At 46.1% G+C, this 58658-nt stretch overlaps 1 protein-coding gene across 1 annotated transcript; it reads left to right on the top strand.

Annotated features, from left to right (window-relative positions):
* Nucleotides 1–328: 328 nt before the first annotated feature.
* On the top strand, nucleotides 329–43137 carry YWHAG (tyrosine 3-monooxygenase/tryptophan 5-monooxygenase activation protein gamma). Its single transcript, XM_084651276.1, has 2 exons — nucleotides 329–541; nucleotides 39696–43137. The coding sequence occupies exons 1-2, from the start codon at nucleotides 455–457 to the stop codon at nucleotides 40350–40352; spliced, it is 744 nt and encodes a 247-aa protein (XP_084507402.1). The 5' UTR covers nucleotides 329–454; the 3' UTR covers nucleotides 40353–43137.
* The last annotated feature ends 15521 nt before the right edge of the window (nucleotides 43138–58658 follow it).

Below are 58658 nucleotides of genomic sequence, written 5' to 3' on the forward strand. Positions count from 1 at the left end.
GGGGGGAGCGGCTGCAGCCGGTGAGTCAGCGCTCGGGACCCGCCGCCGAGCCCCACAGCCTGGGGGTGCCACAGTGAGGAGAAAGAGAGCGAGAAGCTGTGAGCGTTTGGGGGGGAGGGAGGGGCCCTCCCACTCCTCCAATGCGCCCCTGAGCGGGGTGCGCTGGGAAATGGCGTCTTGCGCTGCAGGCTCAGGCTGAGGCCCGCGAAGGCGGGGGCGGGGAGAGAACTACAACCCCCACAATGCCCAGCGCGGGAGAGACCGGGGCGGCGCCGGAGCGAGGCGCGCGCGTGCAGGGGGCGTGGCCGCAGCGGGGTTGTCCTGGTCGCGGGCGGCGCGCGCACAGCAGCCGGGTGTGCAGCCGCCGCCGCCGCCGGAGCCGGAGCCGCCTCAGCCGGAGCTGCCCCGCCGCCGCCTCTCCCGCCCGCGAGCCCAGCCCCGCCCGGCCGGGAAGATGGTGGACCGCGAGCAGCTGGTGCAGAAAGCCCGGCTGGCCGAGCAAGCCGAGCGCTACGATGACATGGCGGCCGCCATGAAGAACGTGAGTCCTGCCTCCCCGCCCCCCCGGGTGCGGGGCCACCCCTGGGTGCGGGGCCGCCCCCGCCTTCCCCCTGGGGCTGCGGTCCCCCCCCCCTCCCCGGGCGGGGCGCCCCCGAGCCTGGCGCCGAGGGGGCCGGGGGCTGCCCCGAGGGCTGAGCGTGGGTCGTGCTTTGCGGGGGGGGTCCCCCGCTAACGGGGTTCTCCCCCCCACAAGTGGCCTGCCAGGCTTGTGCCCCCCTTTGCTCTTCCCTTCTCCCCCCCCCCTTTCTGGGCGGGGCTGCCCCGCGAGGGTCCTTTTACCCCTTCCCGGGCCGGGGGGGGGTCGCTTGCCCGCCCGCCCTGTTTTCGGGGTTTGGTCTGGGGGTGCCGTGGGGCAGCGGGGGGCATGGCTCGGAGAGGGAACCCTCCACGCCTTGCTCCTGGGGGGTGGGGGGGTGGCTGACGGCGAAGCTATTCCGTCCCGTGGGGGGGCGGAGGGCGGGTCGGAGGGCTGTGGCTTCCCCAGCGGGGTCCGAGGAGCTCGGGAGCGGTGCCGGCGCGGGTCGCTTTTTCCCCTTTCTCGCCCTGCCTTGTGGCTGGGCGGTGCCGCTCCCTGCCAGCTTTTCCCATTAACTCAGCTCGTCTGCGGCCCCCCCCCACCCACTACACACATCCACCTCCATCCTCTGCCACCTCCCTTACCCTGCTTCTCCTGGCAGGTCTCAGGGAGCCTTCTTCTGGATCCTGAGATCTTTGGATCCTACCTATAAAAACCTCATCTTAGAGATTGACGTGTACGTTGTCTCTAGCACCCGATCTCACGGCTCCATTTAAATTGCTTTCTTAGAGGTCGCGGTGCTGCTCAGGGGAATTCACGATTGTGTGTGTAATTTATAAATAATCACACTGAGGGACTTTTATGCATGGCTTTCCCTGTAGCTGTTAAACATCTCTCAGTTTCTCTAATGCATCCCTTTTTCATGTCTTCTGTCCTGTATTGTCCTGTATTTGGGAAGAGCGTATACCTGTCTCTTCAATGATCTAAGTTTAAGTTTATTTTTATTACATTTGTTTCAAGATTTATGGATTTAGCCTTATTTTCGTTTTACACTCTTAAAATAAAGAGACTGCATTTATCAGACTGATCTGATTTGTGATACTTAATGTCCCTTATTAATAAATGCAGACATCATTTGGAAATCAATAAGTAAGAAATCACTCTGATCTGATCTTGCAAACAAAGCAATCGTGGGAGGTAGTATCAAGTCATTCCAGAAGATTCTGCATTTGTCATATTGCAGAGAGGCTAGACTGGGTGGAGGGAGGGAGGGGTTGCTTTAAAGGGGAAAACTGTTCTTTATATTTGCCTTGTTAGTCAGGTCTGAGCCTTTAAGAGAAGCTGGGGTGTCCTCCCTTGCTGAAGAAAAGTGAATGCTGATCTTGGAATGTCGCAGTCTGTCTAGGATGCAGCTCTCTGTGCCTATATTGCACCATTTTGTCAATAGTCTTCAATTTTTCAAATAGACAGAGTTGTCAAAACCTGACTGAGAATGGGAAAGGAGGAGATATATCAAATGAAATATGGAAAAATCCGAATAAGATAATAGCTTGACAGTACTCAGGGATTCTAATATCTGATGTTCCTCTCTACTGCGATATGAATTGTATACAGTTCTGTCTCTGTACTGATGGCTTCAGTTATCAGTTCAGGGCAGCTGCTTGCTATGAGTGCAAGTATTAAACCTTATTTTATATGGGTAATGTATCTATTACTATTTCAAAGCGGAGTGTAATATGGCTGAGGACATAACAAGGAGTAGCCTTATTGCAATATTTCCATTCCTGCAAAAACTTGGCTAGCACACGTACACCAGTTCTAGATTTAAAAGAAAAATTCTCATTTAATCAAGGAGAGGGTGAATCTTTTATTGACCATCACTGAAACAGCAATCTGGGATAATGCTGCATCTCCAGTTGATGCAGTTCAGCCATTAGAAACTGATTCATACTCGGGACTGTTTGTGCTAAAGCCTCTTACTTCCTCAAACAAAAAGAGGAGCTTTGTTCTTACAATACTTGTAAAGTACTGCATAAATTTGAGCTCAATTCCATCAGTGGATGTCACATTTAGTTATGCCTGGTATTTGTCCCATCCCATCCCCTAACTCCAGTTGTGCAGGAGGCTTGTGACCTCGCGCTCATTTCCGTAGCAACACATATTGATGTTTTTCAGTGAAAGAAGCTGCAATGCACCCAGGTGGTAGCAAAGAGGATGCAAATTGCATATATTCAAGGTAATGCTGAAATGTAATAGTACAGTGATCCAACTGGATTGATATTCCCTGCAGAAAACTACTATTAGGTCTTTTTCAGTTGTCCTTCCACAGTTGGTGCCTATCACTTCCTGACAGGCAAATAACGAGCTTTATTACATCAAAATTTCATATTTGCTTCCTGTTGTACAAAGCAGTTTTATGATAAGACGTTAAATATTTGCAGTGGCTCTTCTGTTAGCGGAAACTCTTTAAGTAGAGAGCAATAGCTAAGAGTGAACAACAGATACTTGAAGTATAATTGCCCTTTTAAAATGACAATTCAATTTTTGAATGGTCATCAGTAACTTAATGACTGATTGTATGTGATGCAGCTTCCAGTTACCTAATTAAATGAGCCCAACACATCCTTTTGGGAGTTCTTAAATGCAGTCATTCTATTAAGGGGTTCAGAATCAGTTTGATACAGTAGAGTTCTTCTGTACTCTTGAAGCCTTCTGAAAAGACTTAAAATAGAAAAAATGTACTGAATGAAAATGCAGTCATCTTATTATTCAGCGTTTCAACACTTGACTTTCTAGTAGGAACCATCTTTATTAAAAGCAGGATTTTTAACTTGCTAAAACCATTTAACCCATTGATGCACTTAGGGCATATGCAAACAGAACTTATTAGTGATTCTGTTTAAGCAGGTTAGTAATACTATTTAGTCTTTGAGCTCATTAGGCTTATTGAGATGTCCCAGTAAAATGGAGTATACTGTGTTGCATTTGCCATGGAGGATCAGGATAAAACTATATTCTTATAAGGCTCTTGATCGGTCTCTCTTTGGAGTAGTCTCTGTATTCTTCTAACTATTCAGTCTGTCATAATGTCAATTTATAGCTTGATTTCTAAAAAGCCAGCTAGAGAAGGTTGGTTGTTCTCCCTGAGTAGGCTACTAAGACTTGGAACAGATCATCAGTATGGGCACTTAGGAACCCTGTCAGTGCCTTAAGTGGAATGAGCTTTTTTGTCTGAATTGGGCCTCTAGGAGGCTAACCTAACTTACCTTAAAGCTTACTGTTGTGTAGCTGCTTATGCCATGATGGATCGATCAATACCCATTAGGTGTAATGGAGTGGTGACGCCTTTGCAGGCTTTTCTGAGGTGGAGTCCTTCCAACCATCCAAGTCATGTGATGCTTGGGGAATTGTCTGCTTTTCGGTGGGTACATCTATACTACAGTTTTCAGCCTGATCATTCCACCTGTCCTGCCAGACGGGAGTGTCTTTCAGTGAACACTGACTACCTGTAAGAAACTCACTTTTGAAGGACAGTGTTTGGAAGCATTTTAAGGCTTCAGGACTGTGGTCTTTGTATTCTTCAGGGTTCTGTGAGCAAAATTTTTATAGGGACTGCATTTATGCAGCATGTAATAAGAGCAGTCCAAACTATCTCCCTGGTTCTGTCTAGCTTCAGTCACTTCTTGTCTCCGATAACATTTTTAATCTCCCAGGAAATTCAGTTATGCCATTTTAATACTGAATCACCTTCATATTTGTTACATTAAGAGAAATTTATTTGTCTTCACTTACTAAATTAATGAATCCAGCAATAGACTTTTCAGGGGATGGAAAGTTTGGGGAAACTAATAAACCCTATATGAATGTTTCTCTTAAAGCAGGTGTCCAAAATATTATTGTTACAGGAAATCATTAAGCTGTGTCTAAAACCACACACACACAAAGTTGATAAAAAGAATGGATTTAGGGATGGCTTTAAAAGTTTTCAGCAAATGTCTCTTGTTCGCTGATGACTCCCTGGTTACTTGATTCTAGGTATCTAAATGTCTGTATTACATAATAGTATTAGGCTATAGTGTGATAGTCTAGTAGTAATCTATAGTACTATAACTGTACGTGCAGCATTATACAAATAGATAAATACTAGAGATTACTGCTGCTTGGAGCATACAATTGCTGCTGGATCAAGAACATAACGCTAGTAGATCACAGTGTGTGGGTAGGACATCAGTAAACATGAAGTACAAATTGTTCTTGGGGAGAGGTTTGTACCTATGTACCTGCTGTACTCAGCTTGAGTGAATAATTTCCAAGTTTCTCATTGGTCCTGAAGAGCTCAAATTTTAATTGTGCAACAAGTGTTTGGCTTATTGGAAGGCCTCACGGAAGAACAAAAATACTAGAAAGGGATATGGAAGAGTGGTTGACTAATATCATAGAGGCTGTTCCAGTCTTAAGGGTCAACATGGAAAAAACATACTAAGTGTGGAATGACTAGGCAGGAGTAAATTGGTAGGCATGGGGAAGGAGAAATCTAGAGCCAATCTGTGCTCTGGAATGGAGCTGTGCAGAACCTGGACTGTGAAGGTGACTAATTTTTAAATCTTTTTGGCTTCATCAAACTCAAGGGAAGTGAAAGAATGCAGGAGGTGATTTTAGCCACACCTTGGAGGGGAGCACAATGAGAAGTAGGGAATTCAGAGGGGAAGTGGCTTTAGAGGATAAAACACGAGGTGAAATAGGAACTGTTCGTGGTATCTGAGTAGCATCTACTGATGTATACTGAAGCAGTAAGATTATAATGCATAGGCACCAGGGGCAGAATCAAGGTTACAGTATAGCAGACAGCAAGTAGTCTTAATATGACTTCTAGAGAAATCTAAACCATTATGGTTGTGTAGCTAAAGTCTTAAATGTGAAAGAGCCAAAGCTGTTTGCATAGGCACAAGGGGCATAGTTAAAGTTCTGTGTATTACAACTCTTCCCTGTAACCTTAGCGTCCGTTAACGTGTACTAGTTTGTTAGGATTTTGTGAATACCATTGATCTTCTTTTATACACACGGTATCCACAGCATTCATTGTGGATAGCTCACCGGTGAGTGAACTAATGTTACTATAGACCATAGTTGAAGTTCTCTGAATTCTGCAGATGCAAAAATCCTCTTGTGGCTCTTTTTGCTGAGATGATACAGGTGTTTGGCCATCTTGGTTCCTGTCTGCCACAAGAAGGGGTCTTTCAGCAGGCATGCGTCATAACTGAGTGAGGTTGCTATGAGCCCTAAGAAGGAGCTTCCAAATAGTTAGGCTTCTGACAAGGCACTGAGCTTCTGAGCCTGATATGCCAGCAACCCACTCTCTGCGAATTGTAAGTTTCTCTGAAGGCTTCACTTCTATGCAGCTGTCTTTTTTTTCCTCTGAACCCCTTTGAATTTCTGGTCCCATCTTTTCCTGCTGTTGCCTTGCATGATTTCAGTGCAGCCACAAAGGGGGTCATGGTACACTGACCCTAAATGCTATGGCAGAGCTGCCTAAGTCTTTATGGAACTCCAGTATTGGATGCTATGGCAAATTGGGCAGCAGCCTGAACTGCATGGAGCATAATTTTACTGAACTAGCTAAAAATGAAGAAAAATCACTTTCTGAATGTTTGGCGACCTATTTTATGCAGCTGCAGGAATTGAGAGACATGTTGGTGGAATCTGCGTGTGGAAAGCTATGCCGTAATTATAGCCTCTTTCACTTCCTGTTTTTTGTGCACTTACATTCGTAATACTGATGGTAGACTGACATGAAAAAAAAATTCTGTATCTAGACAGGATCTGCTAATTTGTTATCATGTAATTCCCTCAAGTTGTGGGCAATAACACTCATGTAGGTGGCACTTGGTATTGCTCAGACAGGTGGAATATTTTGTAATATGGAAAAAACAGGTGGGGCAACACTCAAACTCTACAACCCAACTAATGAAGTATTTGTTTGCTTTAACGTAGCAAAGACCTACAAAAAGAAGCAAGGTAGCCCAATAGAGCCACAGACCATCCTACTGTCATTGAATCATAGAATATCCGGGTTGGAAGGGACCTCAGGTCGTCATCTAGTCCAACCCCCTGCTCAAAGCAGGACCAATTCCCAACTAAATCATCCCAGCCAGGGCTTTGTCAAGCCTGAGCTTAAAAACCTCAAAGGAAGGAGATTCTACCACCTCCCTAGGTAACGCATTCCAGTGTTTCACCACCCTCCTAGTGAAAAAAGTTTTTCCTAATATCCAACCTAAACCTTCCCCACTGCAACTTGAGACCATCACTCCTTGTTCTGTCATCAGCTACCACTGGGAACAGTCTAGATCCATCCTCTTTGGAACCCCCTTTCAGGTAGTTGAAAGCAGCTATCAAATCCCCCCTCATTCTTCTCTTCCACAGACTAAACAATCCCAGTTCCCTCAGCCTCTCCTCATAAGTCATGTGTTCCAGTCCCCTAATCATTTTTGTTGCCCTCCGCTGGAAGTTTTCCAATTTGCCACATCCTTCTTGTAATGTGGGGCCCAAAACTGGACACAGTACTCCAGATGAGGCCTCACCAATGTTGAACAGAGGGGGACGATCACGTCCCTCGATCTGCTGGCAATGCCCCTATGTATACATCCCAAAATGCCATTGGCCTTCTTGGCAACAAGGGCACGCTGTTGACTCCTATCCAGCTTCTTGTCCACTGTAACCCCTAGGTCCTTTTCTGCAGAACTGCTGCCGAGCCATTCGGTCCCTAGTCTGTAGCAGTGCATGGGATTCTTGAGGGTTAGTCTATATTTTTATAACATTAAAATAGGTAAATACAACCCATGGGTTAGTAGTGATCTTCTCTGTGCCCAGTCCACAGATGATGTGGTTGTGTTACAAGTCTGCTTGAAAGCCTGGCTCATAGCTCAGGTAGAGACAGACTTTTAGCTTTGGAGTCCTAGGGTCTACCAAGATGTTTGCCTCAGCAAACCTAGCTATTCTGTTGCTTGTCTGCCTTAAGTGCTTTGTTCAAAGCCGCGTACTGTGTGGCTAGTTGACACTTTGATTTTTGCCCATGTTCAAATCCTTTTCCAGGTGTACTAACAGCTCATTTCACAGAATAGGTAACCACACACCGCTGCATAAATAAAATGGGGGCAGGAAATCTCTCTACATAAAAATACAAGATCTTAAACTGGCCATCATCTTCAGCAGCCAAAGCCTGGAGTCTTCTACACTTGCTTACCTCCCAGCAGAACTCCCCTGACTTTAGTTATTTAACATGTACATCTTGGGGGAAAACCTACAGATTTATTTGCAAGACGGAAGAAACACACTGGGTTTGCCTTGGAAGACTGTACCTGGCTGCCATACTCAGCAGCACTTCAGTACGAGTAGCTCAGCTAACAGTAATATTATAAACCAGTAAGTGGTTATGATAGAGTTCATAGATTTTGAACCTGAATAACATTGCAGCATAGCAAGGCAGGGCTAGATGTAGACAATGTTGCCTTAGATAAAGGAGACTCCGCAGGTAGTCGGGCGCTGTTGGTGGTGACTGGGTGCAAGAGTGAGGAGGCTCTGTCAAGGTGAGCGTAGCATTGCTCTTGGGACTTGCTGCATCAAATCACCCTGCCAGTTAAGGATGGCTGGTTTACAAGAACTGGAGACTCTTGCAGATCACTGCAACAAGCTTCACCATGACATGCATATAAAATCACTTCTTGGTGTATGGACCCTGTAAAGATGTGGAGGTCACCCCAATGTACCCCCTGCACTCAGGTGCAGGCCGCAGGTGAACCCTGCCTCTGTTTTCTTTCATCTGGGTATAAACAAGTCCAAGCAGGCTTTCCAGTATTAAAGTGCTCTCTTTAGAAGGTCATCTTACTTAATGGAAAATGACAACACAACAACCAAAAGCTTTACTCAGTTACTCCAATGACAGTGCACCAACCTTGATCACTCTTAGGGTGGATTCCCTGCCTGGAGCTTGGGTTTCTGCTAGGCATTCAGCCACATGCCAGTCTTCCCCTACCAGTGTGTGTTGCTGAGCAACTCCCTAGTAGCTCCTCGGGGTTCTACACCCACTTCATTCTCCTGGACTGCTTTGGTCCCTTGTCTTGGGAGCACCTTCTTTCTGGACCTGTTGCTCTGTTCTCCAGGGAGACACCGTGGCGAGTAGTTTCCTGACTAGCTCCCCTGAGGAGGAACCTCTCTGCTCTGGGGCTAGACTGAGTTCTCATAAGGGGATAGCTCAGTGGTTTGAGCATTGGCCTACTAAACCCAGGTTTGTGAGTTCAGTCCTTGAGGGGGCCATTTAGGGATGTGGGGCAAAAATTGGGGATCGGTCCTGCTTTGAGCAGGGGGTTGGACTAGATGACCTCCTGAGGTCCCTTCCAACTGTGATGATCTATGATTCGCTGCCCAGCTGTTTAGGCAATTAACTATCCATAGGTGGATCTGAGTTGGCTCATTCTCCTTAGAGCCTGTCACAGGTCAGCTGGATGCTGCTCTCCCTTCCCTACCCATCAGACCCTTTTTGTCCTTGCCGTAGTCTTGACTGGCATACTGGTGGCACATTGGTGCATATTCCAGAACAGTGAAGTTATAACAGAGGTTGCTAAATGCAAATCAAGGAAAAATGTACTATCAAACACTCAGTCCTACAAACAGCTATAGAAACAGCAATCTAAATTGATCACAGAATTCCTTATGCAACCTTAACACCGTACTTCCACATAGACCGTTAAACTGAAAACTCCCTGCCAATGGACCACTAAAGCACATCCTATTGAGTCTTCATGCTATCTTGAAACATGCATTATTTGACACCTTTGCTGCTGTTGGTTTGTCTTATCTGGCTTAAACTGAGGACTCCATTTTGCCCCTTGGCTTTTGGCCAACCTGGTTTCACTAGCCACAAAACAGGCACTGTGGATGATGCCTACAAGAGAAGTTAACGTCCAGTACCCTGCTGAGGGACCTACTGTACACCGCTCTAAGTGCAGGAAAGCTGCTCCTCGTGTTGCTAGCATGTTTGTAGACCCTGCTTGTGGTAGGGCCTAGGTGGTGTCAGGCAGGATAAGGGAAAGCATCCAGTTTATCTTGGGCTCAGCTGCTGGGACTAGGAATCCTTCTCTTAGGCTTCTGTCTTCCCAGTTGTTGCCTCTTTGGCGAAGACACGTCTCTTGCAGCTGGCTGAGGGTTTTTCATGCTGCACAGTTGCCTTCCTGCACTGCGAGTACCCGAGCAAGTCAGACCATGTAAGCAGACCGGCTTTGCTTTCACCTCAGAGGCTATAAACAGCATAATTACCCATAGCTATAAGGTACCACACAGCTCTTTCTAAGCAAGCATGTTTATTCTTAAGGTGAAAGCATTACAGAGAAAACATAGTAAAACGATAAAGAACCTACATGCATGCTAATCTTACCAGAGATTGTCCCACAAGGACTCTGGTAAGAGTCAATCCTTCAACCCCACATAGAGGATTTTCCTCTTGTTACAAGTTCATAACACCTTTTGCTCAGAACAGAAACCCATCGTGAATCAGAGTCCTTCCTTTATACAGTTTGGGCCTTCAATCTTGGATCCCTGGAAACATGTAATCCGTACACAATGGATTTCTCCTCAAGCATAGCTTCAAAAGGTTGGGTCTGAAGGTGGGAATTTGCATTTACCTCCTCCCAAGTATGTCCTGGGAAACCCACTCAAATGTTCATTCTTGTCTGGCACATTGGGTCCCAGAATTTAACATTTAATCACGTCTCCCCACTAGAGGTTGCATACAATGACAATAATAAACAAACATTTGCATTTTTCGTACTAGGTCACACTAGGGGGAATCTTACAGCCTTCTTTGTCTTTCTGCTTTGCTTCTCTTCAGAATACTCCTTTACCTGGACTTTCATGTCTCTTCCTCCGTACCCATGCATTTTTGGATGTCTTCAGATCCCTTCTCTCTACTGCCACTCAAAGCTTTCCTAGATGTGGAAGAGTGAAAATGGTTCAATCCTGGTCAGTTTCACCACTGCTGTTAATGCAGTCTAACAGCATTTTTGAACAAAAAATAGCAATATTGAGGGAGTCTTTTGTTTAGTCATTTGTAATTCTAACAATGTATTTCCTCAGCATCAGTAAAAAATCCATTCTTCTGCTATTTGGTGCACTGGATAGAGAAGTGGAGAGACTCCTCTTGCTGAGATCTTTTTCTTGAAGTGACAAGGAGCAGTAGAGTGAAATGAATTAGGTGGCTCAACTTTAGGGCTGTTTTGTTGGGAAGCAGTGAAACTGACCAAGATCATGTTTGTTTCAAGCTGCTGCTGCTCTCCAACTCCTGAGCTGGAGGTCTGTTACTTGCTATGGACAAAAGGTTTTCAAGACCTGATATTTATCCAAGGACTTGATGTGCTTCATAAAGCACAAACGAATTCTCTCAAGGCAATAAAATGACTTTAGAGAGTGAACAGGCGCAGGAGGGAGGTGGCGGCAATGAATGTAAACCAGTATCTGAGAAAATGCAGTGCAAAATTTCAAACGAACTAGAACTTTCTGCAGTTTGATCATAAACTCAGTGGATATTGGTAGCCAAAAGCTAAGTATTCTGATTTTCTTTTGTGGTTCTTAAATCAAGGTCTGATATAGTGAGACACCTCATCACTGCCATGGATCTTTTGTTCTGCCTTCAAGGAATATACTTCCATAAAGACTATGGGGAAATGACTAAAACTGTCAATTAGTTTTTAAACTTGGTATCTTAATGATTCTCTGTTTACATAAATCAGGCAGCATTCCTTGTTGAGTTTACTTGGGGTTTGGATAGAACAGGTAATATTCTCAAGTGTAAAGTACTCAGATTTTCCAAAAGAAAAGAATAAGAGGAAGTATCTGTTAGTCACTGTTAGCTTCCTGTCATGTGGGGGTGCTCTTGATTTCTAGTCTTTAGCTTTAGTAAGTGTCAGGGATTAACAGTTAAAGGCACATGTACAACTGTTGGGCTTCAGCAGGTGGAATGAGGTTCCCTGGGCTGTCATGTCATCCTAAGTAAGGCTATTGGTCGTGGTCATGAGTTCATAACAAAGAAAGCTACCCTCTTCTATATGCAGATCCCTTCAGAAGAAGGCCAGCTGAGCAAGCCTCTGTGAATATTGACAAATTAGGCTCTCTGTAGCCGGTGCAGTGGAGTATAAGGGTTCTTAATTTATACTACTTTAAGCATGTTCAGTTCTTTTTACAAGCAGCTTCATACTAATTAAAATGTGCCATGATTCTTCCTCTGTCACTAAAAACTGATTAGTATGGTAATACTAGTCAGACTTTTCCCCATGTGCCATAATAACCAGCCTTAGATATAGTTCACCTCTGAATGGGTCATAAGAACGGCCATACTTGGGTCAGACTAAAGGTCCATCCAGTCCAGTATCCTGTCTACCGACAGCGGCCAATGCCAGGTGCCCCAGAGGGAGTGAACCTAACAGGTAATGATCTAGTGATCTCTCTCCTGCCATCCATCTCCACCCTCTGACAAACAGAGGTTGGGACACCATTCCTTACCCATCCTGCCTAATAGTCATTAATGGACTTAACCTCCATGAATGTATCCAGTTCTCTTTTAAACCCTGTTCTAGTCCTAGCCTTCACAACCTCCTCAGGCAAGGAGTTCCACAGGTTGACTGTGCGCTGAATGAAGAACAACTTCCTTTTATTTGTTTTAAACCTGCTGCCCATTAATTTCATTTGGTGGCCCCTAGTTCTTATATTATGGGAACAAGTAAATAACTTTTCCTTATTCACTTTCTCCACATCACTCATGATTTTAGACCTCTATCCTATCCCCCCTTAGTCTCCTCTTTTCCAAACTGAAAAGTCCTAACCTTTTTAATCTCTCCTCATATGGGACCCATTCCAAACCCCTAGTCATTTTAGTTGCCCTTTTCTGAACCTTTTCTAATGCCAGTATATCTTTTTTGAGATGAGGGGACCACATCTGTACGCAGTATTCAAGATGTGGGCGTGCCATGGATTTATATAAAGGCAATAAGATATTCTCGGTCTTATTCTCTATCCCTTTTTTTAATGATTCCTAACATCCCATTTGCTTTTTTGACTGCCGCTGCACACTGCGTGGATGTCTTCAGAGAACTATCCACGATGACTCCAAGATCTTTCTCCTGATTAGTTGTAGCTAAATTAGCCCCCATCATGTTGTATGTGTAGTTGGGGTTATTTTTTCCAATGTGCATTACTTTACATTTATCCACATTAAATTTCATTTGCCATTTTGTTGCCCAATCACTTAGCTTTGTGAGATCTTTTTGAAGTTCTTCACAGTCTGCTTTGGTCTTAACTATCTTGAGCAGTTTAGTATCATCTGCAAACTTTGCCACCTCACTGTTTACCCCTTTCTCCAGATCATTTATGAATAAGTTGAATAGGATTTGGTCCTAGGACTGACCCTTGGGGAACACCACTCTCCATTCTGAAAATTTACCATTTATTCCTGCCCTTTGTTCCCTGTCTTTTAACCAGTTCTCAATCCATGAAAGGATCTTCCCTCTTATCCCATGACAACTTAATTTACGTTAGAGCCTTTGGTGAGGGACCTTGTCAAAGGCTTTCTGGAAATCTAAGTACACTGTGTCCACTGGATCCACCTTGTCCACATGTTTGTTTGACCCCTCTCAAAGAACTCTAATAGATTAGTAAGACACGATCTCCCTTTTCAGAAACCATGTTGACTTTTGTGCAACAATTTGTTCTTCTATGTGTCTGACAATTTTATTCTTTACTATTATCTCAACTAATTTGCCCTAATGCTCACTAATTTATCTAATGACGTTAGACATACCGGTCTGTAATTGCCAGGATCACCTCTAGAGCCCTTCTTAAATATTGGCATTACATTAGTTATCTTCCAGTCATTGGGTACAGTAGCTGATTTAAAGGACAGGTTACAAACCATAGTTAATAGTTCTGCAATTTCACATTTGAGTTCTTTCAGAACTTCTGGATGAATGCCATCTGGTCCCGGTAACTTGTCATGGAAGAGCAGCTGACATACTAAATTTCCATGGTTATGAAGCGAACACTATTTAAAAAAAAAAAAAAAAGTATTGTTGTGTTAGCATGAGCGTGCTTGAGTTTGAGTTGACATTTTGAGTAGTTAGTGTACCCATGATGCTTTCAGAAAGTAACAAGGGTTCAGTAATTATACCATACTTTGCTGGCTCACATGAACTTGAGGTCGCCTGTTCTTTGGAACTTAATGTTGTTCCAAGTATTTCATTCCAGTCCATATGAAATGGTATTTCCTTTGCCACTTAAATTCTCTCTCTCTCTCTCTGACTCCCTCTTCTCCCCCCCCAAGAAGGCGAGAAGCTTGTGAAAGCTTTCATACCAGACAGTGGATTGGAAACCTAACATAAAATATTTTGTTAGAGATTCCAAACAAAACCCCTTTAAACCCATGTGAGGTTGTTGACTAAGTGATTAATCTCTTGCTTGATTCTGGCTAGCCAAGGTTTCTTGCATCTCTGGCAGCCAGGGTCTCTGTAACTGAGGGTACATTGCTTTCAGCTGGTGGCCATCTTTCCAAAAAGGGAAGGAACCCATTGTAAGACTTGTTAATATTAGAGGGGACAAACTCCTGTGTGTAATGCATAACTTGACGTGATGCTTAAAGACAATTGAAATTAAGAATGGCATTTCTGCTTTACCTCTGCTCTTGTTATGGTTTCAGGGTGTTTCAAACCTGATTGTGGCTGTCACATCTTTCCAGAGTCAATCTTAACATGGTGATTGGTGTGGACCTTTAGGTCATCTGTTCTGTGGTCACCAGGCTTTGGCCATTCTCTTTTGCCAGAATCTTAGCATTCAGTTTTAATGTTTAAATGGACACCCTTTTCTCTCTTTTGTCTTGAAAGAGTTGGAAGCTGGTCACCTTTGTCTCCAAGAACTGTCCTCGGTGGCTACTCAGTATCCAAAAGGAATACTATCCATTTACTTTTTTAAAAACATTGGCTTGTTTGGATGAGCCAGGGTTCTGAGAGGACCCCTTAAATGGGATTTTTTAAGTCTTGCTTAAATAAAATTTTCGGTCCTTGTTTAAGGGAGAGTTGGGTGGCCTGAAGAACACTACTACAGAATCTCTGGTCCACTCCACCTCCTTCCTGTCTGCGCGCACATGCCGCTTCCACTTTGCTGCTGTTAATATTGAATGCTGTGTTATAAAGCCTGGGGAAGAGCATATGCATGACCCCCTCTCCATGCTCGGAACAGTGAATGAATGCCCAGAGCATGGGATGGATGAATTTCATAAATTTGCATTTGGGACACAAACCAGCTGAAAAGTGAATATGCAAGGAACTGTTTATCAAGGAGTGCCTTCCCCACAACACACTGGCTTATTCTTTCTGAAGAAATTCAGTCTCTTAACTTCTTTCCAGTCCAAAACTAATTAGCATTCACCTCCCTCGTTGTTTCTGTATTCCCTTCCTGGATGGTAAGTGTACCCAATGGTATGCAAAATTAATTGTATCAAATGACTTCTTACACATTTATACTGAGTTATTGTTTAGAAGCAACAAGAGTGGTCTTAGTGTGGCAGTCTCTAAACTGCTGGTTGACGTTAGTAAAAAGCCTTAAAGGTAAAAAGGTTTCTTTTGGGGGAAACTGGATAACTATACACAAGTAGGGATTTCACTGAGTGTCTTCAGGGTTATTGCCCCACAGCTGCATAACGAGTCATTGCATGTACTTGTACTGATCTGATGTCATCACTGAAGTGCTTGAATGGGAAGTCTGCATTGGGGTGGAGTTGAGGCAGAAAGTAAGTTGGTTTTTCAACGTTCTGTGGCTCCTTCAGGCTTTTAAAAATGTGGACTGTGCAGTTCTTTTCTTGATGTTTCACTTGTCTTTGCAACCTCCCATAACGCTTAAGTACCACTGCCTTTTACTGAATGGTATGGTGGAGTTGCCCTAGTGTAGGTGGAAGCGTTGCCTTTTAGTAGCTGTAGTGTTAGGGCCTATGCCCTGATGACTACAAATATGGAAGCTTAATGGGGTACTTCTAAGATTCCCTGAGCTCTTTTTCTGAGTGAGGATCAATAGATATTTTTGATACAGTTGCCAGTACATACTAGGATGTTTCGTGCAAACAGCAAAGCATCCAATCCTGAGACTAATCTGAAGGATTCAGAAAAAAATGAATAAAATGACTGTCATTTAAAAAAAAAATCCCTGCTAACTTTCAGCTATTCAGCTGTTAATCCTTCTGAGGCTTAGTTCACTGTATATTAAAACTATCTCATATGAATTGAAACTCACAAGGTCTCATTAACGAGAGAGCCCAACTCTTGACTTCTGAACACTGAGAACGCACAGCTTGTACGTGCAATTAATTCTCTCAACTCTCTATTGGGTAAAGCTACAACCTGCTGTCACAAGTGATGCAAGACTGCTTCAAGGCTGGGAATAGGACAGTGACCTCATGCAGCTGAAGGCATGGTGTTGGCAGCGTGGCTAAAGAGAAACTCCTCTGTGGAACAGCTGATGGCAGAGGCAGCTGCAGAGATACAGAAGAAAATTGCCAGAGTGAGGAGGCAGAGACAGCGCAGCAGGGATGGGGTTAAATTTCCAGGTGTTATGCCACACTTAATCTGGATCCGTAAATGTGCTCAGCTAGTTGTTTACCAAAAGCAAGTTTGTTTCCATGTCCTCTCACTACATAGAGATATTTCAAGTATTAAACCAAAGTATTTATCAATAGTGTAGTGGTTGTACGATTTTTCATTCTGGGTCACTTAAGAATGGCAGCTACAGTGCCTGGCTACAAGAAAAAGTCGTGTTAAGGAGACATGAAGTACGTATAATTGCTTTAATGTGGGAGCCTCGTGGGTTATGTTTAGGACTTCTGATTTTAGTTTTAACCAATAGAACGCCATGATATAAAAAATGAAATTGGTATTTATTGAATAAACACCAGAAATGTTTAAGGGGCTTGTCTACATGGCACAGTAATGTGGACTGGGATGTGATGTCTAAAGCACGCTAACACGTGTATGTATTGGTCTGCGTAGACCGACTCCTGCACACTAATGGTTCCCTAGTATGCTTTAATGCAGTGCTGTTTGAACTCAGTCTCGAAAACCCTCATTTTTTGAACATCTACATAAAACTTGAAATTGCTAAAAATAAACCAGTTAAGAAACCCCAAAAAACATAAACCTGTGTTATGTTCTCTCCTCCCTCAAATGTTTTCAGCTATTTATTTTGAATGCAGAACTTTAATAGTACAAAAAGTCTCTACTTGCCTGTAGCCCCACATTAATTTATCTTGCCTTCATGGTATTCCTGTTTGCATCCTCTCCAGTTGTGTATCGTGGCTGAATTTCACCAAAGCACCTGCCACCCAGCCATTTCGCATGGAGGTATTTCTTTGATTTGGCTTTTAGTAGGCGATAGCAAGCCTCTAGACTACTAGGTTAGGGATCGGTCCCACTGGCAGATGCTTCACCATTTGGACAGTAGTGGTTCTGGAGTATCTGGAAGTGCTTTCTTGAACTGTCTGTAGTTGATGGGTAATTTTGGGACAGCTACAATAGTGCTGCATGTTTGACATGGGCATGGAAACTACTTTAAGTAGACTGTACCACTAGAATGGGCTAACGCTTAAATGTCAGCCGCGGCTGAAAATTCAGGGCCAGATTCTAAGTTGAAGTAAAGTAATACAAGCTGCTGAAGTCGTTGCTTTGTCTGTGTCAGCTGGAATCTGATCCATAGGGTGAAACCCTGGCTCCACTAAAACTAATGGCAAATGGCAAAACTCCTATTGACTTTGGTGGAGCCAGGATTTCACCCTGTGGAAGACTATGAGTTTTGCAATTGACTTTAGTAGAGCCATGTTTTCATCTAGTTTTTCAAGGGCTCTGTCGTGTTGGTGACTAGCAGAGAGCATCAAATCTTTGAGGAAAGACCTTATTGGAGTTAAAAAAAAAAAAAAAAAAAAAAAAAAATTTGAGGATGCAGTCAAGTGGCTACATCAGTGAAGGTTTAGCTAACTTGGCTTTTTGTTTAAGCCAGAAGGATCAACTCCAGAACTAATAGTTAAAACTAAAAATGCAGGCCAAGTAAATTCTGGCAACATCTGTTCACAGCATTTATGCCACTGTAATATTAGAGTTTGACAGTATCTACACATCTGCAGCACAAGTCTACAAGATAAAACTCAATTCTTATTTGCCTATTACAATAAAATGTCAATCTAAAGTACTGTAACACTCTTTTTGCTTATCTCTAAATGAAGTTCCTTTTTATGACCAATTTAAACAGACAAACTTAGTGTAACCACCAGAAAATGTTGGATGCTATGCAGGTTAAATTAACTACCTCACTAAACTAAGTGCACAGGGTGAACTTTCTCCAAGTTTCAAACTACATCTTTCGCTGCAAAAAAATAAAATGCACACAAGCAACCCATGATACCGAAGGTGACAAAATGTGGCATGCATGGTCCTGGTGTTGTGGATCTGGATTCTTAAGTGCATGCTAGCTCAGTGTTTAACCAAAGTCTGTTGCCTTAGATGTACTGTATTACAGAGACACAAGGTGGGTGAGGTAATACCTTGTCTTTCACCAACAGAAGTTGGTCCAATACAAGCTTTTGAGCTGCACAGAGCTCTTCATGTATGTAACTTAAGGAGGACTGTGGCATTATATACTGAGAACTTAATGTCATTGGTGCTGAATTGATGAACTTGGTCACAGGTAACTTGATTTGAACAAGGGACCAAAGGAGATCCTCAGTTGTCTAGGCCCACTCTTTTAAGCAGTACAGAAACATGAGAGAGATCCCACTCAGAAGCAAGGGTTCATCTATTCCTCTCTTCATGTAAAATAAGGCTAACCTGCAGGAAAAAATGCAGAGCTAAATGAACACAGGCATGATATCCGGAAGAATGGTTATGCAAGACTCTCCATACGTTGGTGCTGATAAAATGGCCATTGGAAGAGTGTAAACCTTGGGATCTCTACAATCCTGTGCCAAGTAGTGGGCGTAGATCAGATATCAGAGGATTGACTTCAAGAGTAAATGAATTCCACTTAAGCATTTCTAAGGCCTGGTCTACAGTACAGTTATTTTGGAATTAGCCGAGTTAATTTAAAATAAAACTGATTCCGTCCACATGACCAAACCGATTTTTCGATTTAAAGGGCTCTTTAATCTGATTTCTGTACTCCACCTCAGCAAGTGGAGTAGTGCTAAAATAGAGATCGCAGTTCCGGGTTACAGGTACTGTGGACACAATTTGATGTTGTTGGCCTCCGGATCTATCCCAGAGTGCTCCCTTGTGACCGCTCTGGACAACACTCTCAACTCTGATGCACTAGCCAGGTAGGCAGTAAAAGCCCCAGGAACTTCTCAATTTCATTTCCTGTTTGGTCACCATCAGCATAGTCCACCATCACAGGTGACCATGCAGAGTCCACCATAACAAGAGACCCCACAGTCCTGGATTCCCAGACTAGCTCCAGCATGGTCCAAATGGGAAGTACTGGATCTCATTTAATGTTGGGGGAGATGAATCTGTTATGGCAGAACTACGTTCCAAAAAAAGAAATGCAAATATGTATGCTAAAGTTTCCAGAGCCATGATGGAAAGAGGCTACTCCAGGGACACAGAGCAGTGTTGTACAAAAATCAAGGAGCTCAGGCAAATGCTCCAAAAAGCCAAACGGGCACTCTGGGTCACAGGCCCGTATATGCCGCTTCTACTGTGAGCTGCATGCAATTATGGGGGGTGACGCCACCACTGTCCATGGACACCTGCAAGGGGGGAGTTGCACGGAGCGAGGAGGATGAGTTATTGGAGGATGAAGAGGACAGTGCACAGGTGGCAAGTGGGGAATCCGTTTCCCCCCCAGCCAGGAACTAATTCTTAATGCTGGACTCAATAGCTTCCCCCCCACTCCCAAAGCGGGCTCCCGGACCATGACCGTGCTGAAGGCACTTCTGGTGAGTGAGACCCTGATTGGAGGCGTGCGGGGAACCCCAGCCGTGCTGGGCTGTTCACGTTTAGTTTAAAGGGCTCATCCCAGCTCAGAGCCACATGGGGGGGAGGTGTGTGGGGGATGGTGGTGTTGTGTGAAGTGATCATCCCAGAGAACCTGCAGGCCCTCCTTTTATATGGCAAACCCACCAGGCATTGCTTGCTATGGGAAAGGGGGCCTGGCAGTTTGAAAGCATTGAAATAAATGCGGAAGAAGCAGAACCCCGTGGGCCCCTAGGGCTTGCCATGGCTGCCTGCAAGCTGAATTCTGTTGCCTGGCTGCGTGTGATGGCTTACTCACACCAAAGTGGCAGGCACTTCAGTATAAGAAGCAAAATGCAACCTTGTACAGAAGAAACATGTGCTGTGTACTATGAATTGCATGTTTCACTGAGAAAGTGTCCCCTTTGTTCTCCCAAATGTATCTTTTAAAATACTACCCACTTTTTCTCCTCCCGCAGGTGCAAGTGTTTCAACATGGCCCCTATCTACTCTGTCCCACAGGCTGGTCCATTTTAGAAGGTGAAAAAAATGAACTCGGGACGACATGTTCGCCTAGTTCATGCAGTCCTCCCTCACTGATAGGGCCCAGCTGAATGCATGGAGGCAAACAATTGTGGAGTCCCGTGAAGCGTTAAATGAACACAAAGAAAGGAGGGACGCACATGATGAGAGCAGGCAGGATGCTATGGTCAAGCTCATGGGGGAGCAAACTGACATACTCCGCTGTATGGTGGATCTAATGCGGGAAAGGCAGCAAGACCACAGACTGCTGCTGCAGCCCCTGTATAACTGCCCTCCCTCCTCCCCAAGTTCCATAGCCTCCTTACCCAGACGCCCAAGAACATGGGGTTGGGGGGGAGACTATGAGGACCCACACACTCAACCCCCAGAGGATTGCACAAGCAGCAGAAAGCTGGCATATCCGAAATTTTGGTTTGGTTTCTGGACTTGTCCTTCCCTTCCCCAGCACCCCCCCCCCCTTCCCCAGTCTACCTTCTGATTTCTCTCAATGTGTTGTGAAACGAATAATAAAGAATGTTTTTTAACAAATGTGACTTTATTTCCTTTTATATTTATATATCTATCTATCTATCTATATCTATATAAATATATATATATATATATATATAGGGGGTGGGTAACTTCAAGAGAAACAAACACAACTGTCACACCATACCCTGGCCAGTCATCAAACTGGCTTTCAGAGCTTCTCTGATGCACAGCGCACCCTGCTGCACTCTTCTAATCGCCCTGTTGTCTGGCTGTGTGAAACTGGCTGCCAGGCGAGTTGCCTCAACCTCCCACCCCACCATAAATGTCTCCCCCTTACTTTCACAGATATTGTGGAGCACAAAAGAGGCAGCAATTACAGTTAGAATATTTGTTGTGCTGAGATCTAACCAAGTCAGTAAACTGCGCCAGCGTGCTTTCAAACGTTCAAAAGCACATTCTACCGCCATTCTGCACTTGCTCAGCTTATAGTTGAACTGCTCCTTACTACTGTCCAGGGTGCCTGTGTACGGCTTCATGAACCACGGCATTAAGGAGTAGGCTGGGTCCCCAAGGTTAACTATAGGCATTTCAACATCCCCAACAGTAATTTTCTGGTCTGGGAAGGAAGTCCTTTCCTGCAGCTGTTCAAACAGACCAGAGTTCCTGAAGATGAGAGCGTCATGCACCTTTCCTGGCCATCCCACGTTTGTCGGTGAAACGTCCCTTGTGATCCACCAGTGCTTGCAGAACCATGGAAAAGTACCCCTTGCAGTTTACGTACTGGCTGCCCTGGTGTTCTGGGGCCAAGATAGGGATATGCGTTCTGTCTATTGCCCCGCTGCAGTTAGGGAACCCCAGCACATTAAAGCCATCCCCAGTGGTCTGCACATTTCCCAGAGTCGCTACCCTGGATAGCAGCAGCTCAGTGATTGCATTGGCTACTTGCAGCACAGCAGCCCCCACAGTAGATTTGCCCACTCCAAACTGATTCCAGACTGACCAGTAGCTGTCGGGCGTTACAAGCTTCCACGGGGCTATGGCCACTCACTTCTCAACTGTGAGGGCTGCTCTCATTTTGGTGTCTTTTTGCGCTTCAGGGCAGGGGACAGCAAGTCTCAAAGTTCCATGAAAGTAGCCCTACACATACGAAAGTTTCGCAGCCACTGGGAATCATCCCATATCTGCAATGCTATGTGGTCTCACCAGTCTGTGCTTGTTTCCTGGGCCCAGAATCAACATTCCACGGCATGAACCTGGCCCAACGCCACCATGATCTCCCAATCGCCACATGCAGTGCTTCAAGGAACGTCTGTGTCCCTGTCCTCATCACTATTGTAATCGCGCTGTCGTCCCTTCCTCGCCTGGTTGTGCAGGTACTGCACATACTGCTGGATAACGCGCGAGGTATTTACAATGGTCAAAACCGCAATGGAGATTTGAGCGGGCTCCATGCTTGCCACGCTATGGCACCTGCACGGGTAATCCTGGAAAAAGGGCACGAAAGGTAGGAAAGCAGAGTGGCAGCGGAAGAGGTGCTGTTCAGTTCACAGTAGCCGAAAAAAGGTGGAAAATGGTTGTCTTCTGTAGCTTTCACAGAGGCGGGAGCCCAGAACAGACAACATGGAGAAGCTCGGTAGTGGGGCAAGAGCGGGAGAGCAGAGTTGGTGGCAGAAGCTGTGCTGATCAGTTTGTGATGGCCGAACAGAGTTCGCAACGGAAGCAGTCGATGAGGAAAAGAGAGAGAGTAGATAAGACTACAGGAAATGCAAGGTGGATTCATAGTACAAGAAGAGAAGCGGTGCACTGTACTGCACCGTCTGCTGAAAGCAGTGGGACGTCCGCACGCCAAAAAGGTGCGAAACGATTGTTTGCCATAGCTTTCACGGCGGGAGGAGCGACTGACGACACACATCCAGAAACACTCGCGAGAATGTTTTAGCCCCATCATGCACTGGGCGCTTAACCCAGAATTCCAGTGGGCGGTGGGAACTGTGGGATAGCTACCCACAGTGCACTGCTCTGACATTTGATGCTAGCCTCGGTACTGTGGAAGCACTCTACCGAATTCACGTGCTTTAGTGGGGACACGACTGAATGAATAAAAGTGCTTCTGAAAATTCGAATAGAATAATTTCAAAATTTCATACTGTAGACGTACCCTAAAACAGCGAGCATAATGTGTAATCTGTTTGCACCTGTGCTAAGCAGGTTTGAACCGTTCTGATTTGATAGTTGTGACCAGGGTACTAGGGGAGCTAGCTGATGTCACTCAATTAGGGTGAACTGCAAAGAATGGGGCAGACAATCCCCAAAGCCTGTGGATATTCCAATACTTAGATTTACCAAGCCACCACAAAAGAGCTTCTTTATTGCTTCACTGGTTGCCCAGAAGCCAACACAGTTCCCTTAAGGTAACCCAGCCTCAGGCCTTCACCCAGATACCCAAGTCAAGAATGATGAAGATTACTGAAAATCCTTTTCATTTTATAAAAGAAAAGGTTCTACCAATCCCAAAGGATCAGACACATCACCTCCCAGGTTAATGAATATTCCAGATCTTACTCAAATACACGCTTACAGCCAATTCTTATTAACTAAACTAAAATTTATTAAAAGAAAAGAGTATGGCTAAAAGATCACTATACAGACAGACATGGGTTCAATTCTTGATGTTCAGGTTCATAGCCTAGATGGGGAGCTTTGTAGTTGCAAAGAGTTTTTAGAATTTAGTCCATAGGTCATAGTCCAGTGTCCAATATCTTATTCAGGATGTTCCAGTTTAACTGGGATCTCTATCTTGCAACTTAGACTTCCCCTGATGAAGCTTAAGCAGATCTGAGATAAAAAGGATTGGGACCCAAACATCTTTTATACAATTCAGGCCGCCTTTGACAGGTTGGAGTCCCTCAGTGAACAATAGGCCCTCATTTCCTAAGCATCACCTGGTGATTATTCACACAGATTAACACAATTGCCTGTTTTTCCACCATTTGTGGATGATTTGCTATACACTTCAGAGAGATGAATACAGTGGTTTCCTGTGTTTACAGTTCACTTGATCTCTGAATTAACAGGATACAGGGACTGTGATTATATTATTGACCTTTAACAATATATATGTAAATACACAAAAACACAAACATTATCTTCCCGTGTTTTTAAGGGTTGAATTTGAGTCCTTCATCCTGAAGGATGCTTAACCCTTTCTGGTCATGCGTCACAATAGCATTTTACAACCACTCTGCACAGATGTAAATGAGTATCGTAGGTGTAAGGCAGTGAAGAGTCAGGAGTGGGGGTTCTGAGGATGAGTGCAGCAGGGTTTGAGTAAAATCCATATTCAATCCTACGTGATTGCAAGCTGCTGTAGGCACAGCCACAAAAACACTACTGTGCAGGAGCACGATATGAAGTAGGTGGCAGGCGAGGCATACGTTGTTTCTTTCTAAGGTGCTCAAAGTGCAAATTATGAAAGGGCTCATAGTTACAATTTGTGCCTACTTGAGTGTGGAGCGGGTTTCTGCAGCTACTTTATGCCAGACTAGTCAGGGTGTGCGTGTAAGAGCAAGAATTACGATAATGAAACAGTGAGATCAGTAAAGGCTGGATTTAAAAGGGATCCTGTCCTAATCTGAGCCAAAAACTTACCCGCCTCTAAAACTGTTAATCTGAATGCCTTAAACCATGAATCCCCTTTCTTGAAAGGTGGGAGGAACCAGACTAGCACTCCCTTTCAGGTAATACCAGATACAGTTGATGCCCTAGAAGTGTTGCTGGTCTCTGCTGTCTGGCATCTTTGCAAGTCATGATGACGGTGCATGGACTTGTCATGTTTAATAGAGCAGAGGACAAGAATCTAGTTGCTAATGAGTAGGAATTGTCAAATGTGTTAAGTGCAGTATGTATATTCTGCTGTGTTTTAAAGTGCTGAACAAATACTTATGTTCTCCTGTGAGGTAGAGCACCTCATAGGTGTTCAGCTAAGATTAAAAAACTAAGTGACTTGCCCACGGCAGGCAGTAAATCAGTGGCAGAGCTGTTGTGGGAGCAAGAATTGCTCTTGTACAGTGGTTTTCAAACTGGGGTACCCGAGCTCTTGGCAGGGAGTATGGAAGAAAAATCCTGTAATGGCGGACAACGCATTTTATTTAGTAAGACTTGGCAATCTAATCATAGGTATATTTTGACCCTATCTCAGATGGGGGTATGCGGTAGAAAAAATTTAAAAATCACTGCTCTAGTGCCATATTCAGTCTACTAAAATTTGTCAGTTATAGATATTTTTACATATTGATAAAGCACAACTGCACTTAAGCAGAGTTATTTCACCTTGATTTCCTCTGTACTACTGTCTTTAGTGTTAAGAATTAGATTTAATGCTTGGTTTAAAGCATTAAAACAATGGCAACACAAGACTCATCTCTTCTGGATCTTCAGGATCTAGTCTAAACTTAAATATAGGTATGATTGGAAGTTTATTAAGTCAGACGATTGCTAACGTGTTTCAAACTTGAAATTATAGTCTGTTTTGTCTTGATAATGTCCTGTGGTTGCAAAACAGAAATCCAAGAGCTGCAGTACATCTTCCTTTTCAGCATGTAGTTTGCACATTTCCATGTAGTAGTCATAGTAGAATAAAGTACATCTAGTACTCAGAACCTGAGACAAACTCCTATCCCATAGGAGATGGGAATGTGCTCTTCCCCCTAAGAAACTAGCTTTTTAAAGAACCTATTAGTTAACCTAGTAAAATATTTTCAAACTTTTGTTGTTCATGCTTGTAAAGCTACTCATAGTTCATATGTTGAACAAACATCTGACTCAGTTTTTATTGAAACAGTTATATAGCTTAACTTACATTTTAAGCTAATCTTCAAAGCCCTGCCTTGATTTGCCAGTGGAGAAGCTGCTTGACAAGGCCTGGACGTAAGAATGAAACATGGTTAAGAGATTAATGTGTAGCTGCAGGGAGCTGCTATGTGCATGGGGGAGATTTCTCCCATTTCATTCTGCAGCAGTCACTTGTCAATTGCAGGAATAGCAGTGATTTTTCCAAGCAGGAACAACTGAGGCAAACTTACAGGAGTTGCCCTTGTTCCATCCTGCTGTGGCAAAGCTGGGGATGTTATAGATAGCACAGTAACAAAGCAGAAAGTGTCAAATGCCAGGAATGGAGAAAGGAGATGAGCAGAGTGGGCTGGAGGGAAATGAAGATGGAAATAGTCCCAGTAAACCAAAGCAGCTTCAAATTTACCTGGCACCTACGAGCCAGAAGTAAAGTTCTGAAATGGGAAGAGGAAGGTGGATGATCAGGATTCCTGCGTTGAGCTTATCACCAGGTTGCTGTCCTTGCACTCTACTGCGGTAAACTGTCATACTTGCCTCCAGCTTAGGCTTGGTCTACACTGAAAACTTAGGTCAGCATAGCTGTGGTGTAAAAAATCCACATCCCTGAGCACCTTAGCTATGCCGACCTAACCCCCAGTGCAAACATAGCTAGGTCAATGAGAGAATGCAGAAGAACAGCCATGTGGGCCATATCAATGGTCCATCTAGATCAGTATCCTGTCTTCAGACAGTGGCTGGTGCCAGATGCTTCAGAGGGAGTGAATAGGACGGGGCAGTTGATCGAGTGATTCATCACCTGTTGGCCAATCCCAGCTTCTAGCAGTCACAGGTTTAGGGACACCTCCATGCTTCCACTGACCTAGCTATTGCCTGGGGAGCCAGTGTTTCTACAGCAACAGAAAACCCCTTTTGTCGCTGTAGGCTTTGTCCACACTACAGGATTATGCCAGTGTAGCTGTGCTGTAGCTATGCTGCTATAGTCCATGTAGTGTAGACATGGCCTTAGATGTCTAAACTTTTCAAGCTCCAGAGGAGAGTGCTACTGTTCATTAACCTTTTAAGGACCATTTCCCAAATGTTAGAATTGGGCATGAGGGTAGACAGGGAAAGTGCTAATATCTTAATGCTAGACAGGGTGGATTAAAAACTTAATATTTTTTTAAAAAGATGTACAGTAGTAACTTTAGGCTTTAGCATAGGTTATCACAATATATTAAAAGCATGTAACTTAAATTCAGAAAAATCAAGCAGTAGATGTTTGCCAAACTTTATTTAAAAAAAAAAAATCAGACCACTGAACTGGTGGAAGTCACTGGCTAAGCACCTGGAACCGGAGTTTGTTGAAGTGCTAACCAGCTTTTGACAGCAGTAGCTTCTGAAGATTCAGAGAATATTTTCTTCATTTCAGTTTATTTAACTAATTCAAGTCAATAATTTAATTCAAAGATAAGAAATCAATTGGTGGTTGAAAATGCAGGAAAGCTTGTTTTCATCTTCCAATTTATGAATAATAAAAAAGACCAAATATGAGAATAAAGAGATACTTGTTCTAAAATCTTGAAAGACATGGTGACTACAAACATCAGTTAAATTAACTACAGACAGTACTTCCTTTGTTTAATAAATCAGTTAGTGTTAAACGCCAGACGTGTTGATAATCTTCTGTATATATCCAGCACATTTGTGTTGAACTAAAAATGCACAAAAACAATTGACAGTTTCTATTAATACTCTTCAAATTTCATCCAGATCACAAGTAAATCTACTAATTAGGAAATGCATTAACCATTTTCTAACATAATAAAATAGTCAAACTATATAATTGCTTAAATATGTTACAGTGTATACAGGTTAGCAAAAAGCACTGAATTTAGGATAGAAGCTATATTTAGTGCAACTTGTGGTTTTAGTGTCCATCAACCAATGAGAATCCACTTCTTTTAGGAAAATAACAAGTGCAAATGCAAAACTTGGTTAAAATTGATGATTTAAATCAAGTTTTCCTGCTTGCTGATTTAAATCATGATTAAAATCAGTTATTTAAATCATTCTGCCCTGGAGCAAGAAAACTCTTACAATTAACTTCAAAATTGGCTAACTTCCATGTTCTTAAATCTGTTGTGTCCTGCTTGTATCTGGCTTGACCACTTAAAAATGACGGAGAATTAGGACAAGAGGCCAGATTTCTTTTTGGTATTACATTTAAAAGCACATTTTTCAGCAATTACTCCAAAAAATACAGTGATCATGATCTTGCTTCATATCTTACTTTGCTATGTTTCAGGACGTTAGTCAGTGGTGGTCCCACCCACTTTTATGATGAGGAAGAAATTGTTCTAATCAAACCCCAGTGTTTCTTCTTGCAACTCAATAGATCCCTATGCTGTGAGGTACCACAAACCTGAGGACATTAAAGTCTGTCTCTGGACTTGGACTCGAGTTCAATTAAAGGGAATCCTTTATAACTAGGACAAAAAAGGAAGAGAACCTCTCTAAAACCCACTTCTCAGAATTGAGAAGAATACTGGTTTCCTTTTAAATGAGAACACTTTTTTAAGCTCTGCTTCTTGGTGAAAGTGCAGTGAAATCATAATGTGGTGGTCTCTTTCCCATCAGCATTAGACTTCACTACACGTTCATAGAAACTAATGATAAAAAAAGCTTTAGATCATCTGGTCTATTTCCTGCTACTACAGGATAGTTCCCTACTGTACCTAGGTTCAGGTGTAAGGATGAGTTAGCTTCAGTGCCTAATTTGGCATGAAAGAGGTGCTTTCAAGCAACTTTTTTACATTCATAACTGATGCAGCAAGCCTTGAGGTGCTGCGGCTCAGCTCTGGCACAAACTAAGTGCTGGTTAGCTTGTAATGAGACTAAGGGCTTGTCTATTTCTTGCTCAGGGATATGAAACCCCCCCCCCCCCCCCAGCACTGCAAGTTTCAGCTCTGTAAATTGTCAGTATAGACATTGCGCCAGTGCTGGGAGCCGTGTTCCCAGCCCTGGTAGCTACTCGCCTCGTGAAGGTGTTTTTTTTTTAAGAGGGTTTGGAGAGCTCTCTCCCAGCGCTGCACCGCGACTACACAAGCCACATTAAAGCGTTGCCGCAGCAGTGCTCTAACATTGCCAGTGAAGACATGCCCTAAATGCTCTAGAGCTGCTGTTGCATAAAGGGTAGAAATGCGACGCAGGCATGTGCTTCATGGTAGCAATATCTGAGAATGAATAACTGAGCCCTTCTCTTCCTTTCCAGCTAGCAGACACGTGTGCAGATAATCCACCTTCTGTAGACAGCTAGTGGAGACTTGAGTGATACTGGGAATGATATGATTAGATTTAGTTCTGTCTCCATCAGATGGCAGGAAGGAACTAAACCCAGTTGTACTAAGGTAGAAGAACTTCTGGGGAAAACTAATGGACAGGGAGGTAGGGAAAACTTCCTCATAACTTTTAAGACTACAAAACAAGGTACAAATAGATCCACTTAGCTTTTTTTTAGGATGAAAGCTCTTTAGGACAACTTTACTCGTGTTAGCCATCAGCAATATTTACTGTTAGGTGGATAATCATTTGAAGATGGTAGAAGCACTTGGAGGAGACGAAGGTGATCAGGAACAGCCAACATGGATTCACCCAAGGGTAAGTCATGCCTGACCAACCTGATTGCCTTCTATGATGAGATAACTGTTCTGTAGGATATGGGGAAAGCGGTAGACATGATATACCTTGACTTTAGCAAAGCTTTTGTTATGGTCTCCCACTGTATTCTTGCTAGCAAGTTAAAGTGTGGATTGGATGAATGGACTATAAGGTGAATAGAAAGCTGGCTAGATTGTCCGGCTTAGCAGGTAGTGATCAACAGCTTGATGGCTAGTTGACAGCCGGTATCAAGCAGCGTGCCCCAGGCGTTGGTCCTGGAGCCGGTTTTGTTCAGCATCTTCATTAATGATTTGGATGATGGGATGGATTGCACCTTCAGCAAGTTCACAGATGACACGAAGCTGGGAGGAGAGGTAGATACGCTGGAGGGTAGAGATAGGGTCCAGAGTGACCTAGACAAATTGGAGGATTGGGCCAAAAGAAATCTGAGGTTCAGCAAGGACAAGGACAGAGTCCTGCACTTAGGACGGTAGAATCCCATGCACTGCTACAGGCTGGGGACCGACCGGCTAAGTGGCAGTTCTGCAGAAAAGGACCTGGGGATCACAGTGCACGAGAAGCTGGATAGGAGTCAGCAGTGTGCCCTTGTTGCCAAGAAGGCTAATGGCATATTGGGCTGCATTAGTAGGAGCATTGCCAGCAGATTGAGGGAAGTGATTATTCCCCTCTCTTCAGCACTGGTGAGGCCACATCTGGAGTACTGTGCCCAGTTTTGGGCCCCACACTTCAGAAAGGATGTGGACAAATTGGAGAGAGTCCAGCGGAGGGCAAGGAAAATGATTAGGGGGCTGGGGCACATGACTTATGAGGAGAGGCTGAGGGAACTTGGGGTTATTTAATCTGCAGAAGAGAAGAGTGAGGGGGATTTAATAGCAGCCTTCAACTACCTGAAGGGGGATTCCAAAGAGGATGGAGCTCAGCTGTTCAAAGTGATGGCAGCTGACAGAACAAGGAGCAGTGGTCTCAAGTTGCAGTGGGGGAGGTCTAGGTTGGATATTAGGAAACACTGTTTCACTAGGAGGGTGGTGAAGCACTGGAATGGGTTACCTAGGGAGGCGGTGGAATCTCCATCCTTAGAGGTTTTTAAGGCCCAGCTTGACAAAGCCCTGGCTGGGATGATTTAGTTGGCGTTGGCCCTGATTTGAGCAGGGTGTTGGACTAAATGACCTCCTGAGGTCCCTTCCAACCCTGATATTCTATGAACCAAAAATCTAGATCATGTGAAAAATTGAGCAGGTTTAAATACCTTGGCAGGTTCTTATTGGAGGAAGTTTTTTTAGACTCTATGGTACAAGATTGTGAAAGGGATGGAGGGTAAAATACAAATCTGTTCAGTATATGGATTTAAAATATATATGTGCAAAGACTACCTATTCTTCCAGTTTGTTCGTATTGTGATGTCCAACTTGTCATGTTTCAAGTCAAATAGCTTTCCACATCTGATTACATGAACTAACAAAAGTTTTTTGGCAACAAGATAGTTACCTGTAGCGAGAAGGCTAAAAAAATGCATAAAGTATAAACATCCCGAGACTAGATTCTGTTCTTTCAGCGTTTTTAGTTTATTTTGGGGCATTTGCTAGTGCTCTATGTGGTCAGTTTCCCTTGTTTTTGTAGAGGTCCCATACAGCAACAGGGAAGAAACATTTTTAAAGAGAACTTGGCATGGGGCTTGAGCAGGTGGCAATCTCAAGTCCTAAGACTACAAACACTCCAGAAGATTTATATCAGCAGCCCTCTGACCAGGGGAAGGATATTCAGTGAATGTTAAGGGAGATCAGAGCCAACAAAGTCTAATAAAATTACGTATGACTTCATGTTTGTGACTAGCCCCGTGTCAAACTGGGACAAGGTTTAGAAGTAGTTTACTTGATACTTTATATGATGGCTTCTGGGAGGACTTAATCTTTTGGAGAACCAGAAAGCTGACCTCATAGGACTGCAAGGTGAAGTTGTCTCTGCCTCTCTGTTAGGAGCTTCACCTCACATCTGAGCTGGTAACTGTAATGTAAAAAGAAAAGGAGTACTTGTGGCACCTTAGAGACTAACAAATTTATTGGAGCATAAGCTTTTGTGAGGCTACAGCTCACTTCATCGGATGCATGCAGTGGAAAATACAATGGGGAGATTTTATATACACAGAGAACATGAAACAGTGGATGTTGCCATACACACTAAAGAGAGTGATCAGGTAAGGTGAGCTATTACCAGCAGGAGAGAAAAAAACTCTTTTGTAGTGATAATCAAGGCGGGCCATTTCCAGCAGTTGACAATGTGTGAGGAATTGTAGGGGGGGAAAAATAAACATGGGGAAATAGTTTTACTTTGTGTAATGACACATCCACTCCCAGTCTTTATTCTAGCCTAAGTTAATGGTGTCCAGTTTGCAAATTAATTCCAATTCAGCAGTCTCTCGTTGGAGTCTGTTTTTGAAGTTTTTTTGTTGAAGAATTGCCACTTTTAGGTCTGTAATTGAGTGACCAGAGAGATTGAAGTGTTCTCCGACTGGTTTCTGAATGTTATAATTCTTGACGTCTGATTTGTGACCATTCATTCTTTTATGTACAGACTGTCTGGTTTGGCCGATATATATGGTAGAAGGGCATTGCTGGCACATGATGGCATATATCACATTGGTAGATGTGCAGGTGAACAAGCCTCTGATAGTGTGGCTGATGTGATGAGGCCCTATGATGGTGTCCCCTGAATAGATATGTGGACACAGTTGGCAACGGGCTTTGTTGCAAGGTTAGGTTCCTGGGTTAGTGTTTTTGTTGTGTGGTGTGTGGTTGCTGGTGAGTATTTGCTTCAGGTTGGGGGGCTGTCTGTAAGCAAGGACTGGCCTGTCTCCCAAGATCTGTGAGAGTGATGGGTCGTCCTTCAGGATAGGTTGTAGATCCTTGATGATGCGTTGGAGAGGTGACGGCTAGTGGCGTTCTGTTATTTTCTTTGTTGGGCCTGTCCTGTAGTAGGTAACTTCTGGGTAATGTGACACTTGAGGCCCCTGAAGTCTGCCAGAGGCCTCCCAGCACTCGAGCTTGTGTAGTCGCGGGAGAGAGCTCTCCCAGCACTCTAAAAAACCCATCTCCAGGAGGGGAGTAGCTGGTAGCTCTGGGAGCCGCTGTCTACACTGGCAGGTTACAGCGCTGAAACGTGCAGCGCTCAGGGGGGTGCTTTTTCACACCCCTGAGCGAGACCGTTGCAGCGCTGTAAAGTGCCTGTGTCGACAAGCCCTTAGTGTTTTAGACTTGTGCTTGTCAAGAGTTGTATGTCCAGTAAAAGATATTACCTCCCCCACACCTTGTGTCTCTAGTGTCCTGTGACCAAGCACAGGTGCAACAACACTGCATACAAGAGTTGTGTGCACACTTAACAGTTCAAATTCTTCTATCAAACAAATTTTAGCCCTCCGACTCTAAAACTACCCTGGTCTAGAATGCTTCCATCTTGTACAAACAAATTTTGTTATGGTAAGAAATGCGTTTAGAAGTTGGCTCTTTGCATCTTGGGAGCAGAAATTTGTTTCAGTGCTACTAGCAAGTGTCACTTATAAATTACTGTGCCTGATGCTGGTATCAAGAAATTCTTAAAGGTGGCCTGCGATGGACTCTAAAAATAGGGCTTGTCTTCTCGTGCTCCTTCATGGAATATAAAGAGAGCCCAAAACACAAATATAATTTATTTGGTCTTGGCTTTTCATGAGCTCGTCTTGGAGCATTTGTTAAAGATTTTAACCTCTTTATCCCACAATAGACCGCATTTATCTGCAATATTGGTGACTTGACTTCAATAGGCATTAACAAAACGAAACATTTTCAGCAGCCTGACTACAAATTGCCTCTGGATTTCTCAGCTCTTGCTCATGTGACTCCTATGTCATTTCACTACCTCCCAGTCACAGGGCTGGCCTATACAGAGTTGAAATTGATGTAGTTATTTTGGTGCTATTTGCACCTTTTGTTTTGGTGTAGATCTGTGTGGACATTCTAATTGTAGTTTAAGAACACCTTATTTTGATGTAGCTGAAGTTGGTAAAGACTCAGGTTTAACTGATATAGGACATCCTTAAACTAAAATTGGTGTCTACACCTACATTTAAACAACCCTTTTGTTATGGAATTACAATCCAACAAGTTATTGTGGTGAAAATTTGTGTAGACAAGCCTGTAGAAATGTAGTACTTGGTTTTCAGGGTAAAATGACTTCATAAAAAATCAGAAACTTAAAGCCGTATCTACGCTACCACTTATGGATTTTTCTCCTTACTCTTTTTATATATAGAATGACTGATCTCAATAACTCCCCTTGGGCAAAAGAGTAGATTTTTCCCTTCCAGATCAGAAGTTGGCATCTCTGCTGTCTGATCTGCCATGTGTAGGGTTTGATATTTGCTGTTTACTGTAGGTTTATACCTGTGGTAACACATCAAGTAAATACAGAGCTAGAAATTTAAATGAAGCAAAATATTGCACCTTCCATCGAGGGGGTGTTGTGAATAAGCTTAGGTACCAGTGGCATTTGTTACCTGACCCTAAAGCCCTGATCCCTGGTCTCATTCCTTACTCACTCTGAAAATGCCATATACAGGAACAGCAAAGGGGGCCGGGCTTGTTGCGTAACAGTAAAAATGCAGAAGAGAAAGAGAAATGAGTCCTGTGCTTGAAAGCTTTCTAAAACTGTCAGTGAAGCTAAAGTTGTTACAAGGTTTTTGAACTTCAGTGGAAGCTCAGTTAAGCTTCTAGTGATTAACTTCTGTTGGAGACCAAAAGAATTTTTAACTGTGCAAAATTTAGACACACATTTGTTAGATCTGCACATACCATGAAAGCATTGGTTTGCCTGGAACCTTGACACTGAGATGTGAATACTATCCAAATGCCTATAAGCCAGTGCTAATATAGTCCTGGTTAATTAACACTGTATTTTTAAAATGGGCCAACTCAAATTCACGTCCTTTGGATCATAAGGCTATGGCACAAACTTTCAGCTGTCGGCCCTTTCATTAGAAAATGGGGGAGCTATTGTTTTCACATCTATGATGTATAGATATTATCCTGCTATTCTAAACTTCCCCAGATAGTCATTGCCTCCTATTCTCAGACCTGGTCTACACCTAAAACATAGGCTGACCAAGCTACGTTGCTCAAGACTGTGAATTTTGTACCCTGAGCACCCTAGCTTGGTCAACCTAACCTCTGGTGTACACGTGGCCAGGTCAACAGAAGGATTCTTCTACCAACTTAGTCACTGCCTCTTGGAAAAGTGGATTACCTACATGGATGGAAAATCCCCTTCCATCGGTGTAGGAAACATCTACACTACAGCGGCGTATCCACAGCTATGCCACACGGTCATGTAGATGTACACTCAGGATTTCATGGTTTCAGTTGTTTGTGAGGGAGTTAAGACTGTCTGAACTCTGATTCATGAAACAAAAGAAAAATCTCTTGGAAAAGAATTTGGAACATGATCTGTGCGATTTGTTACTAGCCAGCTCTCACCCTGGTCTAGTGAGATTTTAAATTTCAAGGAGTGAAACACCAGACATGTCTTTTCTGTCTAGCCCTAAGTTAAGTGTCTTGAATCTTATTCGTAGTTTCCAAGGCCAGAAGAGACCATGGTGATCAGCTAGTCTGACCTCTAGAACACAGGCCAAGAGCTTCCCCAAAATAATTCCTAGAGCAGATCTTTAAGAAAAAAAATACTCAATCCTTGATTTAAAAATTGTCAGTGATGAAGAATGCAGTCCACTCCAACCCTGGGTAAATTGTTCCACTGGTTAATTACTCTCACTGTTTAGAAATTGCACTTATTTCCCTGTCTGAATTTATCTAGCTTCAATTTCCAGCTATTGGATCATTTTTTACCTTTCTCTGCTAGATTGAAGAGCTCTCTATTAAATATTTGTTTGCCATTATGATACTTGAATCAATCCTTGACCATGTGTTTATTTTTGTTTTTTTGTGAAACTCAATATGTTGAATGCTTTGAGCCTGTCCCTATAGGGCATATATTCTAATCCTTTAATCGTTCTCTGAACCTTTCTTGAACATCCTTCTTGAATCGTGGGCACCAGAACTGGACCCAGAATTTCAGCAGCAGTCACACTAGTGCCAAATACAGAAGTAAAATAACCCCTCTACTCCTACTTGGGATTTTGGTGTTCATGCTTCCCAAGATCACATTAGCTCTTTTGGCCACAGTGTCATTTTGGGAGCTCATGTTCAGCTGATTATCCACTAGGACCACCATATATTTTTCAGTCGTTGCTTCCCAGGATAGCATCCCCCATTCTGTAAGTGTGATCTACATTCTTTTGTTTCTAGATGTTTACATTTAGTCATATTAAAACACACTGTTTGCTGGCATCCAGTTTACTAAATGATCCGGTTTGCTCTGAATCAGTGACCTGTCCTCTTAATTATTTACTATTCCCCCAGTTTTTGTGTGCTTTGCAAACTTTATTGTTCAGACCTTGAGTTCTATTGAAATTCATCTTGACTAGTATCCTATTAGCACAGGCTTAAGGAAAGCCAGTATAATAATAAATTTGCTACATCTGCCTACAAAATAAATAAATGTCTGCTACAAACCATAAAAGATGGAAATTTCCTGGTAGCTTGAGAATTGCCAGTTTCACTTCTCATATTTAAAAAAAAAAAAACCCAGTTATCAGTAGTACAAGTTTATTTTGTGATAAAGCGTGACAAGTGAATGCGACAGAGTTCAGGAATTATAGATTTAGTTATAGTAAATACATGCTGACAACCTATACTGACAACTTCAGTTAATTCCACTTGGCAAGTTACAAACCTTCCTTTCAAATGCCTGTCACAACTTGCGTATGGAGTTCATTTGGGAATTTCTCTGAGCACTCTGCTGACAGTGCAATGGTGCAGTTCTAGTATTCATGTTTTAAACATTCTGTGACTGATTAAATGTCCTGTAAGATCACATCACACGGAATTCTGTAATAAAGATAAATACAGTATTTCACAATTGTAAGTGAACATTAATGCTGCAGGCAGGTAAGTACTTCCTACTAGAAATCTTTTTTTTTTATGTCCTGGGAGTACTTTCTGTTCTAACAAGTTATTGTAACACACTAGCAGTGTGACCCTTAAAACAATAGGCAGTGGTAAGGCTGAGAGTACGTCTGTCATTTAAAGTGTATAAACCACGTAACAGCACGTTAGTTATAAAATACAAACTAGAAAATCAGAAAAGTTACAAACTAACGGAGAAACAAGTGCCTGCGAGTAGGGAAATGCATCCAAAAAATCTTAACTCTGCTCTACAAAGATGCCATTCTTGTTCCTTTCTAACCTACTCTACGGTATTTTATTTGGATCAAGGACTGGGCTTTAGAACTCCAAATGCAAGACTTCTGCAGAGGCTGAGTTAGTATATGTGAACAGTATGAATGGGGTATCGGAGATACATTACAGAACAGTATGAACTTGCCTTCATGCATGTGTCAGGTACAAGCAAAAGGCAAAAGTTAGTGTGGGGATATTAAGTGCTATAACTACACTACCTGATTGTAAAAGGCTTGAAGATAGGGACATATACAAATGCAGAGCTCTGAGCTTATAGTAAAAGTGAATCTTAATGCCGAATAGAAATGATTGCCCTTAGTGTACTAATTTTGGCTAATTGGGAATCACTTAGATTGAAAGAGGTTTGGGGCAGGGATTGTCTTGTTAGTACGGTGTCTAGCACAAGGGGGTCCTAGTCTGGGGTTGGGCTAGTGCTACAGTGATCCTCATTTTCAAGTTATTTTTGTGGCTTACGTGGCTAGAAAGGCCAGAGTTAGTACAATCGCTGTGTACCTTAAGGTGTTTATCGTCTCTATGAAACGAAACTTTGGGTGTGAAGGTGGCCTCAGTCTGACTTTCTGAAGTGTTGTTGAAAGCAGACATTATTTGGATGCTTTGAATTTCTATATGAAATGCTTAGTTTGGGGGGCAGCAGGAGGAAGGTGGTTTGGGTTTACTAACAGGATTTTTTATGATTACAGCATTTTACACAGCTTTCCCCTGCATATTGATTCAGTAAGAATGAATGCTATTTTGTTTGCTGAAACAGATCATATCTCCCGTGACCAAATGGGGTTGTCTGGGCACACGTAATCTTGAATTAGTGGTGTAAATCATGTTCATTCTCCACGTCTGCCAGCAACTGCTTCAAGTAGCTACATAGATTGAAAGGTGGATGCTTATTGGCGTGCCGTGCTGAGAGCTGCTACAGGGATCAGCCTAACTGCCACGACTACCCAACGCAGTTACATTTGCTAGCTTAGTAAATGTTAGTACTTGTGAAAGGTGCTATGCCTGCAGCCATGGAGACTGTTCGTGTTGCAGTTGCCTGTGCTGACTGTTCTGCTGAACATCCTTGTGTTAGCCTGGACGTGTTGCCTGTAAGTAAGAGGGAGTTTCTGTAACATTCAAGCACTTCCCTCGCTGCTGAAACCCTCGAGGGTGGTAACTAGTGACAGTGTGGTAGCTTTGATAATGTAGGCACTGTTCCGTTGGGAACTGGAATGAGGTGTCAGGCTCAGATATGACACTTAACAGCCATAAGATTGATTTGGTAATGATTGAAGATTATAATCTTGGCTGGATGTAAACGGGCAGTCTGATAGCAGAGTAGTTCCACGTTTCCTTACTATTCCCCTAAGCCATCCCATTGCTGTGGCAATTAATCTTTTAGTGGTGTATGTATCATGATGTCGGGAGGTTTGTACACCTAAACTCTCCTTACAACCAGTGAAGACTATCTCCTGTGTAGGAAAAAGATAGCATACTGCTACCATGTGAGCTTTTGACTCGTCACAGAGATCACAGATGTAATGGATGTTTTGAAGAAATCTGTCTAAACTCAGGTTTCAGAGTAACAGCCGTGTTAGTCTGTATTCGCGAAAAGAAAAGGAGTACTTGTGGCACCTTAGAGACTAACCAATTTATTAGAGCATAAGCTTTCGTGAGCTACAGCTCACTTCATCAGATGCATATCGTGGAAACTGCAGCAGACTTTATATATACACAGAGAATATGAACCAATACCTCCTCCCACCCCACTGTCCTGCTGGTAATAGCTTATCTAAAGTGATCATCAGGTGGGCCATTTCCAGCACAAATCCAGGTTTTCTCACCCTCCACCCCCCCCACACAAATTCACTCTCCTGCTGGTGATAGCCCATCCAAAGTGACAACTCTTTACACAATGTGCATGACAATCAAGTTGGGCTATTTCCTGCACAAATCCAGGTTTTCTCACATCCCCCCCACCCCCATACACACACAAACAATCACAGACATGAAGGTCGCTATCTTAAAACAAAAAAACTTCAAATCCAGACTCCAGCGAGAAACTGCTGAATTGGAATTCATTTGCAAATTGGATACTATTAATTTAGGCTTAAATAGAGACTTGGAGTGGCTAAGTCATTATGCAAGGTAGCCTGTTTCCTCTTGTTTTTTCCTACCACCCCCCCCCCCCCAGATGTTCTGGTTTAACTTGGATTTTAACTTGAAGAGTGGTCAGTTTGGATGAGCTATTACCAGCAGGAGAGTGAGTTTGTGTGTGTATGGGGGTGGGGGGATGTGAGAGAACCTGGATTTGTGCAGGAAATAGCCCCATGCACATTGTGTAAAGAGTTGTCACTTTGGATGGGCTATCACCAGCAGGAGAGTGAATTTGTGTGGGGGGGTGGAGGGTGAGAAAACCTGGATTTGTGCTGGAAATGGCCCACCTGATGATCACTTTAGATAAGCTATTACCAGCAGGACAGTGGGGTGGGAGGAGGTATTGGTTCATATTCTCTGTGTATATATAAAGTCTGCTGCAGTTTCCACGATATGCATCTGATGAAGTGAGCTGTAGCTCACGAAAGCTTATGCTCTAATAAATTGGTTAGTCTCTAAGGTGCCACAAGTACTCCTTTTCTTTTTGTCTAAACTCAGTTTGCCGAAGTCTCTGGACATCTCAAAAGCAGACACCCAGCCTCTCAGAAAACTGAAAAAATCAACATTCATTATCTCGTTTTATAGCTTTAATTCATCTTATTCAGCTAGTTTACTCACTGTCCCAGGAGTACGAGCATCTCTTCACGTTTTGCTGTAGCTCTTACTTTCACCTCTTCTGCTTCTTATTGAGGCCTGACATCCACCCAGTTGGTGTCTATCAAGGCATAACTTAAGTACCATCTTTTCCTAACTGGAAAAATGCTAGAAAAGTGATGAAATTTTGACATAGATAAGTTTTGGGTAAAGCTGCATAGCTTTAACCTAGTATCTATGTTGATGGTACATAACAAATTGCTTCCCGGCTGTGTTTGAAAGCTTGCAGAATTTGCAATCCTTCCCCTCTGCCCCTCTTCAAACCCTGCTCCATCTGTGGGATGTAACTTCTGATATCCGAAGTAAAATGAACTGGAAACTTATCAATTAGCACCTTGTCAGGCCACTCTTCTAGAGGTAGCAGGCGAGAACAGCAGAACGTATGAGGTAGAGATGGGATTAAATACAGTGTAATTTAATCCAATCCTTTTTTCTCTCTCTCCCTTCTCAATGCAGGTCACAGAGCTGAACGAGCCACTGTCCAATGAAGAAAGGAACCTGTTGTCTGTAGCCTATAAGAATGTAGTGGGGGCACGGCGCTCTTCCTGGCGAGTAATTAGTAGCATTGAGCAGAAGACCTCTGCTGATGGCAATGAAAAGAAGATAGAAATGGTACGGGCCTACCGGGAGAAAATAGAGAAGGAGTTGGAAGCTGTATGCCAAGATGTGCTGAGCCTGCTAGACAACTATCTGATCAAGAACTGCAGCGAGACACAGTATGAGAGTAAGGTCTTTTACCTGAAGATGAAAGGGGACTATTACCGTTACCTGGCTGAGGTGGCCACAGGAGAGAAGAGGGCAACGGTGGTGGAGTCTTCGGAGAAAGCCTATAGCGAAGCTCATGAGATCAGCAAGGAGCACATGCAACCAACTCATCCCATTAGGCTTGGTCTGGCACTTAACTACTCAGTTTTCTACTATGAGATCCAGAATGCGCCCGAGCAGGCGTGCCACCTGGCCAAGACGGCTTTTGATGATGCCATTGCTGAGCTGGACACCCTCAACGAGGACTCCTACAAAGACTCCACGCTCATCATGCAGCTCCTCCGTGACAACCTAACGCTCTGGACAAGCGATCAGCAAGATGACGATGGTGGAGAAGGCAACAATTAGACCCCCAAATGGACTGGCAGCCGCACGCTGATGCTACTACTGCAGTCTTTATTTTTTTCCCACAAGTGGGGGGGGTCGGGGTGGGGGAGGGGAGGGGAAGGGTAACCTTCCCAGGGAGGCCCCCACGACCTGTCTTTGATTGCCTCTTTGACGTTTTTGCCAAAACACCACTAGTGGAAAGTCAGGCTGCCTGTGCTGGGTATGGAATGGCAGCCTCACACTGGCATATGGACTGTTCTGTAGATTATTAATACAAGTGGGAGCTGTCTTTAATTTAACTTTATTGCTAGAAATAAAAGGGTTTTAAGATGAAATAACTTGAATGAAATGGCCCTGCCTTTAAAAAATGAAGTTCTGTGGTTCCAGTAAGGTTTATGTGCATGCGTCTCCTCCATTCAAGTGCCGTATGTTTACCATGTCGCAGTGCATCCCCAGGGTGCACTGGGCCTGTCACGGCGTAGCTTACAATCCCAGACTGAAAAGACTCACAGTTCAGGGCTTTGAAAGCCCCAGGATTTAGGCCATTTAACTTTTCGTTAAGGTGTTTGTTAGGGTAGCTTACAGTATTAACACTAAATCACGGTTGACAGTATTTCTACATGACAGCCATATGTGACATCAAGCCATTGTACATTTTCTTTTGCTAACTCTCTTGGCTTGCCATCCTTATCCAGTCCCCTGTGGACTGGCTTGGCTATCCTTTGTCTCCCAAGGCCAGAAGACTGCCTGAGGAACATCAAAGCTGCTCTAGTTTTTGATCAACAAATTAACAGATGCTTGGCAAGCGGCTGTTTAAACGGAGTCCACAGCAAAAGGATTAAGAACTTAATTAGAAAGGGGGGAAATGTTAAACTAAAACGCCACTAGATAAAAAGAATTCAGGTCTGTATGTCATGTACTGTTATTTCAAAGACCATCCTGATTTAAGGTGCCATAGCTCCTTCCTCAGGGATTACACTGCCATTTCACTTTTCCCTGACTTTCTCCCACTGTACCATGAGGTTTGTCAGCAGATCTCTGTAGCGCCCAGACTCCTTGTTTTGTCTTCATGGCAGCTTGGTGTTCATTCTCCTGGGGAAGCTTGTGGTATGATGAGTGAAACCTCAGGAGTTTAGAAGTTCATTTGGTAGAGAAATCCACAAAGGAAGAGCTACAATCATAAACATTTCTATCAACTCTCGGGAGCCCTGTAAATTAGTTCTCTTTTAAAATACCTGTTTTCCAGGTCTGTTTGATTTGGCTGGGAGAAAATAAAGCTCACCAGGTAATATTTACCCCCATCTGCGTAAAGATTTTTTTTTAACACGATTGTTGGAAGTTCACTGCCATTTCCTTCTGATTTTGCAGATTGCTGAACTTCGTAGATTTTTAACTAAAACTACGCAGTAGAAGGAAACTGCACTCATGAATGTCCTATTAAAACAGGCTTTCATTGTCCTGTTCGGTAGTCAGTCTGTAAACAGAGCATCTTGGTGTTGCATATACAGTACAATCAGTTTTATTGTATGGTTGGATACAGAGTCTGGCTTTATTGGACTTAAAGAGCTTTTTTCCGTGATTTGACAGCAAAGATAAGAAGTCATCTTTAAGAAAGTAGGTTAAGAGGAATGACCAAAATGTAACTAAAATTCATAACCAAGAGTGACTTTGCAATTATATTGTCAAAGCTTTTTTAATGGAATTTACAATGGAAATCATGCAAAGATATGCTCACTAGAAATGACCATGTGCACATATGTTTTAAATGAATGTACTATATGCAACATCACAACGTTTACACAAAGTGACTTCAAATGAAGCCCACCTCTGTAAACTTAAAATAGCCTGATTAATGATCCCTACTGGAAAGATCAATAGGAAGAGGCTTGCAGCTTAGGTAACTGACAGAAACCTGCAGTAAATGCCATGGACTGGAAGATTTATTTAGGCTTCTTAACTTAATTTCACTTCATGTCCAGTGAGCAGTGTTGTCCCTGCCTGTATAATTTGAAAGTGATTTACTGGAATTACAAAACCTATTTTTTATTTCCGCTTTTGCTCTTGCTGCTTTAGAAAATGTATGCAGGAAAGATCGCACAAGAGGGCTAAAAAATGGAGCGGGGATGGGGATGGGGACTTGATTTTTAAGCAGCTTGAATGGTTTCTTTCATTTTTTTTAAGAAATGCACTTGCCTATGATAGTGTCTCTCCAGTGAAATGATTACTGCTCCATTACTCTATTGATACAATATTGTGCATGCTAGTGTCGTATTTCTATACAGTAGCTTGACATTTATTAACTTATACTGTAGATGTTATGTATTCCTATGACAAACTAGTCTTAAATTTTTTTTTAATTTTTTTAATTTTTTTTTTTTTTCTTTTGGGGGTAAAGTTTGCTCTACCAAATAGTATCGTAAGAAACTGATCTGTTCTGGATGTTGCTATAGTGACATGCAATTATATATGATTTTGTTTTTAAAAAAAAGGAAAAGCAAAAGAAACACCAGTGTTAGCTTAATCTTAATGTCTGGTGTATGTCATGGTGAAATTATAACTATTACAGTGTAGGAGAACAGTTACTATGTTCTTTGAATGAGCCTTTGTTTGTGCTTTTTGTCATGTTATGCAGTGAACTATTTTTAAGGTCTAATCAGTGATTATTTTTCCAACTCCGTGTTTCTGTAAGGAATTATTTCACTCACGGACCATTCTTAGCAGTTTTCCTCAGTGATGGAATATCATGAATGTGAGTCATTATGTAGCCGTCGTACATTGAGCAAATAAACTTACAGATCTGATGAAAGTGCTAGTTAATTGTATTGCATTATGTGTTTGAATTTCTTTTGTTCTTTGGCTCCGCTGGTATGAGAACTTCACTGTCCAGTTGATTTTTTTTTAAACTGTGTACTGGGGAACTTGTTTGCAGTGTTGTAGCTGTCTTGGTCCCAGGATATTAGAGGAGAAAGTGGGTGAAAGAATCTTTTATTGGACCAACTTCTGTTGGTGAAAGAGGTAAGCTTGCAAGCTTACACAGCTCTGCATAACAAAGTTGGTCCAGTTAAACTATTTCCTCACCCACCTTGTGTCTACTGGGGAACTTGGTATTTACTCTCACCTTGGCCATTTAATTGTCTGACAGGTACCAGTTTCTAATGCACCTGTTCTAGGGCGTGGAAGAAAGATTGGGTACATTGTGCAACAAGGGATTAGTTGAGTAGTTCAGACACGTCACTTAAAGCAGATCACTAGAGATGTGGAGTAGCCAAAGATACTCATCTTTAGTATCAGCAAAGCAAATGGTTTAGAAGCTGCTCTGACGTGATGGGCTCTTAAATAAATCTGAACGTTGCATCTGACAGTCTGAGAGCCTTACACAGACTTTCAAGTACAGAAAATGCTTATAGCCACCTTGAAATTTCTGGGCAAATGTGAGCAGTTCATATAAATAGAACAGGGAACATTAATGTGAGTCTTGATGTGAAGGTGGGCTGAAACCTCACAAAGAAGCAGTCTGGCCAAATTATACTTTCCATCAAACGTTACCTAGGGATCTGCAGTGTCTGTTTAGAAGATACCTAACTGTATCCTCTGGAGAATACAGCAACATGACTGAAGATGTCTAAGACCCGAGACCCATGCAAATCTTTTTTTTCACTGCAGTTCAGAGCCAGGTACACCAGTCCCCATGAAACCCTGGTTTCAGAAAGATATCGGGTATCTGAAAACAGGGACAGTTTTGGTATAAGATCTGATGGCCAGAGATCAAGTTGAGTGTTCGGTTTGATTTTTGCTTTTCTATGGACGGTAAAGACACGTTCAGCTGGAATAAGACAATTCAAACTACCATGAGATGAAAACATTGGTATATTGAAGATAAGTGTCTTGGATACAGCTGTGGTAACCAGCACTTCTGTAGTGACCACTTGCTGTGTGGAAGTAGGAGGATATTAAGATGTAGATGTCCACAAATAGTAGAACGTTTGCTGTTGTAATGGCTTGTTTCTATCAGATCAATAGTTTCTCAGGACGCCTTTTGGACTAACAAATTCTACTTTCAGCCGATTTCATCTGAGCATCACAAATTAGTTGGCAGTATGGCCAGTGTTCATTTGACTACTATTTTAAGGTCTGGAAGTAAACAGTAGCCTCAAACAGCAAGCAAGGGAATATTTTTTTTTTAAAAGGCAGCTCTAGAATATACAACTCCATGTACCAGCTGAGCTTGGCAGAATACATTTGGAAGAGCAAGTGCCTTGGAATTTGGGTTTCTAAACAGGCTTCCCCTATCCTATCAATGTTCATTCAATTTGACAACTTCAGTGTAGAAAAGTGCCATGTCACCTAGATGTAGGCCAGAGCCAAAGTGCCACGAGCTAGCCTGTTTTCAGAGTCTTAGCTGACTGCCCGAGTACTGGTCAGCTGTTAGATGGCTCCATACAAAAGTGTTCAGTTTCCATGGTGACTTAAGCACCAGCCCCTTGCTTCACAGAGGTGGACCCCCCACAAGACCAGGATTGAGGGTGTAGGGTTATTCAAGGGAGAAGGAATTGCTTCAAGAATTGGGTTTGAAACCCACTACTAGTGTGCGAGGAGTTTAGCCATGCTGGCAATTTGCAAATGCTGGTCCTAATCCAAGAATTGGTGGCGGTAGGGAGATTGGGGAAGGTTGTGGGTGTTTCAGGTGTCCAGGTCTGGTCCATGTTTTGCCAGGATAGCTGTGTGGGCTAGGAGTGTGGAAAAATTCAAACAACCCAGGTGACATAGCTATGCTGGAAAAGCCTCCAGTGTAGATGCCACTAAGCCACCGCAGAGGGCATCTGGCATAGTTAACCTCGTTTTGGGAGGTGGTGGTACAATGGGGGCAGAAAAACTCTTGTCAGCATATCCTGCATCTACACCAGAGGGCTGTGCTGGCATAGGTTTTGTTAGCCACTGTGGCTACCATGAAGTCCCACTGTAGCTAGTGATCCTTCCAAAATGGAACCCGAGGGGGAGCTTGAGTCTTCTGTAGATTGGTTACTCTCCCTCTCTGTCAGGGACTGTCCAAAGCCAACCACCAGCGTTTTGTGCATCCTTTGTGCTGTGTAGGCACCCTGATCAATGTCAACAGGAGTTTGCTCTTGCCGTTCACCTTTCCATACTTCATTTAATGCCAGGAGAGTCGCTCTCGTAAGGTGGATTCTGTGTGCAAGGAGGATTCTGCCCTCTGATGGAACAATGCTTTGGTTAAAGTCTCTCTGTGCAGATGGGTTTTAAGATTGTGGCTGCTATTCTTGAAATCACACCCTATGTAAAAGGGGGTGTGTGTGAGAGCAATTCCAATCTTGGTCTCACTGGTGGGAGGGGTTGACGTAGAGCAGCTAGTAAGACTCACTCCAGACTCCTTTCCAGGAAGCAAGTGGGAGGCTTTCTAAACCAAGATGGCTGCTCTGTCAGCAGCTCCTAATCTGCCTTGGGGGGTGGATGGTAGGAGAAGCGCCAGCACTACCAAGCACATCTGGTAGCCGTCCCTCCAATCCTCACTCAGATACAGGGTTGGGAGCAGAAAGCAACAGACTTGTGGGTGCCTGGAATGTGTTTTAGCCCTGGTCTCTGTGCTGCTCTCCTGATGGGGGGTAGGGGTCTGTCCTACCTCTGTGATAAGGACAGAGCCTCATTCCTTTTGACAAGAGCAGGAAGGAAATAAGAGTGTGGAGGAGGGGCCCTACCTGGCACTCAGTAAGGCCAGCTGATCTGGATTAGCTAGCTTTCTGTTCACTTCTCCCCCTGCCCAAGTGTCATGAGTGCACAGCTGTTCTTTCTACCCTAACTTCCCAACACCCTGCTTCACAGGTAGCAGCTGCTGCTTCCTCCAGAGGTGGTAGCCTGCTTTATCTTCAGGCAAATGCTGCCTCCCACTTGCTTGTCACAGCACAAGCAGCTGGGAAGCCCCTCCCGCTTCTAAGAAAAGTAAGCATGTGTCCTGATCTAAGTTCAAAAAGAAGATGGAGGGCTCACCCTTATTTAAACGGGGGGTGGGGGAATCCTTAGCCCTGTTGTATAGATTTCCTCCTCTTTGACTTGATCTGTTTTTATGTGTAGTTATTAACACTTTGTTCCTCCAAGCATCTATGCTCAGTTGTTGGGTCATGCTGTGGGTTAATAGTCGTGTTTTTTCCCCTTAAAATTCTACCTTCAACTCCTGGCTTAGGTCGAAAGCCAGATGGCCTGTGCTCTTGGGCCTGAGCTCAGAGGGGAAAGAAAGAACCTTGTAGCCTTAATGATCTTGCTCTGCAGTTGTTGTCCCCCTATCTCCTCTCTCTCTCTCTCTCTCTCTCCCTCGCCCCCTGCACCCCCCACACGCATTAAAAGCCTTGTTACACAGGCTCCTGGGGCAGAGAGAAAGCAGCTGCCCTTCCTTTCCAGGTTTACTCACCGTGACTTCCACGAATATAGAGGTCCCAGAAGAGTGGGGGTGGAGCAAGAACCCTTCTAGTGCGAAAACACATTGTGTAAATAAATAGCGACACGCATTCAACAGCAACCTCGTTCTTAGTTCCCAGCCCCAGATTTTTCCACTTTTCCAGTTGCTGGCTGTGATGGTGCGTGTGTGGTATCTAAAAACCCTCCTTCCCTTGAACCGCCTACCATGCGTGCCTGGGTTGCCTCCTTTGCCCTGCCACTGAGCTCCGTGCCGAAGAGGGTACGGGCCATACAACAAATACGGGCTCTGCAGAACCACCTGACCTCCACCCAGCAGCTACGCGGGAGGTGACCGGGAGATGCAGTCGGGGCTCCCTGTCTGCAGAGCTCTGTTGGGTTGAACCTGCGCAAACATCTAAGTGCCTAAATCTTTCTCGAGCTGCTGGCACCTTTTAACGGTTTCTGGATAACCGCCTAGCCCATGAAATGAGGTCCCTTGATGTCTATACAAGGAGCTGGTGCTGCCTTGTGCATCTGTTTATGGGGTTCCCCCGCCCCAAAAGAAAAAAAGCAGATACGGCCAGATGATGGTTTCTGCCTGAAATGTGGGTTACTTTCCCTTTTCACCTACTTGTGCACGTAAACGCTCCAGGGCCAGGTCCTTGGCTGGTGACTTCCGTGGAGCTCTGGTGATTCCCCCCAGCTAAGGCTCCCTCCCACTTCCTGCCCCTTGGCTGTCCCCCTCAGAACCTCCCACCCGTCCAACCCCCCCTGCTCCTTGTCCCCTAACCACCCCTTCCTGGGGCCCCCTGCCCCAAACCACCACCACCCTAGACCCCACCCCCTATCCAACCCCCCTGACTGCCCCCCAGAACCCCCTGCTTCTTATCCAACCCTGCGCTCCCCACCCCCTTATCATGCCGCTCAGGGGAACAGGAGCTTGCAGCCACATGGCCCACCCAGAGCGCTGGCGGTGTGGTGAGCTGAGGCTGCGGGGGAGGGGGGCTAGCCTCCCTGGCCAGGAGCTCAAGGGCCAGGCAGGACTGTCCCACGGGCTGTAGTTTGCCCATGTCTGGGTTAGGGTGACCAGATGCCCTGATTTTTTAGGGACAGTCCCAATTTTGGGGTCTTTTTCTTATATAGGCTCCTATTACCCAGCCACCCCCCGTCCTGATTTCTCACACTTGCTGTCTGGTCACCCTAGATGGGGTCAGGATCAGGAGGGAAGATGTAACCAGCCTGCGAGGTATGCTAGTCAATCCCTGGAGAGACAACCGGGTGCTTGAGGGCTCCATCCTGCACTGACTTGGGCCCTGACTCAGCAAAGCATTTACACGCACGCTTCCCTTCCGCTGAAGTTAATTGGACCGAAGCACGTGCTGCAGTGCTTTGCTGAATCGGGGCCTTGGCCGAGAACCGGCTGTAACCCAACGAGAGCCACCCCCAGCTAAAGCTAAGGAACGGTTCAACCTCAGACCGCTCCCATGGCCCTGCCCCTCGGTCCGTTGTGCTGGGCCATTGCAACTGGATGGTGCAAGCTGGGTGGCTGGTGCTCGGCTTCAACAGCCAAAGCCTTGGAGAATGGGGGCTTGCGAAATAAACTACCCGCAACCCCGGAACGCCACATGTTTGCGGTGTCGACATTCTTGGGTACTTCCTCTGTGCAAGTGCTCGATCCGGAGATCTGCTGAGTATTCGTCCCCCGTCCCTGCCCCCCCAGCCACCAGAACGGGAAGCGAGACAAACCGAGCAAGGTGCCGCTCCGTGTGACATCAACACTGGTCAGCTCTGAGTGTCAGTGTCCCACTGGGACATGACAAATAGTCCTGTTTGCTCTTCGACTGACTGCCAAGCAGGGGAGCTCAGCATTTGTTAAATAACATTTGGCTTTCGTTTCAAGTCTTACTGGTTATCAAATATACTTTAAATGAGTCGTTGATTCCCTGGCCAAAAGCAACTGTTGTGATCATCTAGTCTATAACAGAGACCACAGAACTTCCCCAAAATAATTCCAGGGGGCAGGGATTGTCGTCTTGTTCTCGGTTTGTACCACACCTAGCACAACTGGGTCCTGGTCCATGACTCCAGGGGATCCTGCATGCTACTGTGATACAAATACATGATCATTCTTAGCACATCTTTATCCATCATTCATGTCAACACCCATTTTGAAATGACCCACTAAATAAGAGAGTATATTATTCCTATAAGCAGACTTTGCTTAGCTTAAATAGCTCAAAAACGGTCTCTGTTCCTGACCATTTTAGCTATTTGATGCTCCTTTGTTTGAGTATGAGGACGAAGACTTGAAGATTAGCATGACGCATGTAAGAATCCATGAGGAGTAGCACCCTGTCAGATCTGGCTGTCGTCGTATTTGGTTGAAGAGTTAGAACTGATAGAAACTGATTTTTCCCTATTGTTTAGGGGAGAGAAATAACGAAATTGTGATCTTGACTTCCTAAGCCTGTGTCAAAGGCTGGTGAGTCTCTATCTAATGTAGGTTTCAAAGTAGCAGCCATGTTAGTCTGTATTCGCAAAAAGAAAAGGAGGACTTGCGGCACCTTAGAGACTAACCAATTTATTTGAGCATAAGCTTTCGTGAGCTACAGACCACTTCATCGGATGCATGCAGTGGTAAATACAGGGGGGAGATTTATATACACACAGAACATGAAAAAATGGGTGTTTATCATGCACACTGTAAGGAGAGTGATCACTAAAGATGAGCTAGTTAATCAGTCATGCAACTTCTTTGCTCAGTTCAAGATAACCCTGGCCCTTATCAGCACCATATAGAGTCCTCATCCTCATAAAACAAATACTGAGAAGCAGGGGCCCTAGCTAAGCACAGGTGCCTGTATGAGATTCCTTCAACCTCTCGTCCAAGGCAGAAGGGGAGGAGGTCAGGTTTAACTCTGAATTTCTTTGCTTTTGATTGGTCTGTGCATTGGCCCTAAGTCTGGAAGCTCTTTGAAAGCAGCTGTCCTAGCAGGATCCCAGCTTCTTCAGACGGCTGCTTTTGTGGTAAATCCCCATTCCAATCGCACCAAGAGCTGAACGGACCATTTCAAGGTTTCCCTTGACTGTGGAATCAACGACTGAGCTCGACCAGCAGGAATTCCTCCCGTCTTGCTGAAATGCTCTGAGTCGGACTCCTCTTCCAGCCCCTGCATTCTCTGCTTCTCGCCTCCTTCCCAGAATGTCTTTAAACATCCCAGAACTGTGCGCACCGAGCAGCGCCTTCAATCCCCCCCCCCCCCCCCGTCTCGCTCCCCGCCCTCATGAAAAGCCGTGTGTGGAAAAGCAGGTTCCTGCTGTACCCCTGCCTTGCTCTTCCAGCTGAATAGGGTCTGCAGGGGGCTTGGGAGCCCCAAGTAACCCACCCGTGATCACATGGGGCCACCGCTGGGGTTCAACAGAGCTCAGCACCCAACGTGGGCCCAAACCTTTTTGCTGAGCCCTTCTGAAAACCAGCCCCGCACCCTGTTTCCCCCAGCAGATGACTCAGGGGCAAGGGCTACCTGAGGGCTTGGCAGGGTCCAGCTTCCAAACAGGGTGTGCTGCTCTCAGGAGGCTTTCCCCAGATGTGACCATTAGTTCGGGCTGGGGGCCAGGTTTCTGGACTGCTGGTGGTGGGCAAGGGAGGAGCTGAGGCCTGAGTTTGCAGGGAGGGCGGGGAATTCCCCGCTCCCAGTGCTCCTAGAGGCGCACAAAGCAGGACTTGCTGGCTACACACAAGCTGCAGAAGGGTTGAGTCACCTCGGTGCTATTTGCCTTCCTCCCCTCCTGCACCCAGCCCTCCCACGCATTTGCTGCACTCTGGCCAGCTGTGTCGAGGGGTGTTAACCGAGAGCGGCTTGCTTTCCGTGCCCAGAGCCTTCGCCCAGCCGGAGACGCTCGTCCCCTTGGGCCTGCGGCACGACTCGTCGGCCAGCTGGTGGAAATGGGCCTGGCTCCAGGCTCGACAGTGATCCCAGCCGTGGGGCTGCACCGTGGAGCGTGCTGCGTGCCGCAGGGCTGAGTGCGGTCACTGACTGACCGTGACTCTGCTGACGGAGCGGCCAGGTCCAGCCGGAGAGAGGCCAAAGGAAGGAGGTGGCTACTGATTAGGGATAACTGGCTAGCTGTTGGCCTGGCCAAAGCCCAGTGAGCTCCCATGGGCTTTGGATCAGATCCTAGACAGCCACATATGGGGCTGTAAAACGGCAAAGAGTCCTGTGGCGCCTTATAGACTAAGAGACGTAGTGGAGCATATGGGGCTGGACAATCTAGATTAGATTTTGCCCCTCAGCTTTCGTGGCCAGTCCGTGCTAAGACTGCCCTCCCCCCCCACATGACACATTGTGTTATGCTGCACAACCTGCTTGCAGCTCTCTTTGCCAGGGGTGACCACCCAGGCCCTCTGCGGTTGCCCACTTAAAGCCACTTTGGAGGCGCGCTAGCCACTGCCTGGCAGCCTGGCCCCCTGTCCACCCTAGCACAGCTCCCGCTACTGCCTCGTCTTCACCGCGTCTCCCATCTTCGCAGGATCTCGCCCGGGCTTGGCCCTTACCAGGGGCCTCATGGGCCAGTCACGCTCTGTCTGTACGGACTGAGGGAGCGGGACAGAGCCCACTCACCACTCTGGGCACTTTGGAAGCATTGAGGAGGTACTGGCTTGAGTCCTAAGTGATGAACTAATTGGCCGAGTGACTCAGCTTGTCAGCTGGAGGCAGTTCAGAGAGAGGCGGGAGCAAGGGGGAAGGCTTGGAGCTCAGAGAAGTGTGATCTCCCCTGCCCTGGTAGGGAAGGGCTTGATGGCGGACGCGCCCTTCCCAAGCCCAGTGTCAGTAAGCACCTGCTGCGGAGCTAGGCACTAGCTTGCACCAGGAATCCAGGTGGGGGGAAGCCCAGCCCCGGCCTGTGCCGGGGAGGTAAGATGAGATCAATCCATGTTCCCGCTTAGGGGCAGCCCTTGTGGTTTGGCAGGTGCTTCCCCACTGTTGCCCGAAGTGGGCACCCTCTTGCTGTTTCCCCAGTCCTTTCCCCAGGGAATCCCCCAGATGGTGGGTCATAAAGCCAGGCCCCAGGGAGCCCTCGCCCGCCCCAGACTGACCGCTTACCCCTTTATTTCCCTTCCTCGGCCCAGCTCAGAGCTGCTGCCCCCGGCAGTAATGCCGTTTGTTCCAGCAGGGATGGCCTGGCACCATGGCCGTCTGCTGGAGAGAGCGACTCCAGGGCTCTGCCGGCCGCGGACAATCAGTGCACACAAGGGAGAGCCCGTGGCGTACTGCGGAGCCCTTCCTGGCCCGCGCATGCTGCCCGGGCAGCATATGGGGCCGTGAAAGACAGGGGGAGGATTCCCCCAGTGCAAGAGCAGTGTAGGGCCCCTGCCAGCAGCTGCATGGTGCCCCCACCCCAGCAGACCACGGGTGGGGGATCAGGGTTATGCCTGTCCTGATCAACACCAGGGGGTCCTGTGTCTGCCCTGTCAGTCCCTCCAGCTGCTGAGAACATGGGTGGTGCAAAGGAGGGGAGTAAGACGAGAGGAGATGGGAAAAGGGCCAGGTTAGCTCAGTGAGACACCAGGGGCTCCATTGCTCCCACCTTTGCCCATGTCTCTCAGGAAGGGCAGCTCTAGCTCTTCGCTTGGGGTCCTTTACGCCGAGAGCTGGTCAGGCTCCACACCCAGGAAACTTTGTTGTTTGCTTCTGGCTATCACGCCCCAGCACCGTGCAGATGCGAGAGGAGCAAACCTGGCTCTGGCTTCAGTGGAGTCAGCGTGGACAAATAGGGAGAGCAGGAGAGGGGTGAGGCCTCCCTTAGCGCTCTGGAAGGTAATGTGGTCTAGTGGTTAGAGCGGGGGGGGGCTGCATTCCTAGCCTTGCCACTGACTCCCCGGGGGTGACGTTGGCCAACCCAGATCCCCATTTTGGTCAATACTGAAGCGGGCAGGTCACTGATGCCAGCTCCCTTTGCTAAGCTGGACACAAGCAACAGGGCTAAATGTCGACCGCTAGGAAGAAAGGCTGTTGGTCATGCAGGGTGTTGGCCAAAGGATGGGGGGTGCTATCCTGGGAAACAGCAACTCTGAACAAGATATTGGGGCCATGGGGGATAATCAGCTGAGCAGGAGCTCCCGGTGGGACGCTGTGGCCAAAAGAGCTAATGCCATCCTTGGATGCATCAACGGGGAATGTGGAGAAGGAGCAGAGAGGGTAGTTCACTGCTCTACTTGGCACTGGGGTGACCGCTGCTGGACTCCTGTGTCTGGATCTGGGGCCCACAATTCATGAGGGATGTTGAATTGCCGAGGGGTCAGAGAAGAGCCACACGAATGAGCTCCTGGAGTCTCTCCCTGAAAGGCAGGTTTTCTAATCCTTTAATCAGTCTGTTTAGCTTACCAAAGAGACAGTTAAGGGCTGACTTGATTAGTCTGTAAGTATGTACGTGGGGAACAAATATTGAATAATGGGCTCTTCAGTCTAGCAGAGAAAAGTCTAACACAATCCAATGGCTGGAATTTGAAACTAGACAAATTCAGACTGGAAATAAAGTGCAGTTAATGGTGAGAGTGATTAACCAGTGGAACAACCTACCGAGGGTTGAGGTGGATTCTCCATCACTGACGGTTTTAAATCGAGATGGGCTGGTTTGGTAAAATCTCTGCTCTAGGCATGATCTTGGGGCAGTGCTCTGGTCTGTGGTCAGACTAGAGGATCACAGTGGTCCTTTCTGGCTTTGGACTCGCCAAGTGACTCTGTGCCTCGGTTTCCCCTTCTTTAAAAGGGGGACGATGGTACGACTCCGCCTTGGCAAGCCTTGGGTTTCTGGCGCTGTGGCAGGCTAACGGATGATCCTCCCTTGCTTGCAGAATCTCTTCTGGGGGTAAGAACTTGCCTGCAAGGCGGGGGCGGGTTACAGCCTGATCACACAGCGAGAAACCTCAGGCAAGGGGGAAGCTGGGCAAGTGGCCTAAGGGCTGTGGCTGGACCACAGCTCTCTCTGGACTAGCCCTAGCTGCGGTCACAGGCTCCCGGCCACAATTCAAGCTGGCGGGAGCTTTTTACAGCTGCCAGGCTCCTAGAAACGCCCAGCAGCAGCCTCCCCTCCCCTTTGGAGCCGCTGCCCATGTGCCTGTGACAGCCCGGTGTCCGCTCAGCAATGCTGCCATCTTCAGAGCAATCCCCCGCAGTGCAGCGGGCTCCCCACCCTGCAGCCGGGCAGGGGAGCAGACGGTGGGGGAAGTGGGGAAGGCTGAGCTGGCCGAGAGGGCTGGTTCTCTGCTGGCATCGTGTAGGCCTCTGCAGAGCGTGTGCGAACGGCTCCCGTCGCACACCCGCCGAAAGGAGCGGGCCGGGCGCAGACCAGCAGGGAACCAGGGGCAGCGAGTTGGCTGCGGGGCTCCAGATCTGTGCCAGGCCCTGCTGCGGCCTGCGTGGGTTCTCTCTGCCCGTGGTCCCCTTCAAAAATCTACCTCGCCTTTAGGGGGTGGGGAGACACCATCACTTTGCGCTTTCATCTGCGTCCCGCTTGTCCTACGCCGGACCGCCGATTGCTTTACCTTGCTTGGGGGCCGCATACAGACCCCTGGATCTAAATGGATCCTGCATGCGGCTCCCTGCCTCACACTGAATCCACTGCAATGGCTCTGATCGCTGGTCTCTCTCCCTTTTCCTGCCTGTGCGTGTCTCTGTCTCTGTCTCTGCAGTTCTCTTCATGTCTTGCTCTCTGGATCTGTCCTCCCCATTCTCTCTCTGTGTGTGTCTCTCTCGTGCTGTGAATCTGTGTCTCTCTGCTTGGTTCTCATTATCTCTTGGGGCAGGGGATAGCTCAGTGGTTTGAGCATTGGCCTGCTAAACCCAGGGTTGTGAGTTCAATCCTTGAGGGGGCCATTTAGGGATCTGGGGCAAAAATTGGGGAGTGGTCCTGCTTTGAGCAGGGGGTTGGACTAGATGACCTCCTGAGGTCCCTTCCAACCCTGGTATTCTGTGATATGATTCTTTCTTATCCCGTCTTTCCTTTGATCTGTTTCGCACTGGGGACACACACACACACACTAGAGCAATGACCGTTCCTGCCCCTGATCCTGTATGTGCTAATCTCATCCGTGGCTTTGCACAGCCCCCTTCCTCTCCAAATTCGCAATAACAACAAAAGCCCCTAGGCTCGTTCAGCAGTAGATCTCAAAGCACTTTACAGAGGAAGTCTGCATCAGTATCCCCATTTTACTAGGGAGCAAATAACTGGGCCTGTCCCAAATGAAGGGGGTGCTGGGGTGGAGCCCTTGGAGCAGTAGTGGTGCGGGATGATGGTGGTTCTGAGACCCCTTGACTTGTGTCACTGGGGAGTGTGTTGTGCTTTAACCATGAAACTTGCATTGGCTCTGGAGTGAGTCCCGGGGCTGGTTCCCCATAGGGACACCATTCAAAATGTAGATGGCCTAGTATGCCCCACTGGCTAGGGCCCAAGTGGTGGGAACCAGGAGTCCTGGGTTCAAGTCCTGGCTCTCCCTGTGACCTAGGGCAATTCCCTATTTCCCCGCCTGCCCTCTGTCTTTTCTATTTCAGCTGTAAGCTCCTTGGGGCAGGGACTCTCTCGTAACGGTTGTGTCCATGCCACAGCCGGCGGTGTCATTTCCGGCTCCGGTCGATACACCCGCGCTACTTTCGATCAAGCTAGCAGGCTAAAAAGAGGAGCGGAGCTGCAGTGAGCAGGGCAACCTGCCTGTGTGCAATCCTAGCTGCCCCTCCTGGGCAGCGGTTCAAGAGTCCCCCAAGTGGGCAGGGCGGCCTGTGCCGTGTGCTGGCTACCCTGCTGTTCTTAGCGCGCGGACTCAGTCAAAGCTAGAGCGCCGACCTAGCCCTGCTGGGCGCTCCGTTGTAGCCTGAGCCCCACGCCCAGCACCGTGGGGCTGGAGACTCCAGGCGCTGCCAAAACCAGGGGACCGATGGCTGACCGTGCAGCCTGTTTCTCGATTCCCTTCAGACAACAGACACGTCAGCTATGGTGGCCAAAGCGTGTTTCCAAAGTGCTCGATAACGGTGCTTGGGTCAGAAACAAACCCAGGTACTGGAAGTGACTGTGGCATTCGCCTTCGCCTCCTCTCGAAGGGGCTGAGTTTGCCACTCTTCCGCGCGCTGACTATTCTGTCCAGTTCCTTATCACCGCATTGGGCCCCTGGGCACCTTTGAGAGTAAAGCACCATACAAAATACCCGCCATCAGGAAAGGAAAGTGATTTAGTTGGTGTGGGTCCTGCTTTGAGCAGGGGATTGGACTAGATGACCTCCTGAGGTCTCTTTATAGACTATTAGGGGTGGAAGTCCCCAGTTCCTCTGGCCCCATGGTGACTAGGGCAGTGCAGCGACCTGCAGAGTAAGGGGCTGTGCGATAGGAGTGAGGATGCCAGAAAAAGTCTGAAAAAGTAAAGCCCAGGGCTGCATGAGGCAGGCGTGGGGAGGGCTTTGCACCTTAAGGGCAGACACGTTACGGGCGTGCTCCCGAAAAGGCATGTGGCCAGTAACTTAGCGGCCCCTCGGGACGTGAAGGACATGGTCCTGCCTCGGAGCAGGGGGCTGGACTCGATGACCTCTCAAGGACCCTTGCAGCCTGACCTTTCTACTGATTCAGAACCAGCAAACTTTGGGGATATTGTCTCAGAGGGGCCACTTCCCCCAAGGGTCATTTTCTTCAAGTCCCTTCACCTTCTTCAGCCCCGCTGCGGGAACCCAGCTGGCCTCCCCGCATGGCCTCCCCAGCGCTGCTGGCTGACTCACCCTCCCCGTGCTGCGGCTTGGGTCTGTGGGGCCCCAGCCTGGAGAGCTCAGTTCCAGGCCGTTCGCTGGGCAGGGGGCCTGGCGTCCCACCACCCCCGGCAGCCCCTCCAGACGCGGCGTGCCGGTTTGGCCGCCTTGGCCTCGCTCGGGCGGGATTCCCAGCCCAAACTAAATGACCCCTTTTCCCATAGCCGCTCTGCTGTGGCATCCAACATTGCAGGAAGGCGATGCTCTTGGAGAGGGGCTGGAAATTAAACCGGGGCTCACGCTCCCCAGCCGTCTGGCGTGGGGACGGGATGCCCAGCAGCTCCTTATTCCATCGCTCTTCTCCCTTAGGGTGGGCACCCGTCCTGCGCGGGGCGATGTATTCAGACCGAGAGGTACCATTTTAAGTGTGAAACAACGCCTACAATAAGGTCGTATGCGTGGGGGGGAAATCCACCGTCTGCAAAGGGAATTGGCGTTTCCCTTAAAACAAAGCGTTGGCCCTTGTCTGTCACCCGGCCTGTGCTTATTTCCCCCCAACCAAGGGGGTCGCCCTAAGTGGGGAGCCTGTAAAATAAACCTTACAGCCACCCTCCCCGGCCACCTGGCAAATCCCTGCAGTCATCGGTAGCCACTTACCCCTTCAAGGACCGGGGCGGTTCCAGTCTCTGTGTCTCAGGCCTTGTCTCTACTGGTAACTGGGCTGGGTAGTGATGTGGGTACTTATAGTGGGATAGCGATTCCAAGGATGGAAAGGGGAATAAGCTACACCTTTTATACCAGTGTAACGGTGCCCACACTAGGACTGCTTTGGTATATCCATTGGACATCACACCCTGAGCAGGTTACAGCCGTACAAAACCTGCCTGAGAGAAGGGGACGGTATTATGTTCCTCATCAGCGCTATTGTCTCAGGGTGGGTTGACTTGCTGTTCCTCGGGCCGTGCGTTCGTCCCCGTATTCCCGTGGTGCACGAGGCTTTGCTTTTTTGTTTTCGGTGGGTGGCACCTTGACGCATCTGAGCACTCTCCTCGTGCGTACAGTGGCCTGATCTGCGCACGGCGCTTGTACCGTTCAGCGCAGCTGGTGCTGATCGTAGGACATGGAAGCCCTGGCTGAGATCAGGCCCCCAGTGCGCTAGGTGCTGTACATACATATAGCAAGGGACAGTTCCTGGTCCAAAGAGTCTAAACAGACAAGACGGCAGGTAGGAGAAAGGAAGGATCAGTATCTCCTGGTCCCAGACGGTGAGCGAAGGCCAGAGAGACGAAGTGACTGTAAGAAACTGTTACCTTCCCAACCCGTCTCCTTCCTTTCCCCCACTTAGTGCCGTTAGCTAACGAAGCAGCCGGTGGCGCCGACGATGGGAAACGAGACCCGCCCACGGTATGGATACCACGTCGTCCTCTCCTTAGTTGTGTTCCATCTCCCCTGGTGCCCTTATTTTCATTGGCAGCAATCGAAGCAGGTTGCATGGCTGGGTGCACTGATGTAACTGACTAGCCGGCGTGTGCTGTCAGCGGGGAGAGCCCTGATAACGGGAATGTGGGGAACTGCCTGCCTCCTGCTTTGACCCCTTGGTGCTGGGTTAAAGGGCCAGAGCCACGTTAAGGGATCCTAAAAGCCTCCCATCCACCCAGGTGACGATTCCCCAGTGCAGGCGCTGCAGAAGGCAGCAGTAAGGAGACTTGGGGGTCTCCCTCGCAATCCCCATGGCAGGGCTGGGGGGAGGAGCCGAGCAGGGCGGGGCTGGGACAGGCAGCGCTGCAGGGGATCTGTCTAGAACAATAGCTGGGAATCGGCAGGGGGTGAGGATACCTTGGCCATGCCCCCACGTCCCTGGGGCGCCCCTGTGCCAGCACTGGGAAGGGGGGGTGGCATTGGAGCTGCTAGGCAAGAGGATTCCTGCAGCCGCCCGTTACGCCGGGCTCAGGGCTGCATTACGCAGCTGGAGTAGCGCAAATCAACTGGGGTGCCCAGGGGCCGTGGGGCCCAGCATCTGTTCCCCTGCAAGCCCAACCAAGGTGTCCTGCAGCAGAGCGCTGCCGGGGAACTAAAGGGCCTGGCAAAGCATTGTGGGATTGCCCAAGGTGGCTCTGGCCCTCAGCAGCCCTGCACTGTATCGGGGTCTTCCACTTCCCCTTGCCTAGCACGGGGAGCCCCCAAGTACCTGCCGA

Source organism: Lepidochelys olivacea (assembly GCF_965140295.1).
Source record: "Lepidochelys olivacea isolate rLepOli2 genome assembly, chromosome: 17".
Classification (NCBI taxonomy): Eukaryota; Metazoa; Chordata; order Testudines; family Cheloniidae; genus Lepidochelys; species Lepidochelys olivacea.

Bases quoted from the DNA above. Each gene is read 5' to 3' on its own strand.
- YWHAG (XM_084651276.1), top strand. From the start codon at position 455: ATGGTGGACCGCGAGCAGCTGGTGCAGAAAGCCCGGCTGGCCGAGCAA. The intron at 542-39,695 runs GTGAGTCCTGCC...TTCTCAATGCAG, and splicing joins TGGCGGCCGCCATGAAGAAC to GTCACAGAGCTGAACGAGCC.